At 39.3% G+C, this 72,089-nt stretch overlaps 1 protein-coding gene and 1 pseudogene across 1 annotated transcript; one reads left to right on the forward strand and one right to left on the reverse strand.

Annotated features, from left to right (window-relative positions):
* The first annotated feature begins 3,438 nt into the window (after positions 1–3,438).
* Positions 3,439–7,333, forward strand: LOC139354967 (uncharacterized). The gene is made up of 2 exons (XM_070999242.1): positions 3,439–3,463; positions 4,410–7,333. The coding sequence occupies exons 1-2, from the start codon at positions 3,439–3,441 to the stop codon at positions 7,331–7,333; spliced, it is 2,949 nt and encodes a 982-aa protein (XP_070855343.1).
* A 23,459-nt stretch (positions 7,334–30,792) lies between these two features.
* On the reverse strand, positions 30,793–32,828 carry LOC139354968 (uncharacterized; annotated as a pseudogene).
* Between the last annotated feature and the right edge of the window lie 39,261 nt (positions 32,829–72,089).

Genomic DNA, 72,089 nt, shown 5'->3' on the forward strand with positions numbered 1-72,089 from the left:
TCCAACAATATGGCCCAAGTACTTTACTGATTTCATGCAAAACTTGCTTTTGCCAACCTTAAGCGTTAAGCCCGCAGCACGTATTTGATCCGCAACCAAACTTAAAACCTTCATATGGCCTTCGAATGTATCCGATACCACCAACAGGTCATCCAGGTATACGAATACTTCATTTCTCAATGAGGCTGGAATCACTTTATCCATGAGCCGGGTCATTGTTTGGGAAGCATTAGTCAAACCGAAGGGCATTACTTTTTACTGGTAAAGTGGCTTCCCCGGAATGGTAAAAGCAGTCTTTTCGCGAGAACTTGGCTCCAAAGGAATTTGCCAAAAAGCGTCTTTTAAATCTAAGCTTGAAATGTAGATTGCTTTGGGAAGTCTACCTAATATACCATCAATCTGCGGAAGTGGATATGCATCTTTTTTCGTAGCTATGTTAACTTTTCTGCTATCAAGACAGAGTCTTACTTTGCCAGGCTTCTGCACTAATACCACCGGAGACGACCAAGGACTATCCGATTCTTCGATGACTCCGAGTTTAAGCATTCGCTCTATCTCAGCATACAACAATTTCTCAATGGCTGGGCATACCGGGAAATGCCGCTGTTTTACCGGCTTAGCATCTCCTGTGTCTAATGAATGAGAGATTAGCGTTGATTTTCCTAGTCCTGACACAGCAAATGAGGGAAACTTAGCAACTAATTTTCCCTAAACCGAATTCTGCTCGTCCGATAGCTCATGTGAATCTGACGCAATTTCGCTAATTTGCATTGCAGAAGGTAGCAGACCAAACTTGGACCAAAAGTCAATCCCTAAATAGAGGTCTTGGCTCAACGATGGTATTACATTGAGATCCAAGTCCTTGAAGACCCCCTTGTATTGGACTGGAGTACAAAAACGTCCAACGACTTCTTGTCTTTTACCATCAGCTGTACAAGCTGCTGTGGCAACTGGTTTAAATGGATGTTTGCTTTGAATTATTTGCTTTTCCAAATTTCCTCCTACCACACTAATGGCTGCCCCTGTATCCAAAAGTCCTATGATTATCCTATCTAAAAGTTGAACCTCTGCATATGGTCGCTTATCGTTTCCTTTAAACCGAATAGTATTTATTGTTTTGACCGATTTGAAATAAGATCGCATACGATTTGTGTGTCTTGCTTTGGATCTGCATGGAACCTTAGAAATATTATCCAGGAACTGCTGCTTAGCAAGTTGAGGCCAAAAACTCGGCTGAATTCCTTTCTCGCCTGAAATATTAATGTTGCTTTGTTTGAAAATTGACGATGACGATTCTAGTGGCTCAGCTCTGTGTTCGTGGCTTTGTTTTTCTGAGCACCCAGTTTATGACGATACTGTGTGCCCTGTTTTATGTTTTTTTTGACAACGAGCACAGTGAGTTTTTAAGATATTTTTGGCCCCACAGCCCCAACAGAAAATACGTTTCTTTTCGCGGCAATCTTGGTGGCGATGACCCTCTTTATGACAGTTCCAGCAAATTAAAGCCAGTGCGCCAACTTCGAATTCATCATCATCGGAAAACATTACACGCCCAAAGAGATCCTCTTCTTCTACCAGCTCAGCCACCTGTCTCCGAAAAGGACCTACCTTTTGGTAACCTTGATTTTTCCTAACCTCGTCTAGGAAACTCTCACGGCGACGGAAAATTTCACTCAAACGATCCACAGAATGAATGGTTACATTTAGCAATTCTTGCCTTATTTCTGGTCTCAAATTTCTCTTCAGAATGTCGACCACTGTGAACTCCTCCAAAGGAACCTCCAATCTATCCATCATCTGCATAATTGCGTCGTGAAAGCTGTCAAAGTTCTCCTTCTCTTTTTGCTTGCGATCACGAATAGCTTTCCTAATGTCAACATCAGTACGGGTGTCTCTAAATTGCTTCCAAAAAGCTTGACAAAGCAGATCCCATCTCAGTACTGGAGATGTTTTATGGAACCGCCAATAAAAATCTCTGGCTTTGCCTTCAAAAAGCATGATTGCATTACTGTCAATACCTATCGATTGATCCGAAAAAAATTTGCCACGCCCTCTCTAACGCCCATAACGCTTAAATCTGTCTACCGCCGGTAGGTGGCGCATTTAAATCTCGCTCTGCTGTTTGCATATCTCCATTTAGCTGAGTAACGGGTATCTGATAGTCGAGGTATTCGACTATAGCGTTCTTCCTTGTTTTAACTCGAAATACAAGGTCAGAAATTTATTTTGTAGCATAATAATATTCATTTATTTTGGTATTACAAACATGTTTTATTATGTTATTTAATCTTTTTCATTCTTTTTTCTACATTATCGTATGATGAGTGCTTCCTTTTTGTAATCCGAAATTCGATGGCATACACAAGTATCCACTCTCTCAGTGGCTGCATCATTGCTCCATATGCAGGTGGCCATATGATACCCATGAATAGATGTTTTCATATAACCTCCATCACATTCAAAGAGTTTTGATTGTATGAACTGGAGCCGTACATAGTGTGCATTTAGCTGAATTCCGTCAAATAACTGAATCCATTTTGTCTACCTAAGTCAACAATCTCGTCTTACACTTTTATATATGCTTACAAAATTTATAAGGAAATTTTATATAGGTTTTCATCTTCATCTATTAGCGCAATAAAAGGGACACAAGATCATGGGCCTCACGCCAACGACCTAACGGCTGACTGCTAGCTCTATTACGTCCCATAACAGGGGTTGAAATCACGACCGCGCAACAACTCGCAAGTAGCCGACATATCTCAGTCAAGGAAATATTTTTCATTCTCCGTACCTGTAATATTAACTCGAAAGTTTATTTTGTAGCATAGTAATTCATTTTTCATTTATTTTGGAATTGCGAGCATGTTTTGTTATATATTGAAATAAGTTTTCTGACTTCGTTCCGGCGATTTGCTTAGAAGAGGCAGGCGCACGTTTCCGACGTCAATTCAGGATTACAAAATGTAAAGTGTTCACCACAATTCGTAGTTTTGAGATCATGTCCACCTCGATTCATGAACATGGTTTTTGTATTTTGAAGGTATTGAAAATGTTGACCAATTATTGTCCTTTAAATTTTTCAATAAATTGGTCAATTTTCTCATAAAATTTCATATTGTTAATTTTGTTTTCTTGTAGGTCCTTACACATCTAGTCTCAACTTTAAAATGATGTATACAAATTATTTTATTGTTTTGGAGCTACTTTTAAAAAATATCAAAATAATGTATGCACTGCTAACAGCACAAACCCCGCCCTAAAGGTGTGTTTCACAATAGGAAAACCGGTTTCCTTTAAACCTGTTTAATGGCGGACATGTTATTATTATCAAAGAAACCTTGAACATCAATCGAAACAGTATCTTTCAACATTTTTCTATTGTTAAATAACTCGTTGTACTAGTCCGTTTAATGGGTTATATTCAACTAAACGGTCATGTATGAGGAGACAGTAAGCTTGGGTATGTTCATGACTTTGTGTCTTCAGTTCTATTGAAATTCTCACATCAATAGGACCAGTTTTCACTGATTCGTTTTGAAATGAAAGATAGACCACAATAATAGGGGCCTTCAATTTAAATTTATTTGGGGTCAAAAATGATTGTGATTCACGATTATAATAACTAGATTGAAATCTTGTATACATTTCATATAGGTGAGCATTCTGATTCTTACTTAAATCAACATTCAGTTTATCATATGGATATGATTCAGAATTCAAATGAACTTTCATTTCCATTTAGTGTAAATCCAATTATTATAAATCTTGATTTTTTAGCGGTTAGCCGACAATTTCACATTCCAGCTGTGTTGACTCCCATACCCCAATTTGGGGTTAACATATGAATCCCAACTCCGGAATGCAATTGGTAGGCTTACACCACTCTTAATAATATCGTTCATCTTATTTTTTTCAAAATCGCTCGGAGTTACATGGGAAATTTTCTAGGCTAAATTCGTCATTTCCAGCTTAAAAGTTTGTTCATTTCTGATGTTCTTGAACGGTTGCAGTCTTTAATAACCTCTCATCATTAGGCGCATAATGCCATCTCTATCCTATGTAGCAGAATAACGACATACATATATATATCTACTTTTTCGATTCTGGCAACGCTGCTACGACGGCGTCTTTTTGTGAAATTCAGATCAGTATCAAATAGGCTTCGAAACCGTCAAGAATAAAATTACATACAGTCCACACATACAAGTCGTTTATATTTCTAACCATATTGCTGGTCCTTCGAGCCGGATTCTTAGACAGTTTTGAAGTGCTTTGATTCTCAATTGTAATTGTTTGCAATGGAACAATTAAAATCATTAGTGAAGAGCCGTGCCAGACTCAAGGCCAACATCACATCACACGTGTCTTGGCATGGGCTGAACAAACGGAGATTGCTACACACACAGAGATCGTCACACGGATAGATCTTCTCAATGAATTTTGGAAGGAGTTCAACCAGTTCAGCGATTGCATTGCGCTTCACGAGGAAGTGGAAGGCTATGTAGATCCGGAGATTGACAATACGGTCTACGAAGCAAAGTACCTAAGGGCAAACGCTATTCTCAAGGAAAGGAGTAATGATCTACAACCGGGGACATCTACAAGTGGTGCAAGTGGCAGCAACGGGCTACACTCGAACAACGACGCAATCTTGAACTTGCTGCAACAAAACCAACAACTATTTGAGCGACTTGCTGTAAGTCAGAGCACACCGAACACGCCTGATCATGTTGGTGATGACGTCACATTAGCGAAATCTCGGAACTCGGTACTCACGGCCAATTCAAATCTGAGCGAATTGCCTAAAATTCAAATCAAACGGTTCTCGGGCAACTACACTGAGTGGCCATCCTTTCAAGACATATATGAAAGCACAATTCATAACAAACAGCATTTGTCCAACACCCAGAAGTTCCATCACTTAAAAACACTACTCGTTGATGAGGCTGCCAACTTGGTTCGACACTTGGCAGTTACGGACACGGCTTACAACACTGCATGGGAACGTCTTAAGGAAAGACACAATCGTCCACGGCACATTGTAAACTCGTTTTTGGAACAGTTTATGAGCCTGCCAGCAACTACAAAGATCGATGCAACTGTTTTACGGAAGGTTTCGGACGGAGCAAACGAAATCGTTCGTGGATTGGATGCGGTGAATCAGACGGGACGCGATTGTTGGATCATTTATCTAGCCATAGAGAAACTTGACGCTGACACACGGCGCAGGTGGATTGAGCGCAGTATGGAGACAGATTCACCCACTCTAGAGGAATTCTTCAAGTTTCTCGATTCTCGATGCGAGGAACTGGAGCTAAGCAAAAGGGAGCTTGCGACTGGAAGCAAGACAACAACACATCCTGAAAAACCAAAACGGATCACACAATCGATGGTTGCGGTTGAAAGTAGTGGCTGCACCAAATGTAGATCTACAGAACATACTGTATACGGCTGTCAGCAGTTTCTGGATATGTCTGGACTGCAGAGGCGATCATTTGTGAAGGAGAAATCACTATGCTACAACTGCTTGCGACCTGGTCATGGGGTCAACAGGTGCAAGTCAACATACAAGTGCAGGAAATGCAAAGGAAATCATCACTTCCTTCTTCACGTCCAACCGAATCCACAGGCTAGTGGGAAACTTGCCCAGATAGCGGAGGGGGACGAGCAAAACTTAAGCGCGTCTAACACAAACTCAGTGACACTCAGTCATTTGGCCCAAGGAGCGGGCACCCAAAAGGTTGTATGTGCACAAGGCACTGCAAAATCTACACATCAAACGGAATTCAAACGAAGCATATTACCAACTGCTATGGTGTATGTTAAAAACGCAAAAGGTGACCACGTAACATGCCGTCTTCTATTGGACACAGGATCAGAGCTGTCTTATGTATCCGAGCGTTGCATCCAAGCTCTCGGATTGACACGGTCGGCATCACGCATTTTGGTTACGGGAATCTCTTCCGTAAAAGCAGACACGACAAGGGGATGCAGCACGCTGCAAATCAAGTCTCGCATATCCGATGATCGTTTGGTTGTCTATGCCCACGTGCTAGGCAGAATCACCTCATCTCTGGAACGCCAAAATATCGACGCATCGACACTCGAGGTTTTTAAGGATCTGCAGCTGGCGGATACACATTTCAACGCAAACATACCAGTAGATATACTATTGGGAAGCGAACACGTATGGTCAGTGTTCACAGGACGAAAGATGTTCGACAACAAGGGTAATCTTATCGCTATTTCCTCGGTATTCGGATGGGTACTCACTTCACTCATCACATCGAACGCAAGCAACGCTATTGCACTAACCACAACAATGGATATCGACAACATGCTTCAGAAGTTTTGGGAACTGGAGAACGTTCAAAGCAACACAAAATTGGAACCGGAAGACGACCAGGTTGAGAAGCACTTTCTCGCCACCCACAGTCGCGATCAAAACGGGAAGTATATCGTTGAACTTCCATTCAACACGGAAAGTCCTGAATTCGGAGAAACTCTACATGGAGCTCTCAAACGTTTTAAATCGGTGGAGCGACGACTACAACAAAACGAGCAGCTGCGGACAAAGTACATATACTTTATGCGAGAGTATATCAACCTGGGACACTTGCGTGAGGTGTCGCCAGAGGAAATCGCTACTGGGAATCACTTCTTTCTTCCCCACCACCCAGTGCTAGGCCGAAAACTGCGAGTGGTCTTTGATGGATCCTTTCGCGACGCTAATGGTAAGGCCTTAAATGACACTCTTTTCACAAGGCCCAGTATCCAATGCGATCTATTTGCTGTGTGCCTACGCTTTCGAATGTACAAGTTCGCATTCTCAGCGGACATCGTTAAAATGTTCCGCCAAGTATGGGTAAACGAAAAGCACAGAAACTATCAGAAGATCGTTTGGAGAGAGGATCCATCCGATCCGATCAAGCATTTCCAATTGTGCACTGTAACCTACGGAACGTCATGTGCACCATTCCTGGCGGTGCGAGTCCTGGAACAACTCGCCGTGGATCATCAAGACGAATACCCGAATGCTTCAAAAATCCTACTGAAGGATTTTTATGTAGATGATGTTCTTACTGGATCAAACAATGAGATTGAACTACGTCGAAACCGAGACGAGTTAATTCAGCTGATGTCGTGCGCAAATCTGGAACTCGGGAAATGGGTATCCAATACCTCATTCATACAAAAGGATGATACCAACGCACAATCGTCGCCAGTTAAGGTTCTCGGACTATACTGGGATCCTGGAAAAGACACTCTAAGGTACAAGGATAACGTTCCAGGATATTTGATCCTCTCGGACTCTTGGCACCCATTGTAATCCAATTTAAGATTATTTTCCAAAAACTCTGGCTCTTAAACTTGGATTGGGATGACCCGCTTCCAACTAAACTAGCGGACAACTCGCTGAAGTGGAGAGCAGATCTAGACACTCTACAAAAATTCCAATTACCACGCTTCGTTGCCAACGACGCAGACAATATCGAACTTCACGGATTTTCGGATGCCTCAACCAAGGAGTATGCTGCTGTGGTGTACAGCAGAGTTCCAATGGTGAAGACAAGGGTGACGCCACTGAAACAACAATCTTTGCCACGCCTGGAGCTTTGCGCAGCACTTCTTCTAAGCCAACTCATTCGTTCGATCTCTTCTGGATTACGCCACAAGAACATAACTGTTTTTGCTTGGTCCGACTCTTCAATAGTGCTCTCCTGGTTATCCTATGCACCAGCCAAACTAAAGACCTTTGTTGGAAACAGAACCTTGGAAATCCTTGACACTTCCTAGGAAGGCCTGGCGGCACGTAGACTCCAAATCAAACCCAGCTGACTGTGCTTCCAGGGGTCTGATGGCTGCTGACCTCATCGACTTTCATTTGTGGTGGAATGGACCTTTGTGGCTTCGGGACAAGGATCAATACCTGGTAAAGTTGAGCGATTCACGTTTTGGTTTATCTCTTTCAGACAAACGCATTCAAGGTGAAGTCAAGTCCAACTGTTTGGCTACAGTGGCTGTTGCAACTCAGGTTCATCCACTCGATGAGCTGATCGCACGAGTTTCTTCTTGGCTCAAGCTCGTTCACATTGTCGCCTATGTGAAGCGATTCATTCAACGCACACAAAACCCGTCCTGCGATAGCTCTTACATTCGAAGAGATTAAGGCAGCAAGAATCATTTGTATAAAACGCGCGCAGCACTGTTTCCACGAGGACTATCAATTGCTCCTTGCCAAGAAAGATCTTTGATGGATCCTTTCGCGACGCTAATGGTAAGGCCTTAAATGACACTCTTTTCACAGGGCCCAGTATCCAATGCGATCTATTTGCTGTGTGCCTACGCTTTCGAATGTACAAGTTCGCATTCTCAGCGGACATCGTTAAAATGTTCCGCCAAGTATGGGTAAACGAAAAGCACAGAAACTATCAGAAGATCGTTTGGAGAGAGGATCCATCCGATCCGATCAAGCATTTCCAATTGTGCACTGTAACCTACGGAACGTCATGTGCACCATTCCTGGCGGTGCGAGTCCTGGAACAACTCGCCGTGGATCATCAAGACGAATACCCGAATGCTTCAAAAATCCTACTGGAGGATTTTTATGTAGATGATGTTCTTACTGGATCAAACAATGAGATTGAACTACGTCGAAACCGAGACGAGTTAATTCAGCTGATGTCGTGCGCAAATCTGGAACTCGGGAAATGGGTATCCAATACCTCATTCATACAAAAGGATGATACCAACGCACAATCGTCGCCAGTTAAGGTTCTCGGACTATACTGGGATCCTGGAAAAGACACTCTAAGGTACAAGGATAACGTTCCAGGATATTTGATCCTCTCGGACTCTTGGCACCCATTGTAATCCAATTTAAGATTATTTTCCAAAAACTCTGGCTCTTAAACTTGGATTGGGATGACCCGCTTCCAACTAAACTAAACTTCCAACATCTCTATCCTATGTAGCAGAATAACGACATACATATATATATCTACTTTTTCGATTCTGGCAACGCTGCTACGACGGCGTCTTTTTGTGAAATTCAGATCAGTATCAAATAGGCTTCGAAGCCGTCAAGAATAAAATTACATACAGTCCACACATCCAAGTCGTTTATATTTCTAACCATCTGATTTGTTCAAACACATCATCAAGATTCTTAGTTAGCATCAACACTAGTTCATGTTTACATTTTAACAAAACTTTTTTATAATCCTCAGCAAATCTCAAAAAATTTTTTATTGGAACAGAAAAGTTGAAGTGGGGTCCCGCAGAAATTTCGTCTCCACTGCTCCTTCCAGAATTTAATAGATTTTGACTTTGATGAATATCCAGAGATATAACATATTTTAGGTTAGTAGTCATATTGACATGGACTTGTCTAGTCTTGAGTAGTTGGGAAAGACGGGTTCTTGGACAATTCGCATATTAATGGCCCCCGGCCCCCCCTCCCCACCTCATTAACATATGCGGGTTCTAGGACAATTAGCATAATCCAATAAATTAACTGATTTTAATGGGCTTTGAGTCATAAAAACGTCACGATCATGTCCATTAGGAGTATACTTAATTGCCCCGATCGCCCCCACATCCCCATGTGACAATATTGATCATGTATCCTTCCCCTCATTATGTGCAATTAATAGTCAGGTGAAAAAGGTGCACGTGAGAAAGGTCGCACAACCATAGTATCCAAGGTTGTTATCTTAGAGGAACATATCCGATCATGTTGGGGAAAGATGTGATCACGTGAGGCAAAAGGCTCATTATCATAGGTGTTGCTGTGCACGTGTGAAAGGTCGCACACCCAAAGATGGTTATCTTAGAGGAACATGTCCTATCATGTTGGGGAATAATGTTTCCTATGATTGTAAAACTAATTTAGAAATCAAAAGAATCCCAATAAAATAAATCTCACAAGTTAATGATTCTCGTATGTGGAATATTTTCAAATACACGTGTAGGGTATTACAAATTAAAATGTTTATTTCGGGTATAGTTAAGTAAATTAAAGAAACAAAGGTATTTTTTTTAAACTCCACGACTTTCGCACTCTGTGAATGACACGACTTCCTCTGACGAAATATCCACATCAACTGACTTGCTTACATTTATAAGGCGTAATTTTTAATGAAAGAGGGTGATGGATATAGATCACTTTGATGAAAAAGGATAGGAACTCTTTTGCGTTTTTGGCTGATGAAGAATGCTTGAGGTTGCGGAACTCTGAACAGTGTGTCCCCATATGAAATTAAATAGGTTGCTGTAAATCCCTCAATGTATCCATATCCCACAATCGGCTATCCTGAATCTTCATTCGCCCCTGAATGAACCCCATTTTTTCATATATTCGGCTGCTGTCTTAGCAATATTTGGTCCCTCCTGATTGCCTTCTTTCTTTACTTCATAGCGCCCGTGATTAAGTTTTTTAGTTACTTTGTATGGGCCGAAAAATTTTGGACGGAGTTTCATTCCAGTTCCATACTGTGTTCTTTTATGGCGACCAATTCACCTACCGCATATGCAGTTTCTACCTTCCTTTTTTCGTTAAAACTCTTTCTGTTTTCTTGCTGGACTTTTTCTATATTTTGCTTAGCTTTCTTTCGTATCTCTTCACGTTCGTCATTTAGTTCTTCTATTTCTAAGTTTTCAAAAAGTTTCGAGAATTCGTCGTCACTCTTTCTCATATTCAATCCGGTCAAGACTTGGAACGGACTGTACTTAGTTGTTCGAGGTGGAGTGTTGTTAATTATCTGCTGAACTCTATCTACGTGACAATACCAATTCAGAGGGTTTTCCTGGCACATTTTGCTGAGCATCGGGATGACAATTTTGTGAACTCTTTCCACTTGGCCGTTACCTCTGGGTACGCCTGTGGTAATGTGTAGAAGCTGGATTCCTTCACGGTTGCAGTACTCGTTAAAGAGTCCTGAAGTAAAAGCGGTGACCCTGTCAGTAACTATTCGGCGAGGATTTCCAAAAACTGATGCTTGCTTTTCCAGTTTTTCTAAGACTTTTTCGGTTCTAGTCGACTTTGTTGGATAAAGCCAAACAAACTTGAAAAATCCATCCACGACAGTTAAAATGTAGTAATAGCGTTTCTTCGTGTCGGTGAGGGGTCCAACGTGGTCGATGTGATAGGTTCCGAGAGCTTCCTGAGCCTTGTCAATGGGACTGAGTAACCCTTCCTTTTTTCCACGCTTGCAGTCGATTATCAGGCACTCCACGCATCCTTTGACAACTCGCTCTACCTTCTGTTGGATTCCAAGGATATAATACGACTTTTCCAGAATATCGCGAGTCTTCTTTATACCGAAGTGGCCCTCCTTGTGTGCTACGCTGATAATTTCCTCTTCCATTGAATTAGGAACAACTAACAGCTCAAGAACTGCGTCCTTGTACAGGATATTATTTTTTAGGAAATAGTCTTCTTAGTCATCGTTGTTGGTTAATATGGATTTTACAGCTTTTATCCAGCTATCGTTGTCCTGTGCCTCCACTAAACGTGACTTTGTGGAATCTGCGATTAGAAAGCATGAATATCGGCTTAATGCATCCACGTGCCTCATCTTGGTTCCAGCGTTGTGTTCTACCTGAAATTCAAACTCTTGCAGAGCTATGGCCCATCTGGCAACTCTTGGTGGTAGGTCATCCTTCTTGATCGTCATTGCGAAGGCGTTGCAATCGGTAACCGCAGTAAAAGGTTTACCAAGGAGGTTAACTCGCCATTTTTTCAACGCATTTACGATTGCTAAAACCTCGAGCTCGTAGGAACTGTACTTTTCTTCACAACCGTTTGTCTTCCTGCTCATAAACTCTACAGGATGGAACTGCTGCTCCTCCGAGTCTCTCTGCATTAAAACGGCTCCAAAGCCATACTTGCTTGCATCTGTATGCACTTCGTTTGTGGCTATCGGATCGAACAGTTTGAGTACTGGTGCTGACACTAGTAGCTTGCTCTGTCAACGTAAGATTTCTTTCGTCCTTTTTGTTGCTTTTTATCCGAGGAAGGTCGCTTAAAGATTTTGCTGTGAGGGCGTAGTCTTTAATGAAGCGCCGCATATATGACGTCAGACCCAAGTACCGCTGCAAAGCTTGACTGCTTTGGGGAATTGGAAAATTGACGACCGCTTTAATCTTCTCGTTGGTGGGTGCTATAGTTCCGTTCTCAATAGTGTATCCTAAGAAATTGATCTTGCTCTTGAGAATTTGTGCTTTTTCCCACTTTATTCGTAATCCAGCCCTCGAAGCTACGCTCAATACTTTCTCCAACGCCTTCAGTCCATCAGATTCGTTCTTAGTTAGACAACGATCGTTTGCGCTTTAATGAGATCCCTCAACGTAGCCGTGACATATCGGCAGAATACAGCAGGAGAATTTGAGATACCAAACGGTACATGAGTAAATTCGTACTGCCCGTTATGCGTCACGAACGCTGTGAACTTCCTGGATTCTTCGTCAATGGGCACATGAAAGAATCCGTTCATCATGTCCAGGGTTGTGAATATTTTTTAGCCCTGCAGCCTGTCGAGAACATCGTCAATTAGACTCATCGGAAAATTGTCCTTCTTGATTTTTTGATTGAGTCGACGATAATCGCAACAAAATCGTCTGGATCCGTCCTTTTTAGCTACCACTGGCGAAGCATACTCTGAGGAGCTGGGTACAATAATTCCCTCTGCCAACCACTCCTGCACTTGCTTTTCTATGAAACACTTGTTCTCGTATGACGTGCATCTTGGGCGTTGATATACAGGAATGTCGTCTTCCAAAACGATTCTCAAATCTCTATCGATTTTATTGGCTTGTACTCTGAAACAAGCTGCTGCACCTTTAGCTTTTGGCTGTCGTCTAGGTGAGATAAATTAATTTTATCAAGGGCAGAACTTTCCTCGACTATCTCCGTGACACACATTCCATTAAATGTCGATGCAAAGTCTCGTCGACCGCAGCGTACTCGAGTACATTCTGTTTAGCGACATGGAAAGTTACTGAGAAGCATACGCCATCTGCTTCAAGATCGACGTCGAAGCATCCTACGGTCACAAGTTCGCCCTTGCCGATACCTCTCAGGTGCTTAACTTTTGGCTTTAGCTTCAAGCCGTCAAAACTTTTGAAAATGTCCTCTCTCATCAAACACAAGTCACATCCCGAATCAATCATTGCTATGAATGTCACTCCCTCAGCTTTCATCTTTTTGTAAATGAGTCCCTTCGCAGCCTTCTCTTCCAGCACGTTTGCAAGCTCTTTCTTAATGGAAATAGTTGCTTTCTTCTCATCGCAATTTTTAGAAATGTGTCCTTTCTTGTAATCCTTAGCAATATGGCCCTCGCTGTTACACTTGAAGCATTTTCTTAAAAAATTGCTCTGAGTCTGTTTACCTGTCGATTCCCTGTTAAAATTGTCTTTAGAATTTCCCTTACCCTTCATCTTTTCGTAAATAAATACTTCTTCTTTAAGTTCCCTAACGGATTTCGCTCGACACAACCCTGCCTTGTTGATCTTGCTATCTGGGATGCCATCTACGAAGTACGATACTAGACTTTCCTCATCAAGATTTATCGGTTTGCTAATCTCCATTAAACTATAGAGATATTCGATGCATGTCTCTTTTGGTTGTTTTTGCCTTTGGCGCAAAATCTTGTGTATCTCTCCCGAACATAGTTTCTTACCGAATTCTTCCTTCAACCCGTTTTTTAGCTCAATCCAACCCCTAACTCCACTTGTACTTTTGATATAAAGCTTGGCTGCTCCAATCAGAAGTTGCTTAGCATAAATGAATTTCTGCAAATTATGCCAACCCACGGTAATTGCAACGTCATCGAATTCAGACAGCCAGTGATTGACGTCATCTTGTTCGAAACCTGAAAATGATGAAACACTGTCCTGAATATCGCGTAGGGTAAATCTCGAGCTACTAGGTTGAACCGCTTCTTGGTAATTGGAAGAACCACTAACACTCGCACCATCCTCATCAGTATCGTCGTCCTCATCGTCAGCCACAACTAATCCATAATGATCGAACAACCGATCCTGCAAAGCTCCTTTTCTGCCAGTTGTATTCAAACCTAGTTCGGATAACTTTGCCCTTAGAAGAGGCACTGTCATAGCGAGGATCGTTCTAGCATTCATGGTAATGCGTTTAAGCCGTTTACAAACAGTGGTACAATTCAATATTTAAATATAATGATACAAAGTAATAATTTAATTAACGTTAAACAATTCGTGTGATCAAAAAAAGTTCGAATCAGATTAAATATGTGAAATCGCCTCAGTCGCTCACCACGCCCAATTGGATTTTTCTGTTTTCTACAACTGCTTGAATTTTTGACAATTCCAGTCCACTCAGCTACTTCAGCTCGTACTCTTCTACAATGTCGACACACCGCACTGCTTGATCGTCTCGTCCACTTTTTACAAATTGCGTCGTTTGCAAGTTCTTGCAGCTGCTCTTTTCGCCACAGAAACTTTTGTTGTAGCAAAAGTAGCAAGTGGCCACTCCTTTGCTGTATGTCGTCCTTCTCTTCTCTCGCCAATAACACCCTCGCCTTCGTTGCAAGGATCACCTCTCGTTGTCCTCCTCTCACAGGTAATGGCTACCTTCGTTTTCACCTGCGACCGTGTCGTCAAAATTCGATCACAGGCACTGCATCAAATTGTCGTCGAAATTTTTGTTCGTCGTGTTTCATCAGAATTGCTTTTCTTTCTATACTGCGTACATTACTTCGTTGCGGGTTTTAGCGCGTTAGATTTGTGGGCACTCACACAATCAAGTTTTGCACAAGTTTTGGCAATTTTTTTTTTTTTTTGTGGTCTTTTGTAATCGTTCAAACTCTTCTAATACACAAATCTGCTAGTCGATTTGTTTAACTGTTCAGATTTTTCTCGGCTTCAATTGTTTCTATAACAGGTACTTCCCCCGCTTTAAACTGTTTCTTTTCAGCTTTTGCTTCGTTCTTTGTCGCGGCAGTTTTTCGATGTGTTAACGCACAGTTTTCTCTTTGTTCTTTTACTTTATCCCGGACGAGCCCCCAATAATTTGTAGGGTATTACAAATTTAAATGTTTATTTCGGGTATAGTAAGTAAATTAAAGAAACAAAGGTATTTTATTTAAACTTCACGACTTTCGCACTCTATGGATGACACGACTTCCTCTGACAAAATTTCCACATCAACTGACTAGCTTACATTTATAAGGCGTAATTTTTAATGAAAGAGGGTGATGGATATAGATTACTTTGATGGATAGGGATAGGAACTCTTTTGCGATTTTGGCTGATGAAGAATGCTTGAGGTTGCGGAACTCTGAACAGTGTGTCCCCATGTGAAATTAAATAGGTTGCTGTGAATCCCTCAATGTATCCATATCCCACACACACTTTTGTTTCCGTCCAGAACTATTATCTGGTAAATTGTCTAAGATTCTGTCCTTTCCACAAATGGGTCATAAACATGTCATAAAAGGGATTCAAGCAAGAGCTACCCAAACATGCGCACCTGTCAATTACCTGACCGCAATAAAAGGGACACATGCACAACCCAGAAGGCGCACGCTCATTGACAAAATCATGGGCCTCACGCCAACGATCTCACGGCTGACTGCTAGCTCTAATACGTTCCCATAATAGGGGTTGAAATCACGACCGCGCAACAACTCGCAAGTAGCCGACATATCTCAGTCAAGGAACTATTTTCCATGCTCCGTACATGTAATATTAACTCCGTTTAATGGGTTATATTCAACTAAACGGTCATGTATGAGGAGAGAGTAAGCTTGGGTATTTTCATGACTTGGTGTCTTCAGTTCTATTGAAATTCTCACATCAATAGAACCAGTTTTCACTGATTTGTTTTGATATGAAAGATCAACCACAATAATAGGGGCCTTCAATTTAAATTCATTTGGGGTCAAAAATGGTTGTGATTCACGATTATAGTAACTAGATTGAGATCTTGTACACATTTCATATAGGTGAGCATACTGATTCTTACTAAAATCAACATTCAGTTTATCATATGGTTATGATTCAGTATTCAAATGAACTTTCAAGTTTGATAAATTATTTGTGATAACTTCTCCATTTGGTGTTAATCCAATTATTACAAATCTTGGTTTTTTCGCGGTTAGCCGACAATTTCTCATTGCAGCTGTGTTGACTCCCATACCCCTATGCATATGGGTAAGCATATGAATACCAACTCCGGAATGCTATTGGTAGGCTTACACCACTTTTAATAATATCATACATCTTAAAATTTTGCAAAATCGGTCGGAGTTACATGGAAAATTTTCCAGGCTATGTTCGTCATTTCCAGTTTAAAAGTTTGTTCATTTCTGCTTTGTTCTAACACATCGCCAAGATTCTTAGTTAGCATCAACAGTAGTTCATGTTTATATTTTAACAAAACTTTTTTATAATCCTCAGCAAATCTCAACAAAATGGGGTCCCGTATAAATTTCGTCTTCACTGCTCCATCCAGAATTTAATAGATTTTGACTTTTATGAGTATCCAGAGATATAAAATATTTTAGGGTAGTACTCATATTGATGGACATGGATTTGACACATTGGACACGTTGTATTTAGTTGTTACCTAGCAGTATTTTGATGCTTACTTTCTCTTTAGTCTTGTTTTTGGGATGGTTACTTTGTGTATGCTACCTGTAAAGTACTTGCTTTTGGATAATTACTTTTTGTATAGTATCTGTAAAGTACTTGGTTTTAGATGGTAACTTACTGTTAACACGTGTTATGAGTTGTTATAGTTTCTGGTTAAGAATTATCAAAGCATACAAACCAACTTACCGTGAACTATAATTACCTGACCATCATTAAAGTCACATGCCCAAGACCTAAGGAGCCGTCTGATAAGATCATACATCTCAAGACCATTGATAAGGGATGATGTTCCGACCGTGCACCAACTCGCAAGTAGCCGACGTACCTCATTGAACAAAATACTTTCCCTACATCCGTAATTGTAGTTTTAATTACAGTCAGAAAGAAATTTTGTAGGATCATTTAATATTATTTTATTTATTTTATTATTGTAAACATATTTCATTTAATTCATAATTAAATATATATTATATATATTTTTATATAATGAATTGTCTGACTCCTCCTTTTGTAAGAAATATATGGGTTGTTAACCTTCGTTCCAAACGCATATTTTCGCTTGGTTCCCATAGATAGATGTAAAATTGTTCTCACAATTTAATATTTCTCAGATGTTGAATTATTTTTAAAGCATTCATTTGTTCAGTCATCAATTTTATATTATTTTGTTTATTTTATTATTGTAAACATATTTCATTTAATTCATAACTAAATATATATTATATATATTTTAAATATTTAATTTTCTGACTCCTCCCTCTGTGAGAAATAAATGGGTTATTAACCTTCGTTCCAAACGTATATTTTCGCTTGGTTCCCATAGATAGATGTAAAATAGTTCTCACAATGTAATCTTTCTCAGATGTTGAATTATTTTTAAAGGATTCATTTGTTCCATCCCAAAATAATATTGTAATATATTTCGAAAGCATCATTAGTTAGCATAGGAGCGTCTTTCAATTTAATTTCTGATTCAAGTTTATGATAGAGGTGTTGGGACCTGGTAATATCGGTTTATGTTGTCAACTATTTTTGAAGTTCTAGTTTTCTAACTCTATCCTATTTGTATACTTTTTGTATGAGTAAGGCATCACTGTCTAAGATTCTGAATAAGTTTAATAAACATTTTAATTACAATACTGATTAGCTGGTTACTATATATTTAGTAGATGTATACAAGTTGTTTAGTATCTGGTTTCTATATGTTTAATAGATGTATACAAGTTGTTTACTAGATGTATACAAGTTGTTTACTAGATGTATACAAGTTGTTTACTAGCTGTTTAGTATCTAATTACTATATATTTAGTAGATGTATACAAGTTGTTTAGTATCTGGTTACTATATATTTAGTAGATGTATACAAGTTGTTTAGTATCTGGTTTTTATATGTTTATAAGTATGTATACAAGTTGTTTACTAGATGTATACAAGTTGTTAACTAGCTGTTTAGTATCTGGTTTCTATATGTTTAGTAGATGTATACAAGTTGTTTAGTAGATGTATACAAGTTGTTTACTAGCTGTTTAGTATCTGGTTTATATATGTTTAATATCTGTTTACTTGATGTTTACTAATTATTATTAGCTGGTTACTAGTTGCTATTAACGTCTACGAGCTTTTATAGTCTTTTGTTAAGAATGATCAAAAATTCTTGATCTCTAGACGACTTTCGATGTGAAGTAAAAACTTACACTCTGATTTTCAATGTGTTTGCTATGTAAGTAAGAAAGAATGCAAAGCCAAAATATCTAAAGATTGATATATAAATCTTAGAGGAACATGTCCGATTATGTTGGGGGAAGATGTATCCTCTGATTGTAAAACTAATTAAGAAATAAATTGTTCACAAGTTGTCTAAAAGCTGTGTAGAAGCTGTTTTGATAAACAATTTTTATTCATAATGACAGATATTAAGAATATATAATAATATCATCCACTTTAACTAGTATATTGTAAAAATAAAACAATTCCATTTGTCATGTTCTTTCATCTTATGTAGGTATAATAAATGTAATCTTAACTACGATAGCTAGCCTTACATCCCATAACTATAGTTACTAGCTACAATAAAATGTCTAGAAAGAACAAAATATATGAATGTCAAAAAACGATTTAAAACTAACTATAATTGGGAAAGTAATTGAAATCGCTCCGGCGTAATACAGTAAAAAACAAAAAACACTGTGATTATCCCATTTTCTATCACCATAACAAATGTGTGTACTCACACCTAAATGACCAATTGTATCCTTTGTCCAAAATGTCTGTGACTTTCACTTATAAATTTGTCACCGATAATTTAAATCCCATTAAGCAAAGCACCCATTGCTAACCGTGCCATAACCCCAGATTCAAGTTGGTTACCTACAATAAACACAGGTGGTGGTGTAAAGGATTGCTAAAATGCCTCGACGCAGGCGCAAAGGTCAAGGTAATGGAAAAAATTCATAAAATATTATCCCTTCAAAAAAGAGGTCATAAAAAATATAATAAGGAAAGTATTTATTATTTGCGAACCATTTATAACTGTTACCAGCAACACAAATAGAAGTAATTGAAATCGCTCCGCCGTAATACAGTAAAAACAAAAAAAAACATATTTGTTTTCTAATTGCTTAATTTCCCTTAGAATGAACATCGTCGGAATGTGCCTTCTCCCGGGAAGAGTGGCTCCTCCGCCTCTTTCTCAGCCGCCTGCTGTCTCCGCTCCTCGGTCGGGAATAAAGCCATACCTGGGCGGACGCTCCTCCGCCTGGTGACGGGAAAGCTCGGGAACAATGGGTTCCGGAACAGGCCTTGGTACACTGCGGTATACCAGTCCGCCTCTTCCTTCGTCCTCTCGTGGGTCGCCATCCATGCTTCATAGCTTAGCATGTTTTGCTCCTGGCGATCTACCAGCGCGAGCAACCTATCCTCGTTTACCGGACGATTCGATAGAACCCTCCGGAGCCGGAACGCAGTGGTCCTCAGCGCGTCTATTAGTGGGAGTTCCTCCCAATACTGTTGCTCTGCTTCTTCCTGCAGCGCTTCCGGCTGTTGGCGCGCCCATGCTTCTGTAGGGTAGGGCTCTCCTTTCGCGGCTCACTCGCGCCTTTGCTCGCTCAGGCGAATTTCGGGCATCCTTCTGCTGTGATGTCTTCTGGTGTTCTGCCTGGGTTATCAAGCAGCAAACAGCTCTTTAAATACTCTTAGTGCTGGCAAGAAATTTATGACTAACCCTTGTATTAGTTTTGAGAGTGCTACTCCACTTAAATTTAAAATTTTGTTTTTCCAATCTTCCAAGGATTTTTTATTGTTTGTGCTTACTTTTGCACCTTCGCTGTGGACTTTTTCGGAAACCCTTGTAACATAACTATTTGTGTTGTAGGTAACAGTTATTAATGGTTCGCAAATAAAAAATACTTTCCTTATTATACTTTTTATTACCTTTTTTATGAAGGGATAATATTCCATGAATTTTTTCCATTTCCTTGGCACCACCACCTGTGTTTGTTGTAGGTAACCAACTTGACTCTGGGGTTATGGCATGGTTAGCAATGGGTTGTTTGCTTAATGGGATTTAAATTATCGGTGACAAATTTATAAGTGAAAGTCACAGACATTTTGGACAAAGGATATGGTTTTTTTGTTTTTACTGCATTACGGCGGAGCGATTTCAATTACTTCTATTTGTGTTGCTGGTAACAGTTATAAATGGTTCGCAAATAATAAATACTTTCCTTATTATATTTTTTATGACCTCGGTTTGTGGGGAAGACAACAAATATGCCACCCTTATATTTATAATTAATAACGCACGAATAGGTTATATTAAAATGTATAGCGTTTATTCGGAGCGGCAGACGGACTGTGAATGTGAAAAAAGCTTTGCTCCAAGATCTTCATATAGACATATGCAGGCTTACAAAGTAGTTGCTGAATAGATAAGCGACAGCTTTAGTGGTATAAGAAAGAAGTCGAAAGATAAGCAGAGAGCGCTGCAGGTGCCGTCGTACACCTATGCGCGCATGACTAGGCGCTGGCGATCTGCTCCGAACATACTCCCCCCGTTGGAAGAGGTAAGGTTCCAACTATCTCGGAATCGATGGGCAGAACGGCTAGCTTGGCGACGGCTCTCTTGATCAGACCCGTAGCTGTGCGGACCATAGCTACTCTGATGACTCCGTCCCCGCCGGGTATGACTTCCTGGATGCATCCAAGCTGCCATGTCAAGGGTGGAACGTTGTCCTCCTTCAGCAAAACTATGCGTCCAACCTTGATGTTAGACGTTACGACGCGCCACTTGCTCCTCTCTTGAAGGAGGGACAAATACTCGCTGCTCCACCTTTTCCAGAAATGTTGCTGCATCTGGGTAACCCGCTGCCATATGATGAGGCGGTCTTCGCGGAGATGAGTAATGACAGGCTCAGGAAACTTAGTGTAGCTGGAACCCTTCAGGAAATGCGCCGGTGTTAGCACCTCAAGGCTTTCAGCATTTTCTGAAATTGGACAGAGTGGACGGGAGTTAAGGATGGCAGAAATCTCATATGCAAGAGTTCTTAACTCATCGATGGCTAAGATGGATGCACCGACGACTCTGTAGAAGTGAAATTTAGCTGACTTCACAGCAGCCTCCAATAAACCACCGAAGTGCGGTGCACGCGGAGGGATGAACTTCCAATCGATCCCATCAGCTAAACAGACGGAAGATATCGATGCTGTGTGCTGCTTGCTTAAAAAGGGCTCTTTCAGCTCGGCAAGCTCTCTCTTTGCACCGACAAAGTTTGTAGAATTGTCGCTCCAAATGGTACGCGGACTGCCTCTAGGGCTGATGAATCTCCTCAGTGCTGCGATGAAAGAATCCGTCGTGAGATCCTGGACCACTTCCAAATGAGCAGCCTTCGTGGAAAAACAGACAAAGACGGCGATATAGCACTTGTGGGGTGCCTTATTTCTGGCCTCTGCCTTATGATAGAATGACCCACAATAGTCCACTCCTGTGGTATGAAAAGCTGGATTAGGCTGCACTCTATTTGCTTGAAGGCTACCCATGACGTGCTCCCAAGTAACAGGCTTCATTCGGAAACATCGGACGCATTTGTTGATAACGCTGGCGACAAACTTGCGGCCTCCAATCGGCCAGTACCTTTGCCGTAATGCGGCAAGCAGCGCCTGCGATCCTCCATTCAAATATTTCTCATGATAATAAACGATGACCGCCTTGGTGACTGGATGATCCTTGGGCAACAGTATCGGATGCCTCGTATCGTAGTCCAAGTTTGCGTTCTGAAGCCTTCCACCCACGCGAAGTAACCCCTCGGAGCCGAGTATAGGCCTAAGCGAAACCAGCTTGCTTTTCTGTGGAAACGGCTTGCCCTGGCTAAGAGATCCATACTCCTTCGCCAAGTTAACCTGTTGGATGCTCCTCAGAAGAAGAACAGTTCCAGAGTTGATCTCCTCCACCGAAAGTCGACCTTTTAACGGCGCAGATTTGGCTCTGCAATTTGAAATGAACCGATAAATGTATGCAAATACGCGCTGCAACTTATCGAAAGAGTTGAGGAATTTGCAGTTTGATGAACTGTCTATGCAAACGGCCCCAATTAGAGCCACAGAACGGCGCTCTGGAAGATATTTTACTGAGTCTAGCAGGGACGGCCAATTTGACGAGCTTTGCAGAAGGAATGGAGGCCCGTTAGCCCAAAGGGAATGTTCCAACAATTTTCTTGGGGTACATCCTCGCGACACGACATCTGCCGGGATCAAGTTTGTAGGAACGTGATGCCAAGACATGTCTTTCGTCATCTCCTGAATTTTCGCGATTCTGTTTGATACGAAAATGTTAAACTCCCTCGGAGGTTGCCGAATCCACGCCAACACAATGGACGAGTCCGACCAGCAATGAAAGGTGCAATCGAAATCTATGGCTTCCTTGGCGTTTACGATTAGCTCAGCCAATAAAAGCGCTGCGGAAAGTTCTAATCTTGGAATTGTTAAGGCCTTCAATGGAGCTACCCTTGACTTGGCACAGAGCAGATGGACTTTCGATTCTCCATTGGTCTCCGATCGCAAGTATAGACACGCTCCATAAGCTGACATGCTAGCATCGCAGAATCCATGTCATGCATCGCAGAACTCAACGGAAGCCCTTGGTTGCAGTACGAATCGTGGGAATTTTAAGTTCTGTACGACCGATAACTGTGAGGTCAACTCCCTTCATGACGAAAGAATGGGCTCTGGCAGTGCATCATCCCAATCCACGTTCGCACTCCATAGAGATTGCAGAAAAATCTTAGATTTTGTGATAATTGGAGTTATTAAGCCGAGTGGATCATAGAATTTGGCAATCGTCGACAATGCAACCCGCTTAGTGGGTCGTTGATTGGTTGGCAGTTGAGAAAAATGAAATAGGAGCTGATCAGAAGATGGATCCCAGATGAACCCCAATGCCTTGGCGACATCCGATCCATCGTGAAATTTGATTAACTGCTCCTTGTCGCATTCAGACTCTCCTTCTAGGGCTGCTGACTCATTCGAACACCATTTGCGAATTGGAAAGTGGCCTCGCGACAGTAGTTCCTTCACCTGACGACGAATTTCTCTCACCTCCTCAACTGAGTCCCCACCAGGTATTAAATCATCCACATAGAAATCTCTATGAACAATTTGTGCTCCAATAGGAAATGATTCCTCCTCATCGTAAGAGAGTTGATGCATGGCCCTTATGGCCAAGAAGGCAGCTGGCTTGGTTCCATAAGTCACCGTGTTCAATTTAAAAACACTCAACTCTTCCCTGGAGCTCTCTCTCCAAACGATGCACTGCAAGAAATCATCCGGGTACGAGTCACGCACGCAACGGTACATCTTGCAGATATCTCCACAAAGGGCAACTTAAAAAAATCAAAAGCGAAGCAGTATATTGAAGATTTTTTGTTGAATTGTTGGTCCTGCCAGAAGTAAGTCGTTCAGAGAGCTACCAGAAGTTGATTAAGCAGATCCATCGAAAACGACACGAAGCTTCGTACTCGTGCTCTCCTGCTTATGTACGCAATGGTGGGGCAAAAAAAATTGTGTTTCTGGCGGTTCCTTAGTTACAAGAGACATGTGACCTAGATCGATATACTCCCTCAAAAATGCTGAATACTGAGCCTTCACAGCTGGGTTTCTATCTAATTTAGCTTACAAACTCTTGAAACGACGATGAGCCAGCAATAAGAATCACCTAAAGATTCGAATCCGGAAGTGGTCAAGAGACGAACAGAGTATTGGCCGTTTCCAAGTCGAATGCAATTTTCAGAAAAAAAGTTGCTCACAACGCAAGTCTTCCGGCAATAAAGATGGCTTAGACGAAGTGAAGTCCTCAATTTCCCGAAATCGCTTTACAATGGCGGAAAGTGCGTCACGGAATGTTCAGCTGGGTCCTTGGCTGGCTTGTAAAACCGATTTATGAGTTGGCATGCTCGATGATAACCCTCCAGAGACTACCCAACCAAGCTTGGTGTTCTGAAGAGTTGGCAAAGCCCTATCCAAATGAATTTGTCCCATAGAAATTATTTCGAAAAACAACCCAGCGCCGAGTAAAAGGTCAATTCGTTGTGATTGATTGAAATTAGGGTCAGCGAGTGAAATGTTTTGCGGTATCCTCCACGATGTTGCATTTATATTGAAATGGGGTTGATAATCAGTAATACTGTGAGTCACAACCGCTGTGAATGCCGCACGATAGTTTGCATCCCGTGATTGCACAAGAATATCGACAGCCTTATCAGAGATCATGGAAGATTCTCCTATCCCAGAAATCGATGATTGCGATCTTCTGTGATTCAAGTTTAGTTGGCTGGCTAAGCGAGAGGTTATGAAGTTTAGCTTGGAGGCCGAATCTAAAATTGCTCGGCAAGGCATAAATGCTCCAATTCTATTTCTGACGTAGATAATAGCAGTTGGAAGCAACACGTAGTCGATCGGCAAAATATTTAAAGTTTTGGGTGGAGCGCTTGGTAAATGATGATCAGGATGCGATGATGTATGCGAACATGATACTAATGCTGATGAAGTAAATGGTAATGGCTGAGAGCTCGAGGATGGGTCGCATGATGGAGATGAAAATGAGGTTGATGTTGCGGATGGGTCATAGTTCATGTGTAATAATGAATGGTGCTTCATGCGACAATACTTGCAGTGAGTCGACTTGCATTGCTGAAAACTATGCCCCTTGCGCAAACAGTTGAGGCAAAGGTGCAACTTCTTTGCTTCTCTATATCGAAGATTCGGACTCAAATTTAAAAATCGAGAACACTTTGGAAAATAATGATCCCGTGCATCGCAAAATAAGCATGTCAAATGATTTGAGTTAGTAGCAGATGCAATAAGTGTATTTTGGTTATATTTGTGCAAGTTTTTTCCCACCTGCTGGTTTGGTGTTTGAGTTACCAAGGCTTGATCCAAGTTTTCCATCATCCTGCACCTCTTTTCCAAAAACGACTCCATAGCATCCCAGGTAGACAGCTCAGTGATTGACAAATTCTCTTCCCATTTTTCCCGCGTCCTCTGATCCAGTTTCCGAGTGACGATGTGAATTAAAAGTCCATCCAAAATTTGTTGCGTATTGGCCAGGGTTCGAATTGCTCGCAGATGCGAATTCATGCAATCGCTCAGCTCCCGAAGACCCTTCGAAGATCCCTTCTCGACACCCTTTAAACCGAATATTGCCTGAACATGTGCCCTAGCAAATTCATAGCCTTTTTAAAATTAGCATTCGAGGGTTCGAGCGAGCGTATGGTTTTCAGAGCCACGCCGCCCAAACTCGAACGCAAATATTGTAATTTTTCAATGTCGCTTAGCTCATCATCATTTCCGATGACCGTAGTGAAAGTCGCAAGAAAATCCGGCCACTCAGAGTAGGATCCATGAAAACGAGCAATTTCCAAATTTGGCAACCGAGGCTTTCTAGATCGAAAAGAAAGATCCGCATTATTAGTGATGTCAATATATGTTGAATTTACAGCGGTTGAAGCCGGCAATTGTGACTTCCGATGAGCCGCCAAGCCTCGGCTTAGTTTCGCCTTCACATCCATGAAGACTTCAGCAAATTCAATCCGATGGTCGCTCGAGATCTCTGAAAAATCCAGTCTTTCCAACGATGTCTGCGCAGAATCAAATGCCTGGTGTAAGGAATTGATCCATTCCATTCGCGCCAGCAAATCAGCTTCGTCAAACTGATTAACCGCATCAGCGTTTATATAGCATTTCATCGAGCTCATTTGCCCCAAAATAGATTGGGCTTTGACTCGGTAGTAGTCGACGTCACTTGTGGATTCATTTTGAGCCCGAACCGAGTTTTCCGTATCAGACATTTTTCAATCACGAGAAAGAAAAAAAATGAAATGAAAATGAAGTAAAATAAAATGTCCGACCGCAATAGAGGCACAAAACACCGTATACCCTTTGCCGCGAAAACGGGAAGTTTAACAAGCGTCGCCGAGATGCAACGGAACCTTTAACTTGGTTGTTGTTGTTCTTGCCGATAAATTGCCTGCCTAGCAACAGCGGATTATGTAACTGGCAAACGAATGTATGTATGGCTATATGTACATATATATATGTAATATGCGCTATTAACAAAGATTAAATGCGATTCACTTTGTTAAGAATTATTTGCACATCACAGTTTTGGTGTTTTTCACTGCGCAAAATGTACAAAAAATCAAACGGCCGGCTGTGCACTTTTATATGCACATATGTATGTATGTTCGTATGTTTGTGACCGAATGCACGATAACGACAGCGAAACAAAGCGTTTGTTTAAACTATATTAAACAATCGCGAGACCGAGTTGCAGACTCCGATTAAAACTGCTATCACGTCGGGATCACCAAATGTTTGTGGGGAAGAGAACCAATATGCCACCCTTATATTTATAGTTAATAACGCACGAATAGGTTATATTAAAATGTATAGCGTTTATTCGGAGCGGCAGACGGACTGTGAATGTGAAAAAAGCTTGGCTCCAAGATCTTCATATAGACATATGCAGGCTTACAAAGTAGTTGCTGAATAGATAAGCGACAGCTTTAGTGGTATAAGAAAGAAGGCGAAAGATAAGCAGAGAGCGCTGCAGGTGCCGTCGTACACCTATGCGCGCATGACTAGGCGCTGGCGATCTGCTCCGAACAACCTCTTTTTTGAAGGGATAATATTTCATGAATTTTTTCCATTACCTTGACCTTTGCGCCTGCGTCGAGGCATTCTAGCAATCCTTTACACCACCACCTGTGTTTATTGTAGGTAACTAACTTGACTCTGGGGTTATGGCATGGTTAGCAATGGGTGGTTTGCTTAATGGGACTTAAATTATCGGTGACAAATTTATAAGTGAAAGTCACAGACATTTTGGACAAAGGATACAATTGGTCATTTAGGTGTGAGTACACACATTTGTTATGGTGATAGAAAATGGGATAATCACAGTGTTTTTTGTTTTTTACTGTATTACGCCGGAGCGATTTCAATTACTTTCCCAATTATAGTTAGTTTTAAATCGTTTTTTGACATTCATATATTTTGTTCTTTCTAGACATTTTATTGTAGCTAATAACTATAGTTATGGGATGTAAGGCTAGCTATCGTAGTTAAGATTACATTTATTATACCTACATAAGATGAAAGAACATGACAAATGGAATTGTTTTATTTTTACAATATACTAGTTAAAGTGGATGATATTATTATATATTCTTAATATCTGTCATTATGAATAAAAATTGTTTATCAAAACAGCTTATACACAGCTTTTAGACAACTTGTGAACAATTTATTTCTTAATTAGTTTTACAATCAGAGGATACATCTTCCCCCAACATAATCGGACATGTTCCTCTAAGATTTATATATCAATCTTGAGATATTTTGGCTTTGCATTCTTTCTTACTTACATAGCAAACACATTGAAAATCAGAGTGTAAGTTTTTACTTCACATCAAAAGTCGTCTAGTGATCAAGAATTTTTGATCATTCTTAACAAAAGACTATATAAGCTCGTAGACGTTAAAAGCAACTAGTAACAAGCTAATAATAATTAAAAAACGTCAAGTAAACAAATAGTAAACATATATATACCAGATACTAAACAGCTAGTAAACAACTTGTATACATCTACTAAACATATAGAAACCAGATACTAAACAGCTAGTAAACAACTTGTATACATCTAGTAAACAACTTCTATACATCTACTAAACATATAGAAAGCAGATACTAAACAAATTGTATACATCTACTAAATATATAGTAACCAGATACTAAACAGCTAGTAAACAACTTGTATACATCTAGTAAACAACTTGTATACATCTATTAAACATATAGAAACCAGATACTAAACAACTTGTATACATCTACTAAATATATAGTAACCAGCTAATCAGTATTGTAATTAAAGAGTTTATTAAACTTATTCAGAATTTTAGACAGTGATGACTTACTCATACAAATAGTATACAAATAGAATAGAATTAGAAAACTAGAACTAGAAAAATAGTTGACAACAAAAACCGATATTACCAGGTCCCAACACCTCTATCATAAACTTGAATCAGAAATTAAATTGAAAGACGCTCCTATGCTAACTAATGATGCTTTCGAAATCACTGTGGACGGCAGTACACGTAGTGGCGAAGCGTGCAAGAGAGCGTGCGAAGACAACTACTATATAGCCGCAGAATTGAAAATCTGCAATTATGGTCCGATCATAACGAGTGATACACCAATCGAAAGGTATCGCACTAACTAAGACCATACCAAGACTTTCGAAATATAGATTTGTTTGGGAGATAAAGCGGTGAAAGTGTAAAAGAATAAATTTAGAAAATTGGATCTGCTGGATACGGTGGATAAAAGCCCCAAGCTGTTTAGCTAGTTTTATTCTTACTGAGAATACGCGTCGAATGACACCTCATTTGTTGAAATCCGATGTTCCGTTCAAAAGTAATTCAAAAAACAAGATTTTCTTCTTCTTCCCAAAATGAATTTGTTTGTCCCTTTGTTTGTGGGTTTGTATGCATCCCATCTTAGTTTTAGGGATTTGGGTGTATAAAGTAGCTTGAAAACGAAAACGTTATTTCTACGACTTTTGGAAAAACCCGCTAGTTTAGCGGAAAATCAAAAATAAAAGCCAGATTTAAAATGCTTATAGTAGCTTAACTACTAATGCTACAGAAACGTGCTATATATCTCTGAAAAGATAATTTAATTTGCTATACTTTATATAGTAAACTTGTATGAATATAATAAATTTAGAGTTACGATAAAAAGTTATTTTTTAAAACCACAATTTGACTATTTTCTCAAAATTGAGTCGAACGATTTCTTTTTAAATTTTATATCTTGTAGATTCCTCAACTTTTGATGTGTAACACTTTTTACCCTAAAAATTACCGTTTGGAAGATATTAAGCGGTAAAAAGTGCAACTGGTTTCAGCTCCGTATACGTAATATTTCATACTTATTGGAATAAACAAGAAAAAAACCAATTTAATGAACAATATTCTTGTTAGATTATGTTATGGTTTTAGGGTCCTTTACTTGCATGAAGCTAAACTTGCTCTATTTGTTCTACCACTTTGGAAAAACCCGCTAGTTCAGCTGGAAATGTAAGAAACGACAGATTTCTCTTCGAATCTGAAACTGTACAACCCTTTAGATTCCAAACTTGTGCTATTAAAATAGGTAATTGAAGCGATAAAACTTGTTATTAAAAAGTTTAATGTTCATATTATAAGTTTAATTCTTATAAAAATGTGAGTGTAAACAACCTATACCTTATTAGAATAAAGTTAAGCCGAAGTGGAACATGAAAGTATGTGTTTGGTTTTTCAATAGCCAAGCCATATGGGGACGACTCATAGTCATGGTATTGAGGTACTTAAACTCTTGTGCAAAGAAAACTTCTGATATCAAACAAAAACACCTCTTAGCGAGGTAAAAAGTAGTGGCGAAAGCGCTCTTAACAAAAATTTCTGATATCAACAATTGTGACGAAAAATGATATTACATTCGATAAAATAAATAAACTGTATTAAATTTATTTATTCGGCACGCTCCAGCAGAAAATTTAATAATATATAGGTAAATAAATATTTACTGTTGCGGGCCCAAATCATAAATTTAATATAGTTTATTTGTTTTATCGAATGTAATATCATTTTTCGTCACAATTGTTGATATCGGAAATTTTTGTTAGGAGCGCTTTCGCCACTACTTTTTACCTCGTTAAGAGGTGTTTTTGTTGGAATGGAATGGGATGGAACAAATGAATGCTTTAAAAATAATTCAACATCTGAGAAAGATTACATTGTGAGAACTATTTTACATCTATCAATGGGAACCAAGCGAAAATATGCGTTTGGACCGAAGGTTAACAACCCATATATTTCTTACAGAGGGAGGAGTCAGAAAATTAATTATTTAAAAATATATATAATATATATTTAATTATGAATTAAATGAAATATTTTTACAATAATAAAATAATATTAAATGATCCTATAACATTTTTTTCTGACTGAACAAATGAATGGTTTAAGAATAATCCAACATCTGAGAAACATTAAATTGTAAGAATTATTTTACATCTATCTATGGCAACCAAGCGAAAATATACGTTTGGAACGAAGGTTAACAACCCATTTATTTCTTACAGAGGGAGGCGTCAGAAAATTAAATATTTAAAATATATATAATATATATTTAGTTATGAATCAAATGAACTTTGTTTACAAAAATAAAACAATATTAAATGATCCTATAAAATTTTTTTCTGACTGAACAAATGAATGGTTTAAGAATAATCCAACATCTGAGAAACATTAAATTGTAAGAATTATTTTACATCTATCTATGGCAACCAAGCGAAAATATAAGTTTGGAATGAGGGCTAACAACCCATATATTTCTTACAGAGGGAGGAGTCAGAAAATTAAATATTTAAAATATATGTAATATATATTTAGTTATTAATGAAATGAAATATGTTTACAATAGGCTAGGTTAGGTTAGGGCGGCTGTTGGACTATAGTCCGACACACTTAGACCTCAATGGGTCCGTTGTGATACCGCATGATCTCGTTTCTTCCTTCTCTAGGGTCTCGTTTCTAGTAGTTTCAGCCTGTGTTAAGCTGATCAGCATGTCTTCCACCCGGAAGATTTAATAAAGGCACTTATGCTTTTGAGATTAATCTCCGATATTTCGGTAAGATCGTCGATGAAGGGGCTTCTTAAGTGTTTCAGTCTGAGTCTGCATAGGGCTGGGCAGAAGCAGGGAAGGTGTTCTACCGTTTCCACTTCTTCCTCATCCCTACAGCTTCTGCAGAAATCATTTTGCGGGGCTTTTAGCCTGCCGGCATGTGCGCCAACAAGCCAGTGGCCTGTAAGAGCTCGAATCAACATGCCACACTCTGTGCGGCTGAGTTTGAGTAACTCCGAGGTTTTTTTGTTGCTTATCACAGGCCATGTCTGGTGAGAGATGCGACACTGTGGTGCGTTTTGCCAATGGGTGTTGGCTAGTGTGTTGAAGTGGTTTTTTATGTTTAGCTTGCAAGTAGCCATGGGCATACCGACATTTTCCTCTCCTGGGAGGAGAGGCTTGGTGGTGCCCTGCCTGGCTAATTCGTCCGCTATGCAGTTGCCTACGATGTCCCGGTGACCCGGAACCCATATTAGGCTGATAGTAAACTGATTTGCCATCTCGTGGAGAGATCTGCGACAGTCTGCTATCGTACGGGAGTTGGTGTTTGTCGAGTAGATCGACTTAATAGCCGCTTGGCTGTCACTATATATGTTTAGGTGTCCTCTCTGGAGGCTAAGGTTCCTTAAACAGGTTAGTGCTTCTTTTATAGCGTGGACCTCCGCCTGAAAGACGCTACAGTGGTCCGGGAGCCTGAATGACTTCCTGATATCTAATTGTTGGGAGTATACACCTCCGCCGACGTGTCCTTCTAATTTGGAGCCATCTGTATAGAAACAGATTGCGTCCGTCGTGCCTGGTCGGTCCTGTTCCCATTTCTCTCTATCAGGAATCAGGGCATCAAAGGGTGTGCGACTATATTCAATAGATTTGCATAGATCCGTGATTTTTGGAATCGATTTATCATGCTGAAAAATTTTAGCATGGCCATAAAATTGGGCTTTCCACTGCCCTGTGTCCCTCAGTCGAATAGCTGCCGATTTGGCCCTTTCCATGCCTGCTAAGTCCAGGCTAGGGAGGTTCAAGATCGCATTCAGCGATTCATTCGGGGTGGTTCGAAGGGCTCCACTAATACACAAAGCCGCCATTCGCTGTACTTTGTTTAGAGGAGTCAGTATGCATTGTTTGTGTAAGGCGGTCCACCACAGAGTTACTCCGTACAGTAGGATTGGCTTGACTACCGCTGTGTATATCCAGTTAACTATTCTTGGGGACATGCCCCATCTTAGCCCGATTGCTTTTTTACAGGAGTAAAGTGCAATGGTCGCTTTTTTGGTTCTCTCTTGGTTGTTTAAGCCCCATTTGAGGCGTTTATCTAGTACTAACCCCAAGTACCTGGCGTGATCGCTAAAGGAGAGATTACAGTTGTTTAAAATGGGTGGGTTAAGTTGTGGAATTTTGTACCTATTTGTAAATAGAACAAGTTCTGTTTTCGAGGGATTTACCCCGAGCCCGTTCGCTATCGTCCATTCCGATAGTATTTTAAGTTTAGCGGTCATAAGATCGCAAAGTGTTTATGGATATTTTCCATTAAAGATGATGGCGACGTCGTCTGCGTATGCCACGACTTTACAACCTCCTCCCTCCAGAATCCGCAGTAGTTTATTTACTGCGATATTCCACAAGAGGGGTGATAGTACACCTCCTTGTTCACTAGTCTAGTCTGAGTTGAGGTCCATAGTGTGGCTGTGACCATTCTGCTTATCAGCAATTTATGGATTAGCCTCACCCTTGGCGGCTCAACGCCTAGTTCTGTGAGAGATTCTGTTATAGCGATGGGAAGCACGTTATTGAAGGCTCCCTCTATATCCAGGAAGGCGATCAGTGTGTATTCCTTGATGTTGAGTGATTTCTCGATGCTGTTTACCACCAAGTGTAGCGCCGATTCGGTTGACTTACCTTTGGTGTAAGCGTGTTGTGCTTCTGATATTTGTGTCGGGTCTACGGTGGCCCTTATGTGTAGGATTATCATTCTATCAAAGCTCTTAAGCAGGAATGATGTTAGGCTTATTGGCCTAAAATCCTTTGCTGTGGTGTGAGTGGCTTTCCCTGCCTTGGGAATGAAAACCACCTTTGTTTCTTGCCATGGTGTTGGTAGTTCTCCTACCGCCAGGATGGATTGGAAGATTTTTTGGATGTGAGCCGGTGTTATCCCGTCCGGTCCCGGCGATTTGTATGGTTTGAAACTATGAATGGACCATTTCAAGTTGCGGTCTGATAGGAGTGGATCTAATTCGATTCCCTCTCCTGCTCCTCTTTCAGGAGGATGATCTGCTTGTTGGCTCCCCGGGAAGTGAGCGTCTAAGAGCAGGTCCAATGACTCTTTACTGGAGTCTGACCATGATCCATTTGCTTTTTGAAGATAGCCCAAAGGCGCGGCTGTCTTAGAGAGTATTTTCCTGAGCCTTGCGGCATCAGTTGTTTTTTCTATGTCAGAGCAGAAGGTCTGCCATGCCGTTCGTTTTGCTCTTCTAATGGCCTTTTTGTAGGAGGCTAGTTCATACTTGTAGTTCAGCCAATTAGTGTCCTCAATTCCCGCCTTTGCTCTGTTAAACAGGCATCTGCAGTTGGTTCTGAGGATAGATAGTTGTTGGGTCCACCAGGGGGGTTTTTTCCTTCCTCTTGGTTTCTCTGTGGGGCATGCCACTTTGAAGGCAGTGTTGCATGCCCCTGTGAATTTGTATACTGTTTCGTCCAGCTCCTGTGGGTTTGTGATGCTTTCTGACGGTTCCATCGGGAGGATATTTGTCAGAACTTCTTTGTACCTGTGCCAGTCCGCTCATCTGGGGTTGGCGAAGCTGACCGGCAAGGCGAATCAAGGGACAATACGGTTTCTATGAATCTATGGTCCGAAAAGGAGTGCTCGTCAGAGACTGCCCAGTTTTTGACTGCGCCTACGAGTGAATCTGATACCAAAGTTAGATCTATGATCGTTTGGCAAGCTTTAGTTATGAAAGTAGGGGCATTGCCCCTATTGCATAAGAATAGGTTCGAAATTAGAATAAAATCAAAAAGAGACTCACCTCTGTCGTTGTTGTTTGGGCAACCCCACTGGGTGTGATGGGCGTTGGCGTCACAGCCTATTACCAATCCATTCTTGAGCTTTTCGCATTCCTCTGCTAGTCCTAGACCAGCGCATCTGGGGGTTTTTCGTTCTCAAGGGCCAAATAGGCCGATAGAACCCTTATAGAGCCACTCCGCAGCTCTAGGCTTACTGCGGTGTTGTCTCCGTTGCTGTAATTGCGAAGTAGAAATATACTAAGATGCCTTTTGGCTAATATGCAGGTTCGAATTTTACCTTCTTTGGGGTCAAGCATAAGCTTGTATTCCTTTGTTCCTAGTCCAGCAACCTTGCCTCCTACTACCCAAGGTTCCTGTACGAGGACTAGGTCGGCTCCGCCTTCTGTCAGACGAAGCAGAAGTGCAGCAGACGCTGCTTTACTGTGGTGAAGGTTTATTTGTAGAAGTCTTAATGACATCTACAGCTTCAACCTCCACCACAGTGACGTCGGCCTCCTCTGTGTCGCTGAGGTCTACGTCCTCGATTGCCGGTCCGAGCGCTCGCATCTCTCTGCTTAGCGACGAATCGGTAGAGTAGCCGTCCTCCGGCCCACCAGGTGCCTCCAACTCGGCTGGGTTGCCGGCAGAGCTGCTAGCGGCGTTGGAGTCGCCCTTATACACCTTGATGTGTATCGCACTGAACCCGAAGCTCAGCACTCCTCGAGCAGTCTCGATCGGAGCTACTGACTCCTTGTTCAGCACCAAAACCGCCTGGTTGACATCCCCTTCATGCTCCTCCACCTTGACGACTTTCCAGTCCTTCGTGGGGAGGTGCGGGTTGCATTCTTGCAACATGAAGAGGATGTCCTCCGGCGCCTTGATCGCTGCTGGAAGCCAGATCCTGGCTCGGGGTCTACTGGGGACATCGCACCAGTCAAGCGCAACGATGTTCGCCCCTTCGTATACCTCGCCGAGCTTGCTCGTCGCCTGTTTATGCTCGTACATGTCAGCCGACCGCTGACTGTCGCAGGCCACCACCTTGACGTTGCCCTGGTACCAGCCCGCGTCCATGCAGCCTGGCTTCTCTCGTACCATGCGCAGGCAAATGAGGGAAAGGTGGGACTCCACTGCCCTCCACTTGTTCCTGGGGATCCTGCCCTCCGGATATCCCCTGTCAACCAGGCCGAGTAGTACACGGTTCTTCGTGATTTCGGCGAAAGAGACCGATGGCTGGATCTTAGATCTCTTCGCCGATGGCCCGGGTAGTTCGAGGGATCGCTGCCTTTTCGCCTGAGTCCCTTCTTGAGTGGGCTTTTCCTGCCCGTAGTTTGGAAGCACCTTCCTTGCCCACTCTACCTTCTTTAGCCATTTAGGCGAAGGTGTGGCAACGGTGCTCCTAGTGTGTGAGCGCAGAGTCTGGGCGGCAGTCCGCCTTTCTGCGTATGTTTATTTAGCACCTGCGGGTGGTCCGAGCGCCTTGGCAGTGCCTACCGCTGCTTTCGGCGCAGATGCGCACGTGGCGGAGGCGTTTGCGGCTGGCTTTCTGCCACCCATCATCCCCAGTTTGGGATGCGGCCCTTTCTGGACCGTGCTGGTATGGAAGGTGGAACCAGTGTTCATCTTATCCATGGGTTTTTTAAGAGTACCCGTCTCTGTGTTTTTTGTTGTGTTTTCTGTATTATTCATATGCTCCATAATTTGGTCACACGAGTTGCGGAGAAGGGGAAAAGTCCGCCCGGGCAGAGATCTGCGATGCCCGGGTAAGGCGATAGTTATAACAGGGGGTCGCCATGTCCCTGAGCACACCGTTTGAGACTGGGCTAGTTTTGATCCGGGCCCCCAGCCAGGCTGACTCTTGACACGGTCCGTATTACACCGTAGTCCGGCCCGGAGTGAGATGTTGTTTGGGAGGGGAGTTGGGTAGGTGTTGTGTTGGGAGTGGGTTTGTGTAAAGCAACTATTTAGATGCGGCTGAACAACTCGCATCGTCGGTATTGCTTCGTTGCAAAATACCCGCTGGCTGTCCGGGACTGTTTATTTACTGGGTCTTCCGTCCACGGTACCGTGTTTGACTTATCCCACCAGCTTATTAACAGTTGACCTCGAGAGAGGTCGTCCGCTATCCGCAACCTGCGACCCGCTCGGTTGCCCCAGCTAGGCGACTTTGGACCCATCTTACAAGTTCCTCAGCCGAGGATGTTTACAATAATAAAATAACAAAAATAATATAAAATTGATGACTGAACAAATGAATGCTTTAAAAATAATTCGACATCTGAGAAATATTAAATTGTGAGAACAATTTTACATCTATCTATGGGAACCAAGCGATAATATGCGTTTGGAACGAAGGTTAACAACCCATATATTTCTTACAGAAGGAGGAGTCAGAAAATTCATTATATAAAAATATATATAATATATATTTAATTATGAATTAAATGAAATATGTTTACAATAATAAAATAAATAAAATAATATTAAATGATCCTACAAAATTTCTTTCTGACTGTAAAAAAAAAAAAGTATTTTTTTCAATGAGGTACGTCGGCTACTTGCGAGTTGGTGCACGGTCGGAACATCATCCCTTATCAATGGTCTTGAGATGTATGATCTTATCAGACGACTCCTTAGGTCTTGGGCATGTGACTTTAATGATGGTCAGGTAATTATAGTTCACGGTAAGTTGGTTTGTATGCTTTGATAATTCTTAACCAGAAACTATAACAACTCATACCACGTGTTAACAGTAAGTTACCATCTAAAACCAAGTATACAAAAAGTAATCATCCAAAAGCAAGTACTTTACAGGTAGCATACACAAAGTAACCATCCCAAAAACAAGACTAAAGAGAAAGTAAGCATCAAAATACTGCTAGGTAACAACTAAATACAACGTGTCCAATGTGTCAAGTCCATGTCCATCAATATGAGTACTACCCTAAAATATTTTATATCTCTGGATTCTCTTCAAAGTCAAAATCTATTAAATTCTGGATGGAGCAGTGAAGACGAAATTTCTACGGGACCCCATTTTGTTGAGATTTGCTGAGGATTATAAAAAAGTTTTGTTAAAATGTAAACATGAACTACTGTTGATGCTAACTAAGAATCTTGGCGATGTGTTAGAACAAAGCAGAAATGAACAAACGTTTAAACTGGAAATGACGAACATAGCCTGGAAAATTTTCCATGTAACTCCGACCGATTTTGCAAATTTTAAGATGTTTGATATTATTCAAAGTGGTGTAAGCCTACCAATAGCATTCCGGAGTTGGTTTCATTTGCTAACCCAAAATAGGGATATGGGAGTCAGCACAGCTGCAATGAGAAATTTTCCGCTAACCGCGAAAAAACCAAGATTTTTATTAATTGGATTTACACTAAATGGAGAAGTTATCACAAATAATTTATCAAACTTGAAAGTTCATTTGAATTCTGAATCATAACCATATGATAAACTGAATGTTGATTTTAGTAAGAATCAGTATGCTCACCTATATGAAATGTATACAAGATCTCAATCTAGTTACTATAATCGTGAGTCAGAACCATTTTTGACCCCAAATGAATTTAAATTGAAGGCCCCTATTATTGTGGTTGATCATTCATAACAAAACGATTCAGTGAAAACTGGTCCTATTGATGTGAGAATTTCAGTAGAACTAAAGACACCAAGTAATGAAAATGCCCCAGCTTACTGTCTCCTCATACAAGACCATTTAGTTGAATATAACCCATTAAACGAACTAGTACAACGAGTTGTTTAACATTAGAAAAATGTTGAAAGATACTGTTTTGATGGATGTTCAAGGTTTCTTTGATAATAATAATAATTTTATTCTAAAGAAAATTGGAATTGAATTCGAAGAAGATCCAAACTTGAATAATAGTTTTTTAATAGAACCACCAAATGATTTTACTTTGCTAAATACAAAATCTCGAAAGACTGCAATTTGGTTAACCAATACACATCACAAAATTTTTTGGAACGATGGAGAGAACAGTTTTCCACAAACTCGAAAGTATCTAAGGACAATTACAAGCGGAAAACAAATTATTTGTAAAGGTGTGGAAAAGAAACGATTTCTACAGAAGTTTTTTGGGAGTCGTCAGCTCATTAATATCGAGGAAATGGGCTGTCCGTCATTAAACAGATTTAAAGGAATCCGGTTTCCCTATTGTGAAACACATCTTAAGGGCGGGGTTTGTGCTCTAAACAATGCATACATTATTTTTACATTTTTTAAAAGTAGCTCCAAAACATTAAAATAATTTTTATACATCATTTTAAAGTTGGGACTAGATGTGTAAAGACCTACAAGAAAATAAAATTAACAAAATGAAATTGCATGAGGACATTGACAAATTTAAAGGAGAGATAATTGGTCAGCATTTTCAATACCTTCTAAACACATAAACTATGTTCATGAATCGACATGATCTCAAAACTACGAATTATGGTGAACACTTTACATTTTGTAATCCAGAAATGACGTCGGAATCGTGCGCCTGCTTCTTTTATGCAAATCGCCGGAATCAAAACAGAAAATTAATTTCTGTATATAACAAAAATGTTCGCAATACCAAAATAAATGAATAAATGTATTATTATGCAACAAAATAAACTTCTGACTTTTTATTTGGAGTTAAAATTACAGGTACGGAGAATGGAAAATCATTATCACTTACTGAGATATCTATGTTTTTTATTTTCCTTATTTTTTTCTATCATTATTCTAGCTCTTTTGTATGCTACTTCTAATCTATATTTACTTTTCTTGGCATAGTCATCTATATTATATATGGGTTCTATATTTTCTATCAAGCAAAAACACATCTTAACGAGGTAAAAAGTAGTGGCGAAAGCGCTCTTAACAAAAATTTCTGATATCAACAATTGTGACGAAAAATGATATTACATTCGATAAAATAAATAAACTATATTAAATTTATATATTCGGCTCGCTACAGTAAATATTTATTTACCTACACGTAAATTTTCTGTTGTAGGGTATACATAAATACATAAATTTAATATAGTTTATTTATTTTATCGAATGTAATATCATTTTTCGTCACAATTGTTGATATCAGAAATTTTTGTTAAGAGCGCTTTCGCCACTACTTTTTACCTCGCTAAGAGGTGTTTTTGTTTGATATCAGAAGTTTTTTTTGCACAAGAGTTTAAGTACCTCAATACCATGACTAGGAGTCGTCCCCATATGGCTTGGCTATTGAAAAACCAAACACACACTTTCATGTTCCACTTCGGCTTAACTTTATTCTAATAAGGTATGGGTTGTTTACACTCACATTTGAATAAGAATGAAACATAAAATATGAACATTAAACTTTTTAATAACAAGTTTTATCGCTTCAATTACCTATTTTAATAGCACAAGTTTGGAATCTAAAGGGTTGTACAGTTTCAGATTCAAAGAGAAATCTGTCGTTTCTTACATTTCCCGCTGAACTAGCGGGTTTTTCCAAAGTGGTAGAACAAGTAGATCAAGTTTCATGCAAGTAAAGGACCCTAAAACCATAACAGATTTTCCGTTTGAAAAAATCTAACAAGAATATTGTTCATTAAATTGGTTTTTTTCTTGTTTATTCCAATAAGTATGAAATATTACGTATACGGAGCTGAAACCAGTTGCACTTTTTACCGCTTAATATCTTCCAAACGGTAATTTTTAGGGTAAAAAGTGTTACACATCAAAAGTTGAGGAATCTACAAGATATAAAATTTAAAAAGAAATCGTTCGACTCAATTTTGAGAAAATAGTCAAATTGTGGTTTTAAAAAATAACTTTTTATCGTAACTCTAAATCTATTATATTCATACAAGTTTACTATATAAAGAGTATATAGCAAATTAAATTATCTTTTCAGAGATATATAGCACGTTTCTGTAGCATTAGTAGTTAAGCTACTATAAGCATTTTAAATCTGGCTTTTATTTTTGATTTTCCGCTAAACTAGCGGGTTTTTCCAAAAGTCGTAGAAATAACGTTTTCGTTTTCAAGCTACTTTATACACCCAAATCCCTAAAACTAAGATGGGATGCATACAAACCCACAAACAAAGGGACAAACATTTTCATTTTGGGAAGAAGAAGAAAATCTTGTTTTTTGAATTACTTTTGAACGGAACATCGGATTTCAACAAATGAGGTGTCATTCGACGCGTATTCTCAGTAAGAATAAAACTTGCGAAACAGCTTGGGGCTTTTATCCCCACCGTATCCAGAAGATCCAATTTTCTAAATTTATTCTTTTACACTTTCACCGCTTTATCTCCCAAACAAATCTATATTTCTAAAGTCTTGGTATGGTCTTAGTTAGTGCGATACCTTTCGATTGGTGTATCACTCGTTATGATCGGACCATAATTGCAGATTTTCAATTCTGCGGCTATATATAGTAGTTGTCTTCGCACGCTCTCTTGCGCGCTTCGCCACTACGTGTACTGCCGTCCACAGTGATACTATTAAATTGTTTTGGTAAATTTTTTGTTTCCAAATACTAGCTCGTATGGACAATAATTATGTGCCATTGAAGGGGTCGTGTTGAAACAAAAAACGAAATATTGAAGCCATACGTCCCTATCAGTTTTATCAACCGATATATATGAGCGTATGTATTCACTGAAAGTTCTGTGACTTCGTTCTATTATTCCTACTGTCTGGTGGTGGTGTGCCGTATGTGCCGTGTGCCGTGAGTGCCATGTGTGCCGTGTGACATATAAGAGTGACTGCATACTCAATGCTGATTTTGGTAATGGACCAATAGTGTCCACTACCACTTTGTCGAAAGCATTTATAGGCGTATCAGTTATTATCAATGGAATCTTATTGTGCTTAGTTATTTTAGCTTTTTGGCATTTCTGACATTTTCGTATGTATTCAGTAATATCTCGAGTCATACCTTTCCAAAAATAATGTCTTTTGACCTTGGCCAAGGTTTTTGTAATGCCAGTATGTCATCCTTGTATTGGATCATCATGGAATTTAGACAGAATTTCTCGTCTTGTTTTTCTATAAGGGCCACCGGGCTGAGTAGCGCTACTCTTAAGGTATTCAATATCTTGTTGCCCATTTGTTTAAAATTATCTATTAATACATGTTCAAAGATATTTTCCCACGGTGCCATTTTGAGTTGGCTGATTTTGTTTATACCGGCTTGCATTTCAAGTCTTTGGAAAAATTTACCTTAGTCTAGGATTCCATTGGTATATAAATCGCTAACATCATATCTTGCAGTAATTTTCCTACCGTGTTTAAATAAACATAGCATATCCTTTACATGCTAGGTCACTACCTTACGTACTTCGTCATTGTTTACGACTTCATATACGTTGGCTTAGAAGATTTCTCTATAGAACGCGTAGGCAATTATATTTTGATATCTAGTAGTGACTTTCTTTATATTTCCAGTAATGTTTTGTAGATCTTTAATAGTTATTCTTGATAACGCATCAGCTACATAATTGTCTTTGAAATCATACTCTTCTAACTCTAGCCTCATACGTGTCAGTTCGGAACTCGGATTTATCATTGAAAATAGATATATTAATGGTCTGTGATCTGTTTTAATTGTAAAGTGATTTCCATAAATATATGGTCGAAAATGTAGTATTCCCCAGTGAATTGCAGCTAATTCCTGCTCTGTTGTACACTTCTTACTTTCTCCCTTAGTGAAAGCTTTTGATGCATATGCAATGGGAAGTTGGAGCCCGTTAAGGTTTTGAGTTAAAACCGCTCCTTGCATCAGTAATTATACAAAAATCTTTGCTGAAATCGGGATATTGTAGCAAAGTAGTATTTGTGCATTTATGACAGAGAAAAGTCACTTCATGCATAACAAATGAACATTTTTCTGGATGTAACTTTAAATTGTATTTCCTGCATTTCTCAAAAACGTCCGTTAAGTTTTTAAGCATATGTTTCTCGGAACAACCTATAACTGTTAAGACATCCAAATAAATGCTTGTGAAGGTTCTAATCCAGAGAATGCAATAGTCATCATTTTTCGAAATGAATTAGGCGCTATTTTTAATCCGAAAGGTAATCGCGTGAAGCGATACGAGCCATTGCTCGTTGAATATGACATTATATCCCTTGAACTTTTTATACCCGTTACTCGTAGAGTAAAAGGGTATACTAGATTCGTCGGAAAGTATGTAACAGGCAGAAGGAAGCGTTTCCGACCCCATAAAGTATATATATTCTTGATCAGGATCACTAGCCGAGTCGATCTAGCCATGTCCGTCCGTCCGTCTGTCCGTCTGTTCGTCTGTCCGGATGAACGCTGAGATCTCGGAAACTATGAGAGCTAGGCTATTGAGATTTGGCGTACAGATTCCTGAGCTTCTTACGCAGCGCAAGTTTGTTTCAGTAGACTGCCACGCCCACTCTAACGCCCACAAACCGCCCTAAAATGTAACTCCTACAGTTTTGATGCTAGATAGAAAATTTTAACTGAAATGTATTAGTCTTGTCAATACCTATCGATTGACAAAAAAAAAATTTTGCTACGCCCACTCTAACGCCCACAAACCTCCAAAGAAAAAAGCTATGACGTCAGAGCCAGACAATGCGAAATGTTTTTACGCGTGTATGTGTGTGTATGTAAATAGTTGCCGGCCGAACTTAGCGGCAAAGAAAAAAGACCTGCCGGCGCTCAGAGAGAGCAAAGTGCGCGGCTAACTTATTCTATTGAATAATTAACCCTTTATCCATTTGTCCCATTGACGGGCAAAAACCTTTAAAGATCTGTACATCTTTATTTATCTCTTTCAAAGAATATGAATTAGCTTAATAAATACCTATAGATTGTCCCAAAAAAACTTTTCCGTTTTCAGTCCAATGCTCTCAAACCAAAGTAGTTAGGACAAGCCTTGACACTAGAGCCAGAAAACGGCATACATACATACATACATATGTATTTATGCATGTGTGTGGACGTAAAAAATTGCAATCTAATATCCGCGGCAAATAGAATTCTTTCAAACAAAGCTATTCAACCAAATATTTTCAAATACAGAATGTGCCTTAAAATTGTGTATGTTTAGCAAGCATACATAAATATAAATGTTTTTTGTCTATTTTATGTGTTGCTTTCTCATTCTTGGCGCTGGCTGAAACAAAAGCAGAGCCGAGAAATGAGAGCAAGGGAGAGAGAACAAAGTGCGCGGCTAACTTATTTTAAAGTTTGTTATCTGAGTAACGGGTATCTGATAGTCGAGGTACTCGACTATAGCGTTATTCCTTGTTTCGAGTTCAATTTGATGAAATCCTGACATTAAGTCAAGGCATGAAAAATATTTTGCCCGTCCCAGTTGATGCAAAATATTATCAATTCTTGGGAGTGGAAATTTATCGGAGAGTAATTTTTATTAATTTGGCGATAGTCAATCACTAATCGCCATTTCTTTTGTTCCGAACCTGGAGATGGCTTTTTAGGAACAAGTAACAATGGGATATTATATTCAGATACAGATGGTTCAACAATCCCGTCGGTGATCAATTTTCCGACTTGTTTCTGTATTTCGTTCACCTGACTGTGTGGGCTTCTGTAATTTTTTATATACACTGGTTCATTATCCTTTAATCTCAGTTTTTGTTTATAAAAATTATTTGTGCTTATTGGTTCGGTTTCCAATCCGAATATATCATTATATTGTGTGCATAGACTTGAAAGCTGTGATTTGAATTGTGGAGGAAAGTTTTTTGAAAGTTGAGATATTACAGATTTTTCTCTATTTTCTTGATTAGTTTTGACTAGATCGTAGTTCGAAAGTGATTTATCTTTATTTGTGGTATTGAGTATTCTTATGAAAGCGTTTTTAGATGTTGCTATGGTACTTCCTATATAAATACCATGCTTAATTTCTTGATTTGGAATCAATACACTGTCTTCTTTTGAATTTAGTTGAATTTTTCTAATAACTTGGGATTTTGCTGGCAGAAGTATTGAGTTGTTGCCAGAACTGTATGTTATTGGAACATAAACTGGAAATTTGAAGTTATTAGGTCTAATTATAAGCCAATCTTCAGATGACTTGAAGTCTAATTGACAGTTGTAAAATGTAAATCCACGATATGAAAATCGTGTTTGATTATGTACTTAGTGGTCTGTATCTCAATAGAAGTTAACCCCTTGGATTTGGTTACCTCTTGACTTATTCCTCTTATGTCTATAATATAATTATCTTGTATGTCATGAAAGACATCCGAATTTTCTTTAACTACTGAAATGTCTGCACCTGTGTCTACTAAAAAGACAAGTTCTTTTCCTGTAGCCACATGATTGAATGATACAAATATGTTCTGACTGAGATTAACGGTATGAACCCTTCATTTTCTACTGTTGAACATCTAAAGGGTTTTGTGAGTTTCCCGATGTACTATTGGTTTGGCTATTGGTTACTCGGACATTATTTTAGTTATTATTGTTGTGGTCTCGATTCCAGTTGTCACGGCCTCTGTAGTTTCCTCTATATTGGCCTTGTCCACTACTGTTTTGGGTACTATTGTTGTTGTAATTATTATTACGACCACGAAAGTTACCTCTGTAATTTCCTCGTCCGCGGCTTCCGCCGCGCTGCGGGTAATTTTTGTAATATAGGACAGTGTTTGGCTATCCGGTTGCTTCTGTGCAACTGCTTACAAATTTTGATATGGCCTCATTCATAGTATTGAAGGTACCGGCTTGCCTGATAATTTTTACCTTATCGATTGTGCAATTTTTAGTCATTGCTTTGACTGCATGCCGAATGGAATAACTTCTGGCTAACTCTAGGGATAAGCCATCTGTTATATATGCCCCTTCTAAAGATGTTGTCATCTGCTCAACCTCTTGTGTGTACTGGTTGGCAGTTTTATTGCGTTGCTGTAGGTTCATCAGTTTTGCTGACAACACTTCTACAGTTTCGCCTTTGACGTTTCTTTTTAATCAGGAAATGACTTCAGTTATTGTTGTTTCATTTCCGATTAGATTTCTGGCGACACCTTTTAGCTTTGTTATACCCGTTACTCGTAGAGTAAAAGGGTATACTAGATTCGTCGGAAAGTATGTAACAGGCAGAAGGAAGCGTTTCCGACCCCATAAAGTATATATATTCTTGATCAGCATCACTAGCCGAGTCGATCTAGCCATGTCCGTCTGTCCGTCTGTCCGTCTGTCCGTCTGTCCGTCTGTCCGTCTGTCCGTCTGTCTGTCCGTCCGGATGAACGCTGAGATCTCGGAAACTATGGGAGCTAGGCTATTGAGATTTGGCGTGCAGATTCCTGAGCTTCTTACGCAGCGCAAGTTTGTTTCAGCACAGTGCCACGCCCACTCTAACGCCCACAAACCGCCCAAAACTGTGGCTCCTACAGTTTTGATACTAGAATAAAAATTTTAGCTGAAATGTATTGTTCTCATCAATACCTATCGATTGATCCAAAAAAAAGTTTGCCACACCCACTTTAACGCCCACAAACCGCGAAAACCTGTGACGCCCACAATTTTCATGCTAGATAAAAAATTTTAACTGAAATGTATTGGTCTCGTCAATACCTATCGATTGATCCAAAAAGAAATTTGCCACGCCCACTCTAACTCCCACAAGCCGCGAAAACCTGTGACGCCCAAAATTGTTATGCTAGATAAAAAATTTTAACTGAAATGTATTGGTCTCGACAATACCTAGCGATTGGTCCAAAAAAAAAAATCTGTATACCGCCGGTAGGTGGCGCATTTTAATCTCGCTTTGCTGCTTGCATATCTCCATTTAGCTGAGTAACGGGTATCTGATAGTCGAGGTACTCGACTATAGCGTTCTTCCTTGTTTTATTATGGAAACTGCTAATTGTTCGTGCTCGCCTTTTATTGATTCTATTATTTCTAATGCATCAATAAAACGTGCTAAGTTTCCAGCTTTACCATCGAAAATTGGTATAAGCTTGGATGCGGTTATAATAAAATCAATATTAGTTTGTGTCATTGTGATATTGTTTCTTATTTTGTTTTCTATTATGCTTGAACTATCGTCAGAATCCGTAGAATTATCCAGATCTGACATTAAAACAGCTGGAATAGTAAGATTATTTAAATATTGCTCTTCTGTTTTAGGATTTGTTTCGGTAACGTCTTCTGATTATATTTGGTCAATGTCAGTTTGTTTTGTTGATTCCGGTTCAACACCAGTTTCAACTGTTAGGGAAGTGTTAAGTATAGTCGGTACGGTTTGTCCAACTTAAACTTTTGTTTAATTGATATTAAATTAGATCGTAGTCTTTTCAAAAATGTTGATACTTGGGACCAATAATCTTGATTTAATTTTTCCCTCTGGCCATGTATTAGTATTCGTGCTTCATTAAAGCATTTTACTAGAATTTCCACATGTTTTTTATATATGATGGACGTTGATGCACTACGAGCAGTACAAACAAGTGGCCCAACGACACCAAGCACGTGCTTGTTACGCGCGGGGCCCTTTTATCAATTTGGGCAAAAAATACGAGTTCGCGAGGAAGATACAAAAAACAAATAGAGTCGGGACACAAATGAAAATAAAAGAAGCATCTAAGAATGAAGCAAATGAGTTAAAATATTAGTTTTTAATACCGGGATAGAAGTTGAAGTGCAAACTAAATGATAAAGGTTGTTATAATTATTACATAGAACGCGAAAGGGCTCGTGCAGACAAAAATTAGATGTACATCGTGGCAAATTTAGGGGATAATAATTTCGTGTTAGTCTAACAGGAACATTGAAAGTTAGGCGGTTTACAAGTTCTACAGAATCAATATCACCTCTTATAAGATTTTGCATCAAAATAGTACCAAGCATTGTTCTACGATTTGCAAGGGTAGGTAAATTAAGCAACAGTAATCTACTCTGATAGGAAGGTAGCCTTATGTTTTGATCCCAGTTCAAACTACGAAGGGCAAAAAGAAGAAATTTTTTTTGTACCGACTCGATACGGTCAATATGCACTTGATATTGTGGACTCCAAACCGAAGAACAATATTCCAAAATAGGACGGACAAGGGAGGTAAATAATAATTTGGTTGTATAAGGGTCATCAAATTCTTTTGACCAACGCTTTATAAACCCAAGAACACTCATGGCCTTGCTGACAGTGGACATTATGTGGCAGTCAAATTTTAGTTTTGGGTCCAGAAGAACGCCTAAGTCATTAACTGAATATATACGGTCGAGTGGCGTATTTTGAAGAGAGTAACTAACAAAAGTAGGAGTACCTCTATGAAAAGTCATAACGTTGCATTTAAGGCAGTTCAAATTTAAAAGGTTATACTCACACCATCCCTGAAAACAATCAATATCTGACTGTAAGTTAAAACCCGACGCTATATCATTATGTGATAAACAAACCTTAACATCATCAGCATACATTAGTACACGAGAGTGTGTTATGATAGAGGGAAGATCGTTAATAAACAAAGTAAACAGCAAAGGGCCCAAATGACTACCCTGAGGCACTCCAGATGTCACATAGATCAGTTTTGAGGCAGCGTTCTTGAATATAACCCTCTGAGTCCTACCATTCAAATAACTTGAAATCCAAGTTAATAGATAACATGGAAACCCAAGCTGATTTAATTTGAATAAGAGAAGAGAGTGGTTGACAGAGTCAAAGGCCTTACTAAAATCAGTGTATATAACGTCAGTCTGCATTTTATTCTTAAATCCATTTATTACAATAGATGACAATTCCAGAAGGTTGGTGGTGGTCGATCTTCGCTTAACAAAACCATGCTGACACGGTGATATTAGCGAGGAACATAAATGTTGCAAATGAGAAGTAATAATACGTTCAAATGCTTTAGGAATTGCCGACAATTTAGAAATACCTCTGTAATTCTGGGCATCCGCCTTCGCACCCTTTTTGTGAAGTGGAATGATAAAAGAGTCCTTCCAGATAGTAGGAAAAACTGACGATGAAATAGACAAATTAAAAAGTTAAAGAATCGGTTTACATATGGTTGACGCACAAAACTTAAGCACACACCCGGGGAGTCCATCAGGACCGGGAGAATAAGTTGGAGTGGTTTTTTCTAGGTCTCTTACGAGAGAAATTTCCGTAATTTCAGGGGTAAAGATACAATTTGCCTTATTTAAGGGATTAGGGTAGTTAGAATTTGACCAAGCAGCCGAACTATAAGTAGTTTGGAAAAACTCGGCAAATAAATCAGCAATTTCAGAATCCGTCGATGCCTCCATTGAGTTAAAACGTACCGATGAAGGCAATGCTGACGACTTACGCTTGGCATTGACAAAGTTATAAAACTGCTTCGGATCATTTGAAAATTCAAATTTACATCGGCTTAAATACATAGAATAGCAATGACTATTAAGAACATTAAAATCCGATCGAGCCACCACATATTTCGAAAAATCAGATGGCTTACCCGATTTCTTATACTTTTTATAAGTGTTTGTCTTAAGGTTTTTAAGTCTTTGAAGCGCATTGGTAAACCAAGGTGGCCTGTTTGTCTTTGATGGAAACCTATCAGGAACGCATTCATTAAAAAAGGTATTTAACACTATATAGAAGTGTTCAGTGGCGCTTTCAATATCCATACAATTGTACAATACTGTCCAATTATATTGAGAAATCATGTCGTTAAGTTTTTTATAGTTACATTTTCGGAAACATCTCACTTTAGTTTGAGAAACTAAAGGAGAGAGGGTATCAACGCATGGGAGGCAGATTGTCAATTCCATTGTTGGATGATATCGGTCTTCAGGTACAACAAGAGCGTCAATTCTAGATACCGTAACTTCAGACGGGTCTGAAACAAACACAAGATCTAGTTGTCTATTTAATGAATTCCGTATAAAGCTTACTTGCTGTAACGATAATTCTAGAAGACCATCAACAAAATCATGGGCGGATAGAGGTATAGCGACTAGTGAGTCAGAAGGAGGAGACCAAGAAATATCAGGGAGATTAAAGTCACCCAAAACAATCAAAAGGTCACTGTTAGAAAGAAGGGATAGAACAGATTTTATCGCAGACAGGTGGTGCTCATAAATTATTAAATCAGAGCCAGGTGGAATATAGGAACATGTAACAAATATTGAGAATGATTGCAAGGAAACTATCACACTAACAAATTCAATTTCATTAGGAGTATCAGAGTGAATTCTCTCGGATGTTATGCTAGTGCTAACGGCAATCAGCACACCGCCTCCCCTACGTGAGGAGCGATCGGTCCTATAGGCATTAAAATTGTTTGACAGAACTTCATTGTCAGATATCTCTGGTTTCAGCCAAGTTTCCGTAAAAGACAAAATATCAGCAGTAAATGCAGAGGAGTCAGCATAAAGCTTGGGTAGCTTCATATTTAGTCCCCTAACATTTTGATAGGCCAAAAATAAACTTTTTAGTTTTTTGGCGCCGTGGAAGGTCTGTTATTTGTTCTCGGTTTATTGGGAACAAATTCTTTTATTACTAAATCATCATTAAGCCAAAAGCTTTCAGAAAGTAGTACCTTAAACACATCATGCGGAGCAAATATTTTAAACGACGATATACTACGAGCATATGAAAATCTAAATTGTTCCACTGAAATATTCTCGGATGAGAATTTTTCACGAATAAATTTCAAAACATCCTCAGATGTGGTATCTGGGGTGAATCTCGAAACAAATAATTGTTTTCTTTGTGGAACAACTGATAATTTCTTACGTCCCCCAGCAGCAGATTGCACCTCACTAAGCTGAGAGCCAGAAACGGTAATTTCTGTACCTATAGGTACGGTCGGCACCGTAGCCGGCACAGAAGGTTTATTTACCACCCGACTTCGAGAAGCAGTGACTTCACCTAAAACAGCTGTATCCATAGGCGCAGTAGGTTCACTTACCACAGTGTCAACAGAGACTGCTGCAGCCACCAAGTTCGGATTTGGGGTGGATACCGTGACCGTATTAACTGCCGCTAAGCTGGTTTTTTTACGTTTAGGCGACTCAGTTAGTAATTTTTTATTATTAAATTGGGCACAAACGGAATTGAACCCCTCATTGAGCTGTTTAAAAGCACCAGAGAGATTCAATAGGCTGTCTCGAGTCTGCTTCATAAAGCCGCTCATCTCAACAATCATTTCCTTGCAGGATCCACATGACCACATGAGTCCAGAATTCTGATCAATGAAGTCTTTGACTCTACCAGTAAATCCTGCGCATTTAACGTGCATTATCGACTCGCAGAGCCAGCAGAAAATAAAAGGGTCTTTAGTTGAAGACGAAAGATTACAATTTTTCTTAGAGCAGACAAGAGCCATTTTAAGGAAATTAAATAAAATAAAATAATATATGAAAAATACCTCGAGTAAATTTGGCACTGGGATCAAATTCCAAAACCACAAAGGCACAAAACACGCAAAAAAAAATAAGAGCGCGAGATCGCGTAATAATTTAAACGTAAGAGAGCACGAGAGAAAAAATCTTCTATCGATTGAGCGTTGCTTGTGGGACACTGACAACTTTACGCAGGAACAGTTACAATGTAAAGCAAGCAAGAGAGAGAGAGAGAGAGAGAGACAAGAGAATAGCACACCAAAAGTCTACCAGAAATTTGGCAGGTTCAGAGAGAGTTTAAGTTACAGTTGTAATATAGAGCGGGAGAGAGAGTGAGAATCTAAGAGTTTTAGCAAGTTTAGTGAGTATAAGAATTACACTAACAAAGCTAGGAGATTAAACAAATCTAATATAAATGTTAAAATAACTATAATCACTGGGAGATCTAGTAAAAAACACTAAAGACACTAACCCAGCGGTTAGACTAAGCTTTGTTAATAAACAAACACAAAACACTCGTTAAAAAAATCACAGAATAGACAAAAATTCAGAGCACAAGAGTAAACACAACCGTTCACAAGCGACGCTAAATCGATGATCATGATAATTTTTAAAGGTATTTTTTTGAATTGGCCTGTTCTGAGTACGTGACTTATATGATTTATCAAAGTCAACTTTTATGTTAATTATTAGCTTATATAATTCATTCCATTCCATTATATTATGAAGATGAATTATTTCTTAAGGACCGTCATTACTATTGCTCTACCTAGTATTGGGTGTTCGTCTACTACTGATCTAACTTGTACACCTGGAATGGTGGATAATACAATTCCCTTCTGGGTGCTTGTGCAATGTATTAGTGGAGAAGTATCCAAATTAAATGTTTCAATATATACATTTTCAAATTCTTAAATGCTTACTGAAGTTGGTGAAACTAATTGCAGAATTCTTTCTTTAAAATGAATGTTCCTGTCATATGTGTCTCTAATTGCTTTTAGAGTAGCCATTTTAGTTAATTTATTTTTATTTATTTATTTTTATTTTATTCAATTTTCTTTAATATTAAAATTAGACTACAGCATTATTTTTATATTAGTTTATTATTTTATTATTATTATTTTTTTTTAAATTTTGACCAGATCATTTGCCTGGTTCAAATATTTTTTCTTAAGACATTTGTTACGCAATTTATAAAGTTTTTAGAAACAATTTGCGCACATTATAACAACAATTATTATTAACAATGTACGAATTAATTCTAAGTCAATGTTATCCGACTCGACTTTATTGATAACATTTGCAGTGGAGTCCACTGACTTAAGATCTACTATAGCCATTTCTGGCGTATGTACTTTTAAATTATATTACTCTGTTTCTGTAGAAAATTTACTTATTGCATTACTTTGCATCTCTTTTCACAAGTTTTCTACCTATTTTTGTGTATGGTTTTCAGGCCACACTCTAATCGGGCAACTTTTATGTCGCTCAATTTTAGACATTTGTTTGATATATTAATGAAAAAATAGGCATCGCAGTGCACTTACAAAAAATTTGCAACGCAGTGCAAGGGAAAAAAAAATTATGCGCTCTTGGTAGCGCTGTCGGTTCACTTTTCCTTGGTCTGGCTTGGTGCGCCCGACGGTACCGGTGCTGGCTCCACAGGCTGTACTTCTATGGTGGGGCACCGGTGCTGGCTGCACAGGTGTACTCGCAATGTGGGGAGTACAGTGGTCCCTCGCAGTCATCCGGGCACGTCTTCTTCAGCTTTGGGATGGCAATTTTTTCTGGAGGAGGCAATGTTTTTGTAGTTTTGGAAATATTTGAGATTACAGGGTAGGTGGATGTGTGGTCTGATTTTTACGTACTGTTAGCAAAGTTTTTATGTGCTCAACTTCGGCATGTATTTTTTACCGAGTTGCGCCAACTTATCGCAATGCCGCTGTTCAGCAGCTTCAGTAGTTCAGCCTTTCTGACTTTTAATCTTTTTACCACGCCACTACGTTTGGCACACATCACACTCTACTCACTGCGTTTCTTCTTTTTGTTCTTGTAGTGTAAGCTGTTGTTGTTGCCGTTTTTGCTGTTGTTACAGTTGTTGCCTTTGTTGTTGCTGCTGTTGCCTTTGTTGCCGTTGTTGCCTTTGTTGCTGTTGTTGCCGTTGTTGCTGTCTTCTTATTCTTTGAAGTCCAGATCCAGGTCCAGATCCTTTTGGACCAAAGTCACGGTCGCCATATAGTGAGAACGCATCTTTTGGTAGCTTTAATATTCTTTATTTGTATAGTGAGAACGCATCTTTTGGTAGTTTTAGGATCTAAGTAAGCCCAAGTCTCGAAGCTGCGCTGCCTACAGTTGGGCGGCAGAGAGCCGGCTATGTATATCTTATGTATATGAAGTGTATTTAAATATGCTCTCTTTAGCTGGAGCGCGAGAGTATACGTCTGTACTTCAGTTTGGCTGAGCGGCCGGCGTGTGCAACAGAATGCTGACACTTGCACTTTCTGTGAACGCGCCGATCGACTCATGTTTCGGCCACTTAGGTTTTTTGACCGGGCCTATGTTTATGTAAACACTGCAACAAAGTGTTACAGTGTGTTTGTTTCAAGTACTCTTGGTACAGTAGAGATTCAATATATGTGCATACTACACGAGAGGTCGGCAGCACTTTACAAGACCGCCATTAATAAGTTTGGCGAGGTCTACCCCGGGGCCAAGCTGGCAGTTTGCAAGGCCGCAGACATCCCGTCTCGACCGAGAGCGAGGGTGTGGGTGCCGTCGGAGCCCTCGGAACCAGATGCTATACTCAGCGTGCTGAGTTCAACCCGAAACTTCCAACAGACGGTTGGAAGGTGGTCAAGGTGGAGAAAACCGAGTGCGTCACCATGAACGTGGTAATCCTCTTAAACCAGGCCTGCTTGGAGCCCCTCGCAGCCCAACAAAACCGTGGTAACTATGGGTTCGATAAGGTGCAACTGCGCATCTATGACACGGATAAGCTAGCGGCAGACAACCTGGCTGCCTGTGCGTCGTACGAACCCCCGAGCGACGACGAAATGGAACATGAGGAGGCCACCCTCACCGGCTACGTGTCAACCGACTCGGAGCTGACAGAGAGCCTGAAGCAGCTGTGCACTCAGGACACAATCCAACCAGGGCGCACTGTTCTCCAGGACATAGCGGTGGAAGCGGAGGGTACCCAGCGCGACAACGGTCCCAAAGATGGTGCAGTTTCTGCAGATTAACTTGCACCACAGCAAGGCAGCATCCGCTGCCCTCCTCACCCGCCTGGCAACAGGCAACATAGACGTAGTCCTCATTCAAGAGCCATGGATTGTTGGTTACGACATCTGTGGCTTATAAACCCCCCATACAAGGTATTTTACACCAAGGATAAGGGTAAAACCAGAACCTGCATTCTTACAAAGACACACTTTAACACATTTCTTATTCCACAGTTTAGCGAAGGCGACCTCACGACCTCATGAGTCCAGAATTCTGATCAATGAAGTCTTTGACTCTACCAGTAAATCCTGCGCATTTAACGTGCATTATCGACTCGCAGAGCCAGCAGAAAATAAAAGGGTCTTTAGTTGAAGACGAAAGATTACAATTTTTCTTAGAGCAGACAAGAGCCATTTTAAGGAAATTAAATAAAATAAAATAATATATGAAAAATACCTCGAGTAAATTTGGCACTGGGATCAAATTCCAAAACCACAAAGGCACAAAACACGCAAAAAAAAATAAGAGCGCGAGATCGCGTAATAATTTAAACGTAAGAGAGCACGAGAGAAAAAATCTTCTATCGATTGAGCGTTGCTTGTGGGACACTGACAACTTTACGCAGGAACAGTTACAATGTAAAGCAAGCAAGAGAGAGAGAGAGAGAGAGAGACAAGAGAATAGCACACCAAAAGTCTACCAGAAATTTGGCAGGTTCAGAGAGAGTTTAAGTTACAGTTGTAATATAGAGCGGGAGAGAGAGTGAGAATCTAAGAGTTTTAGCAAGTTTAGTGAGTATAAGAATTACACTAACAAAGCTAGGAGATTAAACAAATCTAATATAAATGTTAAAATAACTATAATCACTGGGAGATCTAGTAAAAAACACTAAAGACACTAACCCAGCGGTTAGACTAAGCTTTGTTAATAAACAAACACAAAACACTCGTTAAAAAAATCACAGAATAGACAAAAATTCAGAGCACAAGAGTAAACACAACCGTTCACAAGCGACGCTAAATCGATGATCATGATAATTTTTAAAGGTATTTTTTTGAATTGGCCTGTTCTGAGTACGTGACTTATATGATTTATCAAAGTCAACTTTTATGTTAATTATTAGCTTATATAATTCATTCCATTCCATTATATTATGAAGATGAATTATTTCTTAAGGACCGTCATTACTATTGCTCTACCTAGTATTGGGTGTTCGTCTACTACTGATCTAACTTGTACACCTGGAATGGTGGATAATACAATTCCCTTCTGGGTGCTTGTGCAATGTATTAGTGGAGAAGTATCCAAATTAAATGTTTCAATATATACATTTTCAAATTCTTAAATGCTTACTGAAGTTGGTGAAACTAATTGCAGAATTCTTTCTTTAAAATGAATGTTCCTGTCATATGTGTCTCTAATTGCTTTTAGAGTAGCCATTTTAGTTAATTTATTTTTATTTATTTATTTTTATTTTATTCAATTTTCTTTAATATTAAAATTAGACTACAGCATTATTTTTATATTAGTTTATTATTTTATTATTATTATTTTTTTTTAAATTTTGACCAGATCATTTGCCTGGTTCAAATATTTTTTCTTAAGACATTTGTTACGCAATTTATAAAGTTTTTAGAAACAATTTGCGCACATTATAACAACAATTATTATTAACAATGTACGAATTAATTCTAAGTCAATGTTATCCGACTCGACTTTATTGATAACATTTGCAGTGGAGTCCACTGACTTAAGATCTACTATAGCCATTTCTGGCGTATGTACTTTTAAATTATATTACTCTGTTTCTGTAGAAAATTTACTTATTGCATTACTTTGCATCTCTTTTCACAAGTTTTCTACCTATTTTTGTGTATGGTTTTCAGGCCACACTCTAATCGGGCAACTTTTATGTCGCTCAATTTTAGACATTTGTTTGATATATTAATGAAAAAATAGGCATCGCAGTGCACTTACAAAAAATTTGCAACGCAGTGCAAGGGAAAAAAAAATTATGCGCTCTTGGTAGCGCTGTCGGTTCACTTTTCCTTGGTCTGGCTTGGTGCGCCCGACGGTACCGGTGCTGGCTCCACAGGCTGTACTTCTATGGTGGGGCACCGGTGCTGGCTGCACAGGTGTACTCGCAATGTGGGGAGTACAGTGGTCCCTCGCAGTCATCCGGGCACGTCTTCTTCAGCTTTGGGATGGCAATTTTTTCTGGAGGAGGCAATGTTTTTGTAGTTTTGGAAATATTTGAGATTACAGGGTAGGTGGATGTGTGGTCTGATTTTTACGTACTGTTAGCAAAGTTTTTATGTGCTCAACTTCGGCATGTATTTTTTACCGAGTTGCGCCAACTTATCGCAATGCCGCTGTTCAGCAGCTTCAGTAGTTCAGCCTTTCTGACTTTTAATCTTTTTACCACGCCACTACGTTTGGCACACATCACACTCTACTCACTGCGTTTCTTCTTTTTGTTCTTGTAGTGTAAGCTGTTGTTGTTGCCGTTTTTGCTGTTGTTACAGTTGTTGCCTTTGTTGTTGCTGCTGTTGCCTTTGTTGCCGTTGTTGCCTTTGTTGCTGTTGTTGCCGTTGTTGCTGTCTTCTTATTCTTTGAAGTCCAGATCCAGGTCCAGATCCTTTTGGACCAAAGTCACGGTCGCCATATAGTGAGAACGCATCTTTTGGTAGCTTTAATATTCTTTATTTGTATAGTGAGAACGCATCTTTTGGTAGTTTTAGGATCTAAGTAAGCCCAAGTCTCGAAGCTGCGCTGCCTACAGTTGGGCGGCAGAGAGCCGGCTATGTATATCTTATGTATATGAAGTGTGTTTAAATATGCTCTCTTTAGCTGGAGCGCGAGAGTATACGTCTGTACTTCAGTTTGGCTGAGCGGCCGGCGTGTGCAACAGAATGCTGACACTTGCACTTTCTGTGAACGCGCCGATCGACTCATGTTTCGGCCACTTAGGTTTTTTGACCGGGCCTATGTTTATGTAAACACTGCAACAAAGTGTTACAGTGTGTTTGTTTCAAGTACTCTTGGTACAGTAGAGATTCAATATATGTGCATACTACACGAGAGGTCGGCAGCACTTTACAAGACCGCCATTAATAAGTTTGGCGAGGTCTACCCCGGGGCCAAGCTGGCAGTTTGCAAGGCCGCAGACATCCCGTCTCGACCGAGAGCGAGGGTGTGGGTGCCGTCGGAGCCCTCGGAACCAGATGCTATACTCAGCGTGCTGAGTTCAACCCGAAACTTCCAACAGACGGTTGGAAGGTGGTCAAGGTGGAGAAAACCGAGTGCGTCACCATGAACGTGGTAATCCTCTTAAACCAGGCCTGCTTGGAGCCCCTCGCAGCCCAACAAAACCGTGGTAACTATGGGTTCGATAAGGTGCAACTGCGCATCTATGACACGGATAAGCTAGCGGCAGACAACCTGGCTGCCTGTGCGTCGTACGAACCCCCGAGCGACGACGAAATGGAACATGAGGAGGCCACCCTCACCGGCTACGTGTCAACCGACTCGGAGCTGACAGAGAGCCTGAAGCAGCTGTGCACTCAGGACACAATCCAACCAGGGCGCACTGTTCTCCAGGACATAGCGGTGGAAGCGGAGGGTACCCAGCGCGACAACGGTCCCAAAGATGGTGCAGTTTCTGCAGATTAACTTGCACCACAGCAAGGCAGCATCCGCTGCCCTCCTCACCCGCCTGGCAACAGGCAACATAGACGTAGTCCTCATTCAAGAGCCATGGATTGTTGGTTACGACATCTGTGGCTTATAAACCCCCCATACAAGGTATTTTACACCAAGGATAAGGGTAAAACCAGAACCTGCATTCTTACAAAGACACACTTTAACACATTTCTTATTCCACAGTTTAGCGAAGGCGACCTCACCACGGTCAGACTGGAGCTAAACGAAAACACTCATCACACCATAGCATCATTCTATCGGGCTCACGACTATGAAGGGCCACTACCAAACATCACCACACAACAACTTATACATACTCACTCATCTAAGGAACTCATCCTGGGTGGGGACGCTTATTCACACCACACACAATGGGGAAGTACAAACACAAACGAAAGGGGTGAGTTACTCTACGACTATCTCCTTCAATCAAATCTATTCATCTGCAACAAAGGTAATGACCCAACTTTCATCACTAGAAGTAGGAGGGAAGTCTTAGACATTACACTAATATCTGATCCCCTACTTAACCAGCTAGAAGCGTGGAAGGTGGGGATCGAGCACTCATTCTCAGACCACTGATACATAGAATTTATAATAGCTCTAGACGGTCCTCCCGCCGAGAACATTACTAATCTAAGATTAACCAACTGGGATACTACAAAAATCTCCTCAACAGGAACCAACACGCTCTGCCGACGCACGTACGAAACGGTCAAGAATTAGATAACCTAGTTAACACCTTTACTGATATCTGCGGTAAGGCCTTAAAAAGGGCTTGCCCAAGCAAAACAGTCAAAGCAAAGCACAAGCCCCCATGGTGGAACGCAACCCTGACGAACCTCAAAAGAGAGTGTAGAACTTACTTTAATAGAGCTAAATACAACAATAGCGAATCTTCCTGGAATTTATACCATACAAAACTAAGCCTATACAAAAAGGAAATTAAAATATCAAAACGAAGAGCTTTGGCTAATTTCTGCAGTAGTATAGAATTTACTGCGGAAGCATACAGACTCAGAAGAATTTTAGCAAAATCTCCAGCAACCATTGGCTATCTAAAAACCAATGCTGACAGCTGGACCGAAAACAGTCAGGAAACCCTTGAACTACGGTTAGGCACCAACTTCCCTAAAAACACCCATGCAGTGGAGGATTTCTACATAGAGGAGAACTCAAACTCTCAAACCCTAGTCGCATTCAATGGGCTGTCAACTCTTTTAAGCCGTTCAAATCCCCCGGCTCAGATGGGTTCTTCCCGGCCCATCTACAACGGACACTAGATATTTCCCTACCCTGGCTGACAACCATCTTCCGCGGCTGCCTTGCTCTAAACCGTATTCCAACAAGGTGGCTGGACGTTAAGGTAATTTTTATACCGAAGGCCGGCAAAGCCTCCCACACCAACCCAAAGGACTTCCGCCCGATTAGTCTCTCTTCCTTCTTGCTGAAGACCCTGGAAACGCTAATTGACACCCATATCAGGCTAACCATCGACCAAAGCCTACTCTCTGACGCACAACACGCTTACCGTAAGGGCAGATCAACAGATACCGCCCTCCACTCTCTAGTGTGCACAATAAGGAATACTCTCTGGCAGCGTTTCTAGACATAGAAGGCGCCTTTAACAACGTCACCCCAACGGCGATTACTGGTGCTCTGACTGAACTGGGCATTGAGCGGCCCATAGTGGGACTCATACACACTATGCTAACCAGCAGAGTAGTGTACTCCACTATGGTATCAGCCCACTCGACCAGGAATGTCAGCAGCGGAACCCCACAACGGGGCGTACTCTCACCTCTTCTATGGGTTTTAGTGGTCAACAAACTGCTATCACTTCTAGAAGAGGCGGTCACTAAAGTGGTAGCCTACGCGGAAGACGTGGCTATCCTACTGCGGGGCAGATTCCCGCAAACTCTTTGCAATCTAATGGAGACAGCCTTATCCACCCTCTCCAGGTGGACGGCTGTCTGTGGACTGGGAGTTAACCCAGAAAAGACCGAACTAGTTCTCTTTATGAGGAAGTATAAGATACCAAATCTAATTCTCCCAAAACTACACCAAACGCGCCTAACCCTTAGCAACCAAGCAAAGTACCTAGGTGTCATCCTTGACAAAAATCTTCTCTGGACAGACAACATCCTAGATCACACACGCAAAGCGGCCATAGCCCTCTTCGCTTATAAAAAAGACATAGGGTGGAAGTGGGGTTTTTCCCCCATGATAGTTCACTGGCTATACACTGCAATAGTCAGGCCCATTTTCCTCTACGGAAACATTGCATGGTGCCATTCCCTAGAAAATAATTGCAACCTCCGAATCCTTCACAAGATCCAAGGAAGCGCTGAACTCTGCATCAGTGGGGCGCTGCGCACCAGCGCCACTGAAGCTTTAAACACAATTCTCGACCTCCAACCCCTGGACCTACTTGCCAAAAGCTGGGCATCTGCAACAGCGCTGAGGCTCCGCGAAGCAGCGGCATGGACAACAGGCTCTACGGGTCACTCCAATATCCTATCAAAACATACATCCTTACCGCGCAGTACAGACTACGTTCCACCCATTGTCAACTTCGAAAGAAGATACAAGATCTTCACACCCACCCGTACAGACTGGGACAACCTCCCACACCAATTCGAAAATGCTGTCAACATATACACAGACGGCTCCAAACTTAACTCCCAAACAGGTGGGCGAGTCTTCTCCCCTGAACTAGACATAAAAGTCACATTCCGCCTACCAGACCACTGTAGTGCTGTCCAAGCGGAAATCATGGCAATTCAGGAAGCCATGACCCACCTGGACACGTCAGTACATCATGACAAAGATATTTTCATCTTCTCGGACAGTCAAGCAGCCCTCAGGGCCCTCGACTCCTACACAACGAACTCAAAAACAATCTCTGAATGCCGCAAATCTCTTATCGAGATGGCCACCTGAGAATTAACCTCATCTGGGTGCCTGGACACCGCAATATTAAGGGCAACAGAATAGCAGACGAGCTAGCAAGACAGAGAACAACCGCCGATATCCTTCGCGATAAGGACACGGTGGGTATGCCCATGGCTACCTGCAAGCTCCATCTCATGCAGAGACTGTACACACTTTCAAACAACCGTTCGAACTCAATCTCAACATGCCACAATTCTAGACTCACATGGCCAAACTACAACTCGAAAAGAACAAAAACTCTCCTACAATACAGCAGGGAGGGGCCCAATGTGGATTAAGTGTGGGGATTAGGATCTAATCTCCAACCACTCCTACTTACCTACCTACAGTGACAAAATAAGCACACTATCTATACGCATAGTAAATCAAAACGGTTATTTGGTGAATTTTCGTGGTGAAAACGTTTCGAATCGCATGCACATTCGGTTAATGGAATAATTATTTATAATAAAAGACGTAGCTTAAGTCCTCAGCCAAGCATTACTAATTGTAAAGCTATAGAAAGAGGAACAACAGTAAAAAAAGCTCACTTTCTTTGAAAAATAAACTATTTTTAAAGTCGTTAGGCTTGAAGCTTCGAGTATAATATTGTTTACGTCAAAAGGGCGTTTAATTTCAGGAGGCAGTGTCGAGCGGCAGTTTTATCCAGATGTCTACATCTCGCGCGCTCACACTGCAGTCCGATCTCCCTCACCATCTCTCCCTTAAGTCTCCGCTCTGCTCTGGAGCGCTTAAGTTAAGTTAGGCTTAAGCCGTTCTTATTTCAAAGTGTACAAATAAACATATATGCACGTCGCGTAAAAACCCCAAAGTACTCCCGTGTTTTTTGGGGCTTCACTTATTTTCATCGATCGAGCCACCCCGCCCCACCAAATTTAAAAGGTGGAATGGAAAACAATGAACGAAATTTTAAATGTTCGAAAAAAGGTTTACTCAGATGAAAGTATTTCGAAGAAAGAATTTCATACTTATTCAATTTCGAAATAAATGGATGTGAGATTGATACAACACGATTTGTCGGTATGAAAAAAGTTTTGTTAAATTGTAAACACGAAGTAGTGTTGATGCTAACTAAGAATCTTGGCGATGTGTTAGAACAAAGCAGAAATGAACAAACGTTTAAACTGGAAATGACGAACATAGCCTGGAAAATTTTCCATGTAACTCCGACCGATTTTGCAAATTTTAAGATGTTTGATATTATTCAAAGTGGTGTAAGCCTACCAATAGCATTCCGGAGTTGGTTTCATTTGCTAACCCAAAATAGGGATATGGGAGTCAGCACAGCTGCAATGAGAAATTTTCCGCTAACCGCGAAAAAACCAAGATTTTTATTAATTGGATTTACACTAAATGGAGAAGTTATCACAAATAATTTATCAAACTTGAAAGTTCATTTGAATTCTGAATCATAACCATATGATAAACTGAATGTTGATTTTAGTAAGAATCAGTTTGCTCACCAATATGAAATGTATACAAGATCTCAATCTAGTTACTATAATCGTGAGTCACAACCATTTTTGACCCCAAATGAATTTAAATTGAAGGCCCCTATTATTGTGGTTGATCATTCATAACAAAACGATTCAGTGAAAACTGGTCCTATTGATGTGAGAATTTCAATAGAACTAAAGACACCAAGTAATGAAAATGCCCCATTAACGAACTAGTACAACGAGTTGTTTAACATTAGAAAAATGTTGAAAGATACTGTTTTGATGGATGTTCATGGTTTCTTTGATAATAATAATAATTTTATTCTAAAGAAAATTGGAATTGAATTCGAAGAAGATGCAAACTTGAATAATAGTTTTTTAATAGAACCACCAAATGATTTTACTTTGCTAAATACAAAATCTCGAAAGACTGCAATTTGGTTAACCAATACACATCACAAAATTTTTTGGAACGATGGAGAGAACAGTTTTCCACAAACTCGAAAGTATCTAAGGACAATTACAAGCGGAAAACAAATTATTTGTAAAGGTGTGGAAAAGAAACGATTTCTACAGAAGTTTTTTGGGAGTCGTCAGCTCATTAATATCGAGGAAATGGGCTGTCCGTCATTAAACAGGTTTAAAGGAATCCGGTTTCCCTATTGTGAAACACATCTTAAGGGCGGGGTTTGTGCTCTAAACAATGCATACATTATTTTTACATTTTTTAAAAGTAGCTCCAAAACATTAAAATAATTTTTATACATCATTTTAAAGTTGGGACTAGATGTGTAAAGACCTACAAGAAAATAAAATTAACAAAATGAAATTGCATGAGGACATTGACCAATTTAAAGGAGAGATAATTGGTCAGCATTTTCAATAACTTCTAAACACAAAAACTATGTTTATGAATCGAGGTGGACATGATATTAAAACTACGAAATATGGTGAACGCTTTACATTTGGAATCCAGAAATGACGTCGGGAACGTGCGCCTGCTTCTTCTTTTCAAATCGCCGGAATCAAAGCAGAAATACCAAAAAAAAATATTAAATGTATTATTATTGTACAAAATAAACTTCTGACTTTTTATTTGGAGTTAAAATTACAGGTACGGAGAATGGAAAATATTTCCTTGACTGAGATATGACGGCTACTTGCGAGTTGTTGCACGCTCGTAATTTCAACCCCTATTATGGGAACGTATTAGAGCTAGCAGTCAGCCGTAAGGTCGTTGGCGTGAGGCCCATGATCTTGTCAATGAGCGTGCGCCTTCTGGGTTGTGCATGTGTCTCTTTTATTGCGGTCAGGTAATTGAGAGGTGCGCATGTTCGGGTAGCTCTTACTTGAATCCCTTTTATGACATGTTTATTACAAATTTGTGGAAAGGAGAGAGTCTTAGACAATTTATCAGTTAAACGTTCTGGGGCGGAAACAAAAATGTGTATTTGAAAATATTCCACATCTGAGAATCATTAACTTGTGAGATTTATTTTATTTGCGCTCTTTTTATTTCTTAATTAGTTTTACAATCATAGGAAACATTACTCCCCAACATGATCGGACATGTTCTTCTAAGATAACCATCTTTGAATACTTTGGATGTGCGACCTTTCTCACGTGCACAGCAACACCTGTGATAATGAGGCAAAAGGGTACGTGATCACACCTTTCCACAACATGATCGGATATGTTCCTCTAAGATAACAAACTTTGGATACTATGGGTGTGCGACCTTTCTCTCGTGCACCTTTCTCACCTGACTATTAATTGCACATAATGAGGGGAAGGATACATGATCAATATGTTCAAATGGGGATGTAGGGGCGATGGAGGTATACTCTTAATGGACATGATCGTGACATTTTTATGACTTCAAAGCCCATTAAAATCAGTTAATTTATTGAATTATGCTTAATGTCCTAGAACCCGCATATGTTAATGAGGGGGGGAGGAAGGGTCGCGGGCCATTAATATGCTAATTGTCCACCCCACCCCCCCCCCCCCCCCCCCCCCCCCCCCCCCAGAACCCGTCTTTCCCAACTACTCACGGCGGTATACCAGTCCGCCTCTTCCTTCATTCTGTCGTGCGTCGCCATCCATGCTTCATAATTAAGCATGTTTTGCTCCTGTTCTGCCTGGGTTATCAAGCAGCGAACAGCTCTTTAAATGTTATTAGCGCTGGCGAGAAATTTATGACTAACCCTTGTATTAGTTTTGAGTCTGTTATTCCATTTAAATTTAAAATTTTGTTTTTACAAATCTTCCAAGGATTTTTTATTGCTTGTGTTTACTATTGCACCTTTGCTGTAGACTTTTTCGCAACCCTTTGTAACAACTATTTGTGTTGTTGGTAACAGTTAGCAATAGTTCGCAACTAAAAAAATACTTTCCTAATTATATTTTGTATGACCTTTTTTATGAAGGGATAACATTCCATGAATATTTTCCATTACCTTGACCGTTGCGCCTGCGTCGAGGCATTTTAACCATCCTTTACACCACCACCTGTGTTTATTGTAGGTAACCAACTTGAATCTGGGGTTATGGCACGGTTAGCAATGGGTGCTTTGCTTAATGGGATTTAAATTATCGGTGACAAATTTATAAGTGAAAGTCACAGACATTTTGGACAAAGGATACAATGGGTCATTTAGGTGTTGCTATACACATTTATTATGGTGATAGAAAATGGTATCATCACAGTGTTTTTTGTTTTTACTGTTTTACGCCGGAGCGATTTCAATTACTTTCCCAATTCTAGTTAGTTTTAAATTGTTTTTTGACATCCATATATTTTCTTCTTTCTAGGCATTTTATTGTAGCTAATAACTATAATTTTGGGGTGTAAGGCTAGCTATTGTAGTAATGGTTTCACTTATTAAACCTATATAAGATAAAGGAATATTAAAAAAAGGAAATGTTTTATTTTTACAATATACTAGTTAAAGTGGATGATATTATTATATGTTCTTAATATCTGACAACATGAATCAAAATTGTTTATCAAAACAGCTTCTAAACAGCCTTTAGACAGCTTTTGAACAACTAATTTCTTAATTAGTTTTAAAATCACAGGATATATCTTTCCCCAACATAATCAGACATGTTCCCCTAGTATTTATATATCAATCTTCAGATATCTTGGTTGTGCGATATTTCTCACGTACACAGCAAACACATTGAAAATGAGAGTGTAAGTTTTTAATTCACACCGAAAGTCGTCCAGTGATCAAGAAAATTTGATCATTCTTAACAAAAGACTATAACAGCTCGTAGAAGTTAATAACAACTAGTAACCAGCTAACATCTAGTAAACAACTTGTATACATTTACTTAACAAATAGAAACCAGATACTAAACAACTAGTAACCAGCTAATAACATCCAGTAAACAACTTGTATACATCTACTCAACATATAGAAACCAGATGCTAAACAGCTAGTAATCAGCTAATAACATCTAGTAAACAACTTGCATACATCTACTAAACATACAGTAACCAGCTAATAACAATTGGTAAGCAATAGTAAGTAAATATCTACTAAACAGATAGTAACCATCTAATAATAGCTCATAACAGTTAACAACAGCTAGTAATCAAAGTTCAAGCAGCTCAACCGCCATCATGAATCACGAAAACCATATTAGTATTGTAATTAAACTTAGTCAAAATCTTAGACAATGATGACTAACTCATACAAATAGTATACAAAAAGAATAGAACTAGAAAAGTTAGAACTAGAAAAATAGTTGGCAATAAAATACAGATATTACCAGGTCACAACACCTCTATCATAAAATTAAATCAGAAATTAAATTAAAAGACGCTCCTATGTTAGATAATGATGTCTTCAAAATATGTTATAATGTTAATATGGGATGGATCAAATGAATGCTTTAAAAACATTATATTGTAAGAATTATTTATTTATTTGTACACTGTAGGCTTTCTTATAAAAATTAAGCTACAGGGAGGGATGACAGCTATAGCTGCTGAGGCTTTCAGCTGATTGTAAGAATAATTTTACATCTATCTATGGCGAAGGTTAATAACCCGTATACTTCTTACAGTGGGTGGAGTCAGAAAATTAATTATATAGAAATATATATAACATATATTTAATTATGAATTTAATAAAATTTGTTTACAATAATAAATAAATAAAAAAAAATGTTAACTGATCCAACTAAATTTGTTTCTGACTGTAATTTAGATACAAGTACAAATGAAGGGAAAGTATTTTGTTCAATGAGGTACGTCGGCTACTTGCGAGTTGTTGCACGATCGTAACTTCATCCCTTGTCAATGGTCTTGAGATGTATGATCTGTGTGACTTTAATGACGGTCAGGTAACTATAGTTCACGGCAAGTTGGTTTGTATGCCTTGATAATTCTTAATAAGAGACTATAACAACTCATAATACTTGTTAACAGTTAGTTACTATCAAAAACCAAGTACTTTACAGATACTATTCAAAGAGTAATCATCCAAAACGAAGTACTTTACGGGTACTATACACAAAGTAACCATCCAAAAACAAGACTAAACAGAAAGTAACCATCAAAATACTGCTAGGTAACAACTAAATACAACGTGTACAACGTGTCAAGTCCATGTCAATATGACTATTACCCTAAAAAAATGGTATATCTCTGGATAATCTTCAAAGTCAAAATCTAATAGATTTTGGATAGAGCAGTGGAGACAAAATTTCTACGGGACCACACTTAAACTTTTCTGTACTATTAAAAAATTTGTTGAGATTTGCTGAGGATTATAAAAAAGTCTTGTTAAAATGTAAACATGAACTAGTGTTGATCCTAACTAAGAATCTTTGTGATATGTTTGAAAAAATCAGAAATGGGCAAACTTTTAAGCTGGAAATGACGAATACAACCTGGAAAATATCTTATGTAACTCAGAGCAATTTTAAAAATTAAGATGTACGATAATATTAAAAGTGGTGTAAACCTACCAATCGCATTCCGGAGTTGGTATTCATATGTAAGCCCCAAATTGGGGTATGGTAGTAAACACATCTGGAATATGAAATTGTCGGCTAACCGCGATTTGTAATAATTGGATTTACACTAAACGGAGAACTTATCACAAATAATTTATCAAACTTGAAAGTTCATTTGAATTCTGAATCATATCCATATGATAAACTAAATGTTGATTTAAGTAAGAATCAGAATGCTCACCTATATGAAATTTATACAAGATTTCAATCTAGTTACTATAATCGTGAGTAACAACCATTTTTGACCCCAAATGAATTTAGATTGATTATTAGACCTATTATTGTGGTCGAATCAGTGAAAACTGGTCCTATTGATGTGAGAATTTCAAAAGAACTGAAGACTCCTAGTCATGAAAATACCCCAGCTTACTGTATCCTCATACATGACCGTTTAGATGAATATAACCCATTAAACGGACTAGTACAACGATTTATTTAACATTAGAAAAATGTTGAAAGATACTGTTTCAATTGATGTTCAAGGTTTCTTTGATAATAATAATAATATTATTCTAAAGGAAATTGGAATTGTATTCGAAAAAGATCAAAACTTGAATAATAGTTTTTTAATAGAACCACCATATGATTTTACTTTGCTAAATACAAAAGAAAACGAAATTAGCAAAATGAAATTTCATGAGGAAATTGACCAAATTATTGAACAATTAAAAGGACAGATAATTGGTCAACACTTTCAAAATACAGAAACTAAGTTCATGAATCGAGGTGGACATGATTTTAAAACTACGAATTGAAACGTGCGCCTGCCTCTTCTATGCAAATCGCCGGAATCAAAGCAGAAAATTAATTTCAATACAAAATAAAAGATGTTCGCAATACCAAAATAAATGAATGGTACAAAATAAACTTCTGACCTTGTATTTCGAGTTAAAATTACATGTAAGGAGAATGAAAAATATTTCCTTGACTAAGATAAATGTCAGCTACTTGCGAGTTGTTGCGCGGTCGTGATTTCAACCCCTATTGTCAATAAGCGGGCGCCCTCAGACTTGCCATGTGTCCCTTTTATTGCGTTTGTCAATGAGCGTGCGCCTTCAAGCTTGTGCATGTGTCCCTTTTATTGCGGTCAGGTATTGGACAGGTGCGCATGTTCGGGTAGCTCTTGCTGGAATCCGTTTTATTACATGTTTATGACCCATTTGTGGAAAGGAGAGAATTTTAGACAATTTACCAGTTAAACGTTCTGGGGCGGAAACAAAAATGTGTGTTTGAAAATATTCCACATCTGAGAATCATTAACTTGTGAGATTTATTTTATTTGCGCTCTTTTTATTTCTTAATTAGTTTTACAATCATAGGAAACATTACTCCCCAACATGATCGGACATGTTCTTCTAAGATAACCATCTTTGAATACTTTGGGTGTGCGAACTTTCTCACGTGCACAGCAAGACCTGTGATAACGAGGCAAAAGGGTACGTGATCACCTGATTATTAATTGCATAATGAGGGGGAGGATACATGATCAATATTGTCACATGGTGATGTGGGGGCGATGGGGGCAATTAAGTTTACTTTTTATAGACATGATCGTGACATTTTTATGACTTCAAAAAAAAACCAGTTAATTTATTGGATTATGCTAATTGTCTCAGAACCAGCATACGTTATTGTGTGCAGAGGGGGGGCTGGGGCCATTAATATGCTAATTGTTCCAGAATCCGCGTTTCCATACTACTTATTACGAATCTTTGTTTTTCGCGGTAAGCCGACAATTTCACATTTAAGCTGTGTTGACTCCAATACAAAAATTTGGGGTTAACATATGAGTACCAACTCCGGAATGCGATTGGTACACCACTTATAATAATATCGTACATCTTAATTTTTGCAAAATCGCTCAGAGTAAGATTGCAAAATTTTCCAGGTTATATTCTTCATTTCCAGTTTAAAAGTATGCTTATTTCTGCTTTGTTCAAGCACATCGCCAAGATTCTTAGTTAGCATCAACACTAGTTCATACTGTTGTGTTTCAAATTATGTTTGCCATTATGATATTTTAATTGAAAGATTTGTAATTTGTTTCAACTGCCATGGGCAGATCTTTATTTGGGAATCGTCAAAATATGAATGACTTACAGCTAGCTATTTGCGGCTGCGCTGCCTGCAAACATTGGCAGCGGCCGTCATATATATCTAGAAGTATATGCTCGCAATTGTATTTGTGCTGGTAGCACTGAGAGCGCGAGAGAAGTTGTACATGCATGCCTTGTATGTGTCTGCACTCAGGCCATGGGAATATGCTGACACTAGCACTTCCCATAAGTTGGCCTCTGAGGCGTATTCATATTTCGGCTGGCCGCAAAAGTTTAGCGGCCGGCACTTTTGTATTTGTTTAAGTACACAGTAACACAATTTTGGTGTCGGTACAGTGGGTACTCGCTACAATGATACATGCAAACTACATCTCCCTCCTTTTGAAAAATAACGTAATTATATGAAGTTATTTTCTTACTATATGTATATGAAATATAAATGAACATTTTGTTTTATAATAATATAAAAATATTTTGTTTTTGTGTTATTTATTTAATTATTTTTTTTTTTTCGAATCAAAAAGTATTATTTTTTTTTAATTTTATTTTATTTTTTTTTTAATTTTGTATTATATTTTCATTATAATTATGGTTCTTAATTTATGTATGGTCATACGTGATATATTTATAAGAGAATTAAAGTGATTATGAAATAAAAATTTTTAACCTATCCTTATGTACTGTTTGTTTTTTATTTTTGTTATTTGAAATTACTGTTATCGTTTTCTTCTATACTTTTAACCTTATAAGGTCCAGTATATTTAAAGTCTAGCTTATGCCCTGTTTCATTTTTCAATAAAACCTTATCTCCTATTTTAAAATCAAAATCTAAGGTATTTTTGTCATATCTAATTTTCTGTTTCTTTTTATGAGATTCTAACATTCACCTAGCTCTCGTAAATGCTTGTTCTAGTCTAAACTTAGATTCTTTTGCGTAGTCATCTACATTATATAGAGGTTTTATTTTATCTGTGCTATTAAAATGTTGAGGCAAATTTGTAGTTTTACCAAACACTAACTCATATGGACAATAATCATGTGCCATAGAGGGTGTCGTGTTGAAACAATAAACAAAATATTTTAGCCATATATCCCAATCCGTTTTGTCAGTTGAGATGTATGTACGTATAAATTCATTAAACGTTCTGTGGCTTCGTTCCACAGTTCCGACAGTCTGATGACGGTGTGCTGTCGATGTTATATGTTTGATATTTAAGTTTTTGCATAGGTGTTCGATTAAAGAATTTTTGTATTCTGTTCCCATGTCCGTAATGAACGTCACTTGGACCGTACTTTAGAACAAATTCATCGAATATAGCCTTTCCTACCGTTTTTGCATTTTTATCAGGTACTGGTATGGCAACAAGGTATTTTGACAGATCACATATTAAGGTGACTGCATATTCATTTCCTTGATCTGATTTCGGCAGTGGACCGATCGTATCCACAATTACCTTATCGAATACCATTTCTGGTGTTTCTGTAAGTGTTAAAAATGTTTAAGTGTGTCTTGTCGTTTTTGACGTTTGGCATTTTGGACATTTACGTATGTACCTGGTTATGTCTTTACTCATTCCTTTCCAATAGTAGTGTCTTTTGACCTTTGCCAAGGTTTTTGTTATACCTGAATGTCCTCCTTGAATAGGGTCGTCATTTAATGTAGGCAATATTGCTTCTTTTTCATTATTAATTACTATTAGGGTCACCGGGTTGAGTAGCGCTACTCTTAATGATTTAAATATTTTGTTGCCCATTCTTTTAAATTTATCTATTGAAATATTTTCAAAGATATTTTCCCATGGTGCCACTTTGAGTTGGGTAATTTTTTGTTTACCAGCCTGCAGTTCAAGCCTTTGGAAAAACTGACCTAAGTCAAGACTTCCATTAGTATACAAATCTCCAACATCATATCTTGCTGTAATTTTTTTTCCATGTTTGAAAAAACATAGATTAGTATTCACATGCAAAGTCACTACTTTACGTACTTCGTCATTGTTAATGACTTCATATACGTTGGGCTTAGAAGCTTTTACTTGAGATTGCCTAGGCAATTCTACTTTATCTTTTCCTGCGCAGGAATTTTGTCTACTTTTTTGTCTTGTAGTGACTTGTAATATATTTGCCGTAATATTTTCAAGATCCTTAATTGTTATTCTAGAAAGGGCGTCTGCCACAAAGTTATCTTTTCCCTTTAGATACTCGACTGTGAAGTCGTATTCCTCTAATTCGAACCGCATGCGCGTGAGTTTTAAACTAGGATTGACCATTGAAAATAAGTATGTTAGTGGTCTGTGATCGGTTTTAACTGTAAAATGTTTGCCATAATAATGCCCAATGAATTCCTGCTAGTTCCTGTTCTGTAGTGCTTTTATTGCTTTCAGCTTTTGTAAATGAACGTGATGCATATGCTATCGGGAGTTGGAGTCCGTTATGGCTTTGCGTTAATACCGCTCCACATGCTTGTTTACTTGATCCGTTATTATACAAAATTCTTTAAGGAAATCAGGATATTGTAATAAAGTTGGTTTTATAAGCTTTTCTTTAAATATTGGAATGATTTTTGACATTCGGAAGACCATTCAAATGGAACATTCTTTTTACATAATCTAGTTATGTGCCGTGAATAGTCGGCGAAGTTTTTAATGAAACGTCTATAATAATTGCAAAATGCTATAAATCGTCTAGCGCTATTTGCATCATGTGGGACTGGATAGTTTCTTATGACATTATATTTTTTGTCGTCTGGTAAGATTCCTTTGTCTGTGCATTTATGACCAAGGAAGGTCACTTCATGCATAAAAAATAAACATTTTTGTGGGTGTAATTTTAAGTTGTATTTTCTGCATATTTCAAAGATGTCTTTTAGGTTTTTGAGCATATGTCTTTCGGAACATCCGATGACTATTAAATCATCCATATAGAGGAATGCTTGAGAAGCTTCAAGTCCAGAAAATGCAATAGTCATCATTCTCTGAAATGAATTTGGGGCTATTTTTAAACCGAAAGGTAATCGCGTAAAACGATATGAGCCATTGCTCGTTGAAAACGACGTTATGTTTCTTGAATTTTCTTCTAGTTCAATTTGATGGAAACCTGACATTAAATCAAGGCATGAGAAATACTTTGCTCTACCTAGTTGGTCCAAGATGTCATCAATTCTTGGGAGTAGAAATTTAGCAGACAGAAGTTTTTTGTTGATTTGACGATAGTCAACTACTAGTCGCCATTTCTTTTCGTTTGAACCCGGAAGGCTTTTCTTGGGGACAAGTAGAAGTGGGCTGTTGTATTCTGATACAGATGGCTCGACTATATTGTCTTTGGTTAATTTTCCTACTTGTTTTTGAATTTCCTCAACTTGGCTGTGCGGGCTTCGATAATTATACCCGTTACTCGTAGAGTAAAAGGGTATACTAGATTCGTCGGAAAGTATGTAACAGGCAGAAGGAAGCGTTTCCGACCCCATAAAGTATATATATTCTTGATCAGGATCACTAGCCGAGTCGATCTAGCCATG

Source organism: Drosophila suzukii, unplaced genomic scaffold (genome assembly GCF_043229965.1).
Source record: "Drosophila suzukii unplaced genomic scaffold, CBGP_Dsuzu_IsoJpt1.0 scf_5, whole genome shotgun sequence".
Taxonomy (NCBI): Eukaryota; Metazoa; Arthropoda; class Insecta; order Diptera; family Drosophilidae; genus Drosophila; species Drosophila suzukii.

Coding starts and splice junctions, on each gene's coding strand:
- LOC139354967 (XM_070999242.1), top strand. CDS start 3,439: ATGTATGAGGAGACAGTAAGCTTGG. Junction 3,464..4,409: donor TGAGGAGACAGTAAGCTTGG/GTATGTTCATGA, acceptor CTACACACACAG/AGATCGTCACACGGATAGAT.